The following is a 72,089-nucleotide window of genomic DNA, read 5'->3' as shown; positions in this document are numbered from 1 at the left end:
CTTACCCTACAAGCTTCAAACAGGGGATTTCACGGAAATGGATTTAGAAATTAAAAAGCCTCCATACAAATTTACTAAATATATACAATATTTTGATTTGGGCTCTAAAAAAAAAATCTAAAATAATGAAGGCATGTAAATATATATATATATATATAGTATATATATATATATATATATATATATATATATATATATATGTGAGTGCAAAGTCCACGGCACTCCCTATTCCCAAAGGTCAATGTGACACAATAATAGAGCCGGTGCCCTCCCTGGTAACAGCAGCGCTGTGTCCAATATTGAATGCATAATCGGGCGGCACTCTCGGCATAAAAAATAAAGACAGACAAGCAAGTCTGATGTTCAATCAACGTTTCAATGTCAAAGCGGCATTTTCGTCAGGATAAAAATATATATATATATAAAGAAGTGTGGGCTCGGCACTCAATACCTCTCACCAGTATGCCCGGGTGCCCTCCTGTGACCCAATGGTCTATGTAGAAAGCAAGGTGTTGCGGCACTCACTCAGGACTTAGCGAATGAAATTACGATTCCACAGACAAGCTGCTGATGTTAACGTTTCAGTCTGAAGAAAGTCAATACAACTGAAACGTTAACATCAGCAGCTTGTCTGTGGAATCGTAATTTAATTTGCTAAGTCCTGAGTGAGTACTTTGCTTTCTATATATATATATATATATATACACCTTACCTTTTTTTATAGAAATTTTTTTGGTACCAATTTTATTAACATATACTCAACACAGCAGCATAAATTCAGTTTTTAATTGAAATAAAAATTTTAAAGAACACATTTTCAAACACAATAGTTTTTAGTTTGAATTTATTTAAATAAATATTTTGATGATTGTTAACGTATTACACATTTATTAGTAATCCACCCCATTCTCTCAATTGGAACCTACTATGTCATGAACAAAATTCCCTCAATTGGAACTAATGGTACAACAAGGTGAAATGAGGGTTAAGTGAGCTTCCTTGAAAAAGTCAATTTGATGGTGAAATGCATTGGGTTAAGAATAGAGATGAGCGGGTTCGGTCTTACTCAGATTTACTCGGGTTTTTCGGGTTTTGCTTATTGGCTATCCAAAACGCGTGACATCCGTGATCCAATAAGATGCCGTTTCGAGCCTCGAGTAAATCTGAGTAAAACCGAACCCGCACATCTCTAGTTAAGAAGCAAACTGACCTTCCTTTGTTTGCTCACACCAGCAGTGCAATGTTATATTGCCGACTCTGGACTCAAGAGGTCATTGCCGCAACCTCCTGTGGATACTAGTGCACAGCTGGCTGGCTTTCCTTTATAGCTTGTGATCATTGTCACAACTTAAACCATACCACGAGAGTCGGTGCTGTGTTGCAGGCTCCATGGGATTTCCATGACTTTTCTACTGCCCAAGGTAACATCTATAGCAGATGCAGAATTACTGACTCAACTATAGCTATTTACTATGGTCATTGATTGAATGGAGAAGCACACGGATGCTGGAAGGAACTTGTAAGGTAAGATAGGGATTGTTCCCAGTACTGTTACCATACAGACTGAAGGTTCATCATCACCTATTCTCTGAAAGGTCTATAAACATTATTTTTTTAATAGCTATCTTATACACTATGTTTTATTCTGCTGATATCTGTCTATACATTTATAACACCTGCATATCTATTATATATTCTTATTTTATGTTATTGAAAGCTGCTTGTTTTAAGAGCGAGAGCAACTAATTTATTCAGTGATCAGAACATTAACGGCCTGATGTTGAGTCAAATGCAGCTGTGGCAGCATTTGTTGGCAGTTGTGCTTCTGTGGTTTTATGTAAATGCCTCCACAAAGCTCTTTATTTGTGTACATGAACTAAGACGCCTACTCAGTCCATGCACATCCATATGCACCAAGTATTATTAAAATTTGTAATACCACTTGGTGCAACTTTGGATGCCACCATCATTCGCATCGTCAAAAAGTTGCAAGAGCCCTAAGGCAGGTGCTTATGACCAATATGAGTATGGCTTCCTATGTGAGCAATTAGGCATCTTTATACACAACTGTAGTGATGTGACTCAGAGCTAATCATCAGATGTTATACACATTAACTTTTATATCTATAAAGCAACTGTATACTACTGAACAATGCACCAGCTAGTCATCTCCTAACTGTCATTATTCAAACCCAGCTGGTAAGTTGACAGGAGCTGATTGGCTGGTGCACTATCACCTTCCACTTTATCACTTCTCCAGGCTTACTACATTTGCCCCTTGGTATCCAAGGGTGAGGAAAATCACACATACTGGCTCAGGATGTACTTCAAAATAAATCCTAGTGGCACATCTAAGGGCCTGCAGATCCCACAATTGTGTATTTGGGTTTTATGGCCACTGTTGTCAGAATAGCCATTGGAAGATCAATGTGTCCATATTTCCACTGACATACAGTATTGATAACCTGGCCAACCCTTCCCAATGCAGGAAGTTATGTGAAAACCTCTGACAAACTCCTAAAAGTGTGATGCAACCTTCCACCCCTTGCCTGATAAATCTGACCCTCTGATAAGAGAATTGAGGATATATTAACTAAAAGTCGATTTTGGGTCTATGTAAAATTGACCAGAATAGAACCAACATCCCCACAAAATTGATTACAGTGTTTCCTTTCCAAATAGCTCATTTACTAAAAGTCAGTATTGAGTTGATTGTAAAAATTTGCTGTGTGATGTGAGCTCTATTTGAAGTCCTAAAAGTGTTCTATTCATCAAAAATCGACCAAAAATCGATCAAAAATTTACCATAAACTGTCCCAAAATAGACAAAATTATACAAAAGCATTCCCATTTGCCAAAACAGGTCACATGCACTGTATTACCCACAAACACCTTTATTCCTAGGCTAATTTGCATACTCACAATTTTTCTAAAGTTTTTGCTGTTCCTTTCAAAGTCATTTATGCAGCCAGACTGCCCCACATGCCTTTGTCTACCATGTCTTTTCCATCATATTGTGGATTTAGACATATCAATTCAAATATAACTATTTCTGATGGTTTTATTGAAAATGATGATTTTAGGTCAATCTCGGTTGGCACCAGGTTGCGGTTTGCGGTAAGCCATAAGGTTAATTGATGTCACCGCAGGAGTGACCTCAATTGACCTTGGTTCCATACATTCATTTCTATAAGGATTTTTCCTTATAGAAGAGAATGGGCTCCGCTTGAGTGACAGCCCTGCAGCACTTATCCAATCATGGCGCTTCCTGATTAGCTGGTGAATCCCCATGTAAAAGTTGTCATGTGGAGGCCAGCCATTTGGGGAAAGACAACCCATATGCGTGCTTCCGCTTGGATTGGGTTGTTCGGTTTGTTCTTTTTAAATCCATGGATGCTTACATGGACAGAAGAGGAATGATCTACACTCGGTTTGGGTGAGTATTTTTTTTTTTTTTTACAGGTACTTTATAGATTAATACAGGGCAAGCGAACCGAAGTGCTACGTGGGATGGTAGGTAAGTATGTGTGTAAGTATATATATGAGTGCGCAGGAATGTTTTAGTAAAGCTGTACTAAGGTGTGTTAGTCTTGTCTTTATTGTAATATTACTTTTACAGTAGAACTACAGGTACTAGTAGACCCTTTAATGCCCCTCTTGTTGGTACTTGTGGTTGTCCAAGTACCAGCATGTGGGGGAGGCTTGCAGAGACCTGTAGTTAAACTGTAGACAATATTAATTCTTAATTTTGCACAATTTATTGACAATCAACTAACCATTCACTGCCCACGGATATCAAGAATAGCCCCGAGCTTCACCTCTGGCCCTTGGGGGCCCTGTAGAAGGTGGAACCCCCTTATTGGGGGTTCCCTACTCTCCCAGGGATCCCTGGCCACGGTTGAATAGTTGAAGTTATAAATGCTGCTGCCACAGGAACCAGTATAAATGTGTTCCCCGGCTGTGGCATTATCTCCTTGACTAGTGGAACCCATGCTAGTTTAAAAAATACGTGGGGACACCTACAGTACGTCCTGTTTTCCACATATTTTTGGAACCAGGACGGGTCTAAGAGTTCAGAGCTGGTACTTTAAATAATGGGGAACCTCACGCTGTTTTTCTCAGGTATTTTTAGAACCAAGACTTGCTCAAAGAACCCGAGGCTGGTTATATTGAGAAGGGGGGATCTCACACAATTTTTATATTTAATTTTATATCTTTGTTACAGTTTATCACATTGAAGCAGGCATGGGTCTCACTGATCCATGCATGTTTCTTCAAACACGCCAGTCAAAAGTTGTTCTGTTTGAAAGTTATGTTTCCATTTGCAAACATGTGTGACTAATTCTCTGAATTTCTATTAACAGATAGGTTCAGGTATGGTTAAAGGTAATTTTTAGTGTGCTGGGGGAATACCCAGGGGCAGAGCACCCCCCTCTCTCTGCTGTTTGTTTGTGAGCACCACCCCCTTTCTAGCACCTGATATATAATTATCTCCAGGAGTGACCGAGCAACTGCAGGTATGGTTACAGGTGATTTTTTAGTGTGCTGGGGGGATACCCAGGGGGGGAAAGAGCCCCCCCCCCTCTCTGCTGAAAGTTCTGTTCCTGTAAGTCAGGCATTCCCAACCACGGTCCTCAAGGCACACTAACAGTGCAGGATTTAGGGATATACAGGCTTCAGCACAGGTCACTTAATTAGTAGCTCAGTTATTTTGATTTAACCATCTGTGCTGCAGCCTGGATATCACTAAAACCTGCACTGTTGGTGTACCTTGAGGACCGTGGTTGGGAATGCCTGCTGTAAGTGTTTGAAAATTTGAATCCTTGGTAAATTCCCGTGTTTTATGAGGTGTATTTGTAAATACAATCATGTTTGGTCTCTACTTGTTCATACATGAGTGGATGGACATGAATCTCAATATGAATTGACCAAACTCTACCGGGTTTGGTGTTTGTGAAGTACAGATATGATTTTTTTGGCCCTGAATGCATTCTCGAATGGACATGGGAGCTTAGTAAATACACCCCCTATTGTCCATTACAAGGGAATCATCTGTCAGGCTGGGATGCTCCATTTAATTATACAGTGAATCCCCTCTTACAACAATTCATAATTCATATTTCATAAGTTACTGTAGCAATTCTATTTTGTTCCTTATTATTTTGAACTCATTTGCAAGTATATTAATCTGTTTTCTTTTCTATAATCATATTGTCATTATTTAAGCACTGGAGATTATTGAACTCAAATGAAACATCTTTTATTTTAGTGTGATTTCTGAAATTCTTTCAATGAACCTACAGTATTAGCCCATATGATTGCTAAGGTATACACTGCCTACATGTTGAACATTATTCTTTGAATACAGAGGTCCTTAAAGTGAGGAGGTGTCCTGTGTGTAGACTGATGGTGCAGTGGACTCTTGTATTGTGTCTACAGCATATGTGCAGGTCTCCTTTGTTAGTTCTGGTGAGAATCCTGCACTGGACAGACAGGTACTTACAAACTGAGGGATACAGACATTGTGACCCTGCTGTAACTAATACACAAGTTCCAGGTAGCCACATAATGCCAGGCAACTGTAGAATGAGTTGCCTGGAAGACTTCAGAATGGGAGGATGTTGAGGAGCAAGCTGAATGTCAGTACCAGCTGGAGCTAGCCAAGCTCCACTGCCAGTCTGCAGCCTGAGACTCACTTGTCACTTGCCCCTGTCCAGATCATTTTCTTATAATGGATAAAGACTGAGAGCTGGATACATTTTTCAGGGGATTCGAAAAAACTTGAAGACAATTTTTACTGACCACTGTCAGTAGGATAACTTTTTAACTATTGGGTTTAGGAGTAAAGCTTCAGAGGCATGTGCTGACCTCCACGGAAAAGGATGGCAATTATGCCACCGTTAGACAAGCTTTGCTGAAGAGTTTGAAGCTCACCCCAAAGGTGTTCAGACACTAATTCAGAGGTGTACACTGCAGTTCCACTGATACATGCTCTGGCTTGTGGCTCAACTGACAACCATTTTTCATCAGTGGGTGAAAGGGGGGGGGGTGTATCAAAATAGATGGATCTCAAAGACTTAATGTTCCTGGAGCAGTTTTAAATCACTCTGGCCAGTAAATGTGAAAGAGTGGGCCATGGATCATGACCCTAAATCATCTTAGGAGGATGTTGTGGGTGAAGCCGGCAGGTGTTAACATTGCCAAGAAGTGGAACATACCAGCATCACCTGTCTCCAGAAGAAGACTGGGGGTGGGGGTGGTGAAAGAAAACCCTTGCAAGCAGTCATGTACTTTGAAGGACCTTAGGAGCACCACAGAGACCATCTACAATCAGTCACTGTGAGTGATCAGGTAAAAGTGGGTTAAATGTAGAGATGAGCGGGTTCGGTTTCTCTGAATCCGAACCCGCCCGAACTTCATGTTTTTTTACACGGGTCCGAGCGACTCGGATCTTCCCGCCTTGCTCGGTTAACCCGAGCGCGCCCGAACGTCATCATCACGCTGTCGGATTCTCGCGAGGCTCGGATTCTATCGCGAGACTCGGATTCTATATAAGGAGCCGCGCGTCGCGGCCATTTTCACACGTGCATTGAGATTGATAGGGAGAGGACGTGGCTGGCGTCCTCTCCGTTTAGAAATTAAAATAGATAGGAGAGTGAGAGTGAGACACTTCATTTACTTACTGGAGCTTAGGAGGAGTTATACTAGTGACTGATGACCAGTGACCTGACCACCAGTGCAGTTTTATAATTTATTATTATTTAATAATCCGTTCTGTTCTTGTTCTCTGCCTGAAAAAAACGATACACAGTGACTCAGTCACACTCACATACCATATCTGTGCTCAGCCCAGTGTGCTGCATCATCTATGTATAATATCTGACTGTGCTCACACAGCTTAATTGTGGGGGAGACTGGGGAGCAGTTATAGGTTATAGCAGGAGCCAGGAGTACATATTAAACAGTGCACACTTTTGCTGCCAGAGTGCCACTGCCAGTGTGACTGACCACTGACCACTGTGACCAGTGACCTGACCACACTGACCACCAGTATAGTATATTGTGATTGAATGTCTGCCTGAAAAAGTACACTCGTCATGTGACTTGTGTGGTGTTTTTTTATTCTATAAAAATTAAAAAACTCATTCTGCTGACAGACAGTGTCCAGCAGGTCCGTCATTATATAATATATACCTGTCCGGCTGCAGTAGTGATATATATATTTTTTTTATATCATTATTTATCATCCAGTCTATACTAGCAGCAGACACAGTACGGTAGTTCACGGCTGTAGCTACCTCTGTGTCGGCACTCGGCAGTCCATCCATAATTGTATACCACCTACCCGTGGTTTTTTTTTCTTTCTTCTTTATACATACTACATCTCATTATCATCCAGTCTATATTAGCAGCAGACACAGTACAGTACGGTAGTCCACGGCTGTAGCTACCTCTTTGTCGGCACTCGGCAGTCCATCCATAATTGTATACCACCTACCCGTGGTTTTTTTTTCTTTCTTCTTTATACATACTACATCTCATTATCATCCAGTCTATATTAGCAGCAGACACAGTACGGTAGTCCACGGCTGTAGCTACCTCTGTGTCGGCACTCGGCAGTCCATCCATAATTGTATACCACCTACCCGTGGTTTTTTTTTTCTTTCTTCTTTATACATACTACATCTCATTATCATCCAGTCTATATTAGCAGCAGACACAGTACAGTATGGTAGTCCACAGCTGTAGCTATCTCTGTGTCGGCACTCGGCAGTCCATCCACAATTGTATACCACCTACCCGTGGTTTTTTTTTTCTTTCTTCTTTATACATACTACATCTCATTATCAACCAGTCTATATTAGCAGCAGACACAGTACAGTACGGTAGTCCACGGCTGTAGCTACCTCTGTGTCGGCACTCGGCAGTCCATCCATAATTGTATACCACCTACCCGTGGTTTTTTTTTCTTTCTTCTTTATACATACTACATCTCATTATCAACCAGTCTATATTAGCAGCAGACACAGTACGGTAGTTCACGGCTGTAGCTACCTCTGTGTCGGCACTCGGCAGTCCATCCATAACTGTATACCACCTACCCGTGGTTTTTTTTTTTTTCTTCTTTATACATACTACATCTCATTATCATCCAGTCTATATTAGCAGCAGACACAGTACAGTACGATAGTCCACGGCTGTAGCTACCTCTGTGTCGGCACTCGGCAGTCCATCCATAATTGTATACCACCTACCCGTGGTTTTTTTTTTCTTTCTTCTTTATACATACTACATCTCATTATCATCCAGTCTATATTAGCAGCAGACACAGTACAGTACGGTAGTCCACGGCTGTAGCTACCTCTGTGTCGGCACTCGGCAGTCCATCCATAATTGTATACCACCTACCCGTGGTTTTTTTTTTCTTTCTTCTTTATACATACTACATCTCATTATCAACCAGTCTATATTAGCAGCAGACACAGTACAGTACGGTAGTCCACGGCTGTAGCTACCTCTGTGTCGGCACTCGGCAGTCCATCCATAATTGTATACCACCTACCCGTGGTTTTTTTTTTCTTTCTTCTTTATACATACTACATCTCATTATCATCCAGTCTATATTAGCAGCAGACACAGTACAGTACGGTAGTCCACGGCTGTAGCTACCTCTGTGTCGGCACTCGGCAGTCCATCCATAATTGTATACCACCTACCCGTGGTTTTTTTTTCTTTCTTCTTTATACATACTACATCTCATTATCATCCAGTCTATATTAGCAGCAGACACAGTACAGTACGGTAGTCCACGGCTGTAGCTACCTCTGTGTCGGCACTCGGCAGTCCATCCATAATTGTATACCACCTACCCGTGGTTTTTTTTTTCTTTCTTCTTTATACATACTACATCTCATTATCAACCAGTCTATATTAGCAGCAGACACATTACAGTACGGTAGTCCACGGCTGTAGCTACCTCTGTGTCGGCACTCGGCAGTCCATCCATAATTGTATACCACCTAGTCCTACCCGTGGTTTTTTTTTTCTTTCTTCTTTATACATACTACATCTCATTATCATCCAGTCTATATTAGCAGCAGACACAGTACAGTACGGTAGCCCACGGCTGTAGCTACCTCTGTGTCGGCACTCGGCAGTCCATCCATAATTGTATACCACCTACCCGTGGGTTTTTTTTTCTTTCTTCTTTATACATACTACATCTCATTATCAACCAGTCTATATTAGCAGCAGACACAGTACAGTACGGTAGTCCACGGCTGTAGCTACCTCTGTATCGGCACTCGGCAGTCCATCCATAATTGTATACTAGTATCCATCCATCTCCATTGTTTACCTGAGGTGCCTTTTAGTTGTGCCTATTAAAATATGGAGAACAAAAATGTTGAGGTTCCAAAATTAGGGAAAGATCAAGATCCACTTCCACCTCGTGCTGAAGCTGCTCCCACTAGTCATGGCCGAGACGATGAAATGCCAGCAACGTCGTCTGCCAAGGCCGATGCCCAATGTCATAGTACAGAGCATGTCAAATCCAAAACACCAAATATCAGTAAAAAAGGACTCCAAAACCTAAAATAAAATTGTCGGAGGAGAAGCGTAAACTTGCCGATATGCCATTTACCACACGGAGTGGCAAGGAACGGCTGAGGCCCTGGCCTATGTTCATGGCTAGTGGTTCAGCTTCACATGAGGATGGAAGCACTCAGCCTCTCGCTAGAAAAATGAAAAGACTCAAGCTGGCAAAAGCACCGCAAAGAACTGTGCGTTCTTCGAAATCCCAAATCCACAAGGAGAGTCCAATTGTGTCGGTTGCGATGCCTGACCTTCCCAACACTGGACGTGAAGAGCATGCGCCTTCCACCATTTGCACGCCCCCTGCAAGTGCTGGAAGGAGCACCCGCAGTCCAGTTCCTGATAGTCAGATTGAAGATGTCAGTGTTGAAGTACACCAGGATGAGGAGGATATGGGTGTTGCTGGCGCTGGGGAGGAAATTGACCAGGAGGATTCTGATGGTGAGGTGGTTTGTTTAAGTCAGGCACCCGGGGAGACACCTGTTGTCCGTGGGAGGAATATGGCCGTTGACATGCCAGGTGAAAATACCAAAAAAATCAGCTCTTCGGTGTGGAGGTATTTCACCAGAAATGCGGACAACAGGTGTCAAGCCGTGTGTTCCCTTTGTCAAGCTGTAATAAGTAGGGGTAAGGACGTTAACCACCTCGGAACATCCTCCCTTATACGTCACCTGCAGCGCATTCATAATAAGTCAGTGACAAGTTCAAAAACTTTGGGTGACAGCGGAAGCAGTCCACTGACCAGTAAATCCCTTCCTCTTGTAACCAAGCTCACGCAAACCACCCCACCAACTCCCTCAGTGTCAATTTCCTCCTTCCCCAGGAATGCCAATAGTCCTGCATGCCATGTCACTGGCAAGTCTGACGAGTCCTCTCCTGCCTGGGATTCCTCCGATGCATCCTTGCGTGTAACGCCTACTGCTGCTGGCGCTGCTGTTGTTGCTGTGGGAGTCGATGGTCATCCCAGAGGGGAAGTCGTAAGCCCACTTGTACTACTTCCAGTAAGCAATTGACTGTTCAACAGTCCGTTGCGAGGAAGATGAAATATCACAGCAGTCATCCTGTTGCAAAGCGGATAACTGAGGCCTTGACAACTATTTTGGTGTTAGACGTGCGTCCGGTATCCGCCGTTAGTTCACAGGGAACTAGACAATTTATTGAGGCAGTGTGCCCCCGTTACCAAATACCATCTAGGTTCCACTTCTCTAGGCAGGCGATACCGAGAATGTACACGGACGTCAGAAAAAGACTCACCAGTGTCCTAAAAAATGCAGTTGTACCCAATGTCCACTTAACCACGGACATGTGGACAAGTCGAGCAGGGCAGGGTCAGGACTATATGACTGTGACAGCCCACTGGGTAGATGTATGAACTCCCGCCGCAAGAACAGCAGCGGCGGCACCAGTAGCAGCATCTCGCAAACGCCAACTCTTTCCTAGGCAGGCTACGCTTTGTATCACCGGTTTCCAGAATACGCACACAGCTGAAAACCTCTTACGGCAACTGAGGAAGATCATCGCAGAATGGCTTACCCCAATTGGACTCTACTGTGGATTTGTGGCATCGGACAACGCCAGCAATATTGTGTGTGCATTAAAAATGGGCAAATTCCAGCACGTCCCATGTTTTGCACATACCTTGAATTTGGTGGTGCAGAATTTTTTAAAAAACGACAGGGGCGTGCAAGAGATGCTGTCGGTGGCCAGAAGAATTGCGGGACACTTTCGGCGTACAGGCACCACGTACAGAAGACTGGAGCACCACCAAAAACTACTGAACCTGCCCTGCCATCATCTGAAGCAAGAAGTGGTAACGAGGTGGAATTCAACCCTCTATATGCTTCAGAGGTTGGAGGAGCAGCAAAAGGCCATTCAAGCCTATACAATTGAGCACGATATAGGAGGTGGAATGCACCTATCTCAAGCGCAGTGGAGAATGATTTCAACGTTGTGCAAGGTTCTGATGCCCTTTGAACTTGCCACACGTGAAGTCAGTTCAGACACTGCCAGCCTGAGTCAGGTCATTCCCCTCATCAGGCTTTTGCAGAAGAAGCTGGAGACATTGAAGGAGGAGCTAACACGGAGCGATTCCGCTAGGCATGTGGGACTTGTGGATGGAGCCCTTAATTCGCTTAACAAGGATTCACGGGTGGTCAATCTGTTGAAATCAGAGCACTACATTTTGGCCACCGTGCTCGATCCTAGATTTAAAGCCTACCTTGGATCTCTCTTTCCGGCAGACACAAGTCTGCTGGGGTTGAAAGACCTGCTGGTGAGAAAATTGTCAAGTCAAGCGGAACGCGACCTGTCAACATCTCCTCCTTCACATTCTCCCGCAACTGGGGGTGCGAGGAAAAGGCTCAGAATTCCGAGCCCACCCGCTGGCGGTGATGCAGGGCAGTCTGGAGCGACTGCTGATGCTGACATCTGGTCCGGACTGAAGGACCTGACAACGATTACGGACATGTCGTCTACTGTCACTGCATATGATTCTCTCAACATTGAAAGAATGGTGGAGGATTATATGAGTGACCGCATCCAAGTAGGCACGTCACACAGTCCGTACTTATACTGGCAGGAAAAAGAGGCAATTTGGAGGCCCTTGCACAAACTGGCTTTATTCTACCTAAGTTGCCCTCCCACAAGTGTGTACTCCGAAAGAGTGTTTAGTGCCGCCGCTCACCTTGTCAGCAATCGGCGTACGAGGTTACATCCAGAAAATGTGGAGAAGATGATGTTCATTAAAATGAATTATAATCAATTCCTCCGCGGAGACATTGACCAGCAGCAATTGCCTCCACAAAGTACACAGGGAGCTGAGATGGTGGATTCCAGTGGGGACGAATTGATAATCTGTGAGGAGGGGGATGTACACGGTGATATATCGGAGGATGATGATGAGGTGGACATCTTGCCTCTGTAGAGCCAGTTTGTGCAAGGAAAGATTAATTGCTTCTTTTTTGGTGGGGGTCCAAACCAACCCGTCATATCAGTCACAGTCGTGTGGCAGACCCTGTCACTGAAATGATGGGTTGGTTAAAGTGTGCATGTCCTGTTTATACAACATAAGGGTGGGTGGGAGGGCCCAAGGACAATTCCATCTTGCACCTCTTTTTTCTTTAATTTTTCTTTGCGTCATGTGCTGTTTGGGGAGGGTTTTTTGGAAGGGACATCCTGCGTGACACTGCAGTGACACTCCTAGATGGGCCCGGTGTTTGTGTCGGCCACTAGGGTCGCTTATCTTACTCACACAGCTACCTCATTGCGCCTCTTTTTTTCTTTGCGTCATGTGCTGTTTGGGGAGGGTTTTTTGGAAGGGACATCCTGCGTGACACTGCAGTGACACTCCTAGATGGGCCCGGTGTTTGTGTCGGCCACTAGGGTCGCTTATCTTACTCACACAGCTACCTCATTGCGCCTCTTTTTTTCTTTGCGTCATGTGCTGTTTGGGGAGGGTTTTTTGGAAGGGACATCCTGCGTGACACTGCAGTGACACTCCTAGATGGGCCCGATGTTTGTGTCGGCCACTAGGGTCGCTTATCTTACTCACACAGCTACCTCATTGCGCCTCTTTTTTTCTTTGCATCATGTGCTGTTTGGGGAGGGTTTTTTGGAAGGGACATCCTGCGTGACACTGCAGTGCCACTCCTAGATGGGCCCGGTGTTTGTGTCGGCCACTAGGGTCGCTTATCTTACTCACACAGCTACCTCATTGCGCCTCTTTTTTTCTTTGCGTCATGTGCTGTTTGGGGAGGGTTTTTTGGAAGGGACATCCTGCGTGACACTGCAGTGACACTCCTAGATGGGCCCGGTGTTTGTGTCGGCCACTAGGGTCGCTTATCTTACTCACACAGCTACCTCATTGCGCCTCTTTTTTTCTTTGCGTCATGTGCTGTTTGGGGAGGGTTTTTTGGAAGGGACATCCTGCGTGACACTGCAGTGACACTCCTAGATTGGCCCGGTGTTTGTGTCGGCCACTAGGGTCGCTTATCTTACTCACACAGCTACCTCATTGCGCCTCTTTTTTTCTTTGCGTCATGTGCTGTTTGGGGAGGGTTTTTTGGAAGGGACATCCTGCGTGACACTGCAGTGCCACTCCTAGATGGGCCCGGTGTTTGTGTCGGCCACTAGGGTCGCTTATCTTACTCACACAGCTACCTCATTGCGCCTCTTTTTTTCTTTGCGTCATGTGCTGTTTGGGGAGGGTTTTTTGGAAGGGACATCCTGCGTGACACTGCAGTGCCACTCCTAGATGGGCCCGGTGTTTGTGTCGGCCACTAGGGTCGCTTATCTTACTCACACAGCTACCTCATTGCGCCTCTTTTTTTCTTTGCGTCATGTGCTGTTTGGGGAGGGTTTTTTGGAAGGGACATCCTGCGTGACACTGCAGTGCCACTCCTAGATGGGCCCGGTGTTTGTGTCGGCCACTAGGGTCGCTTATCTTACTCACACAGCTACCTCATTGCGCCTCTTTTTTTCTTTGCGTCATGTGCTGTTTGGGGAGGGTTTTTTGGAAGGGACATCCTGCGTGACACTGCAGTGCCACTCCTAGATGGGCCCGGTGTTTGTGTCGGCCACTAGGGTCGCTTATCTTACTCACACAGCTACCTCATTGCGCCTCTTTTTTTCTTTGCGTCATGTGCTGTTTGGGGAGGGTTTTTTGGAAGGGACATCCTGCGTGACACTGCAGTGACACTCCTAGATGGGCCCGGTGTTTGTGTCGGCCACTAGGGTCGCTTATCTTACTCACACAGCTACCTCATTGCGCCTCTTTTTTTCTTTGCGTCATGTGCTGTTTGGGGAGGGTTTTTTGGAAGGGACACCCTGCGTGACACTGCAGTGACACTCCTAGATGGGCCCGGTGTTTGTGTCGGCCACTAGGGTCGCTTATCTTACTCACACAGCTACCTCATTGCGCCTCTTTTTTTCTTTGCGTCATGTGCTGTTTGGGGAGGGTTTTTTGGAAGGGACATCCTGCGTGACACTGCAGTGACACTCCTAGATGGGCCAGGTGTTTGTGTCGGCCAATAGGGTCGCTTAGCTTAGTCATCCAGCGACCTCGGTGCAAATTTTAGGACTAAAAATAATATTGTGAGGTGTGAGGTATTCAGAATAGACTGAAAATGAGTGGAAATGATGGTTTTTGAGGTTAATAATACTTTGGGATCAAAATGACCCCCAAATTCTATGATCTAAGCTGTTTTTTAGGTTTTTTGGAAAAAAACACCCGAATCCAAAACACACCCGAATCCGACAAAAAAAATTCGGTTAGGTTTTGCCAAAACGCGGTCGAACCCAAAACACGGCCGCGGAACCGAACCCAAAACCAAAACACAAAACCCGAAAAATTTCCGGCGCTCATCTCTAGTTAAATGACACTGGTGCAGATGTCACCCTGGTATACTCCGGCACTGTTGAAACCAGAGAACATTTTTTTAGGAAAGATCATTTCTGTGCAAGGGAAAAATGTGTACAGTATAAATATGCCTTTTCAGGATAAAATTACTAGAGATATGCAGCGGGCATTTTTCGGGTTTTGTGATTTGGTTTTGGATTCGGTTCCGCGGTTGTGTTTTGGATTTGGAAGCAATTTGGCAAAACCTCCCTTTCGAATTTTGGTCGGATTCGGGTGCATTTTGGATTCAGGTGTTTTTTTTCAAAAAGCCTTCAAAAACAACTTAAATCATAGAATTTGCGGGTCATTTTGAAACCCATAGTATTATTATCCTCAATAACCATTATTTCCACTCATTTCCAGTCTATTCTGAACACCTCACAATATTATTTTTAGTCCTAAAATTTGCACCGAGGTCGCTGGATGACTAAGCTAAGCGACCTAAGTGGGCGGCACAAACACCTGTACCATCTAGGAGTGGCACTGCAGTGTCAGACAGGATGGCACTTCAAAAAAATAGTCCCCAAACAGCTCATGATGCAAATATATATAAAAAAAGAGGTGCAAGATGTAATTGTCCTTGGGCCCTACCACACACCCTTATGTTGTACAAACAGGACATGCACACTTTAACAAACCAATCATTTCAGCGACAGGGTCTGCCACACGACTGTGGCTGAAATGACTGGTTGGTTTGGGCCCCCACCAAAAAAGAAGCTATCAATCTCTCCTTGCACAAACTGGCTCTACAGAGGCAAGATGTCCACCTCATCCTCATCCTCCGATTACTCACCCCTTTCACTGTGTATATCCTCCTCCTCACAGAGTATTAATTCGTCCCCACTGGAATCCACCATCACCGGTCCCTGTGTATTTTCTGGAGGCAATTGCTGGTAAATGTCTCCATGGAGGAATTTATTATAATTCATTTTGATGAACATAATCTTCTCCACATTTTCTGGAAGTAACCTCCTACACCGATCGCTGACAAGGTTACCAGCTGCACTAAACACTCTTTCGGAGTACACACTGTAGGGGGAGGGGGGGGGGCAACTTAGGTAAAATAAAGCCAGTTTGTGCAAGGGCCTCCAAATTGCCTCTTTTTCCTGCCAGTATACGTACGGACTGTCTGATATGCCTACAGTGATGCTGTCACCCATATAATCCTCCACCATTCTTTCAACGGTGAAAGAATCATATGCAGTGACGGTAGACATCATGTCAGTAATCGTTGGCAGATCCTTCAGTCCGGGCCAGATGTCAGCACTTGCTCCTGACTGCCCTGCATCACCGCCAGCGGGAGGATTTGGAAATTTTATCCTTTTCCTGGCAGCTCCAGTAGCGGAAGAAAATGAAGGAGGAGCTGTTTGCGGGTCACGTTCCGCTTGACTTGATAAGTGTCTCACCAGCAGGTTTTTTAAACATATGCAGACTTGTGTCTGCCGGAAAGAGAGATACAATGTAGGCTTTAAACCTAGGATCAAGCACGGTGGCCAAAATGTAGTGCTCTGATTTCAACAGATTGACCACCCATGAATACTGGTTAAGCGAATGAAGGGCTCCATCCACAAGTTCCACATGCCTAGCAGAATTGCTCCATTTTAGCTCCTCCTTCAACCTCTCCAGCTGCTTCTGCAAAATCCTGATGAAGGGAATGACCTGACTCAGGCTGACAGTGTCTGAACTGACTTCACGTGTGGCAAGTTCAAAGGTTTGGAGAACCTTGTACAACATGGAAATCATTCTCCACTGCGCTTGAGTCAGGTGCTTTCCCCCTCCTTTGCCTATATCATAGGCATATGTATAGGCTTGAATGGCCTTTTGCTGCTCCTCCATCCTCTGAAGCATATAGAGGGTAGAATTCCACCTCGTTACCACCTCTTGCTTCAGCTGATGGCAGGGCAGGTTCAGGAGTGTTTGCTGGTGCTCCAGTCTTCGGCACGCGGTGGCTGAATTCTGAAAGTGGCCCGCAATTCGTCGGGCCACCGACTGCATCTCCTGCACGCCCCTGTCATTTGAAAAAAAATTCTGCCCCACCAAATTAATTGTATGTGCAAAACATAGGACGTGCTGTAATTTGACCACATGTAATGCATGCACAATATTGGTGGCGTTGTCCGATGTCACAAATCCCCAGGAGAGTCCAATTGGGGTAAGCCATTCTGCGATGATGTTCCTAGTTTCCGTAAGAGGTTGTCAGCTGTGTGCCTCTTACGGAAAGCGGTGATACAAAGCGTATTCAGCCTAGGAACGAGTTGGCGTTTGCGAGATGCTGCTACTGGTGCCGCCGCTGCTGTTCTTGCTGCGGGAGGCAATACATCTACCCAGTGGGCTGTCACAGTCATATAGTCCTGAGTCTGCCCTGCTCCACTTGTCCACATGTCCGTGGTTAAGTGGACAGTGGGTACAAGTGCATTTTTTAGGACAATGGTGACTCTTTTTCTGACATCTGTGTACATTCTCTGTATCGCCTGCCTAGAGAAGTGGAACCTAGATGGTATTTGGTACCGGGGACACACTACCTCAAGCAATTCTCTAATTCCCTGTGAACTGACGGCGGATACCGGACGCATGTCTAACACCAACATAGTTGTCAAGGCCTGAGTTATACGCTTGGCAACAGGATAACTGCTGTGATATTTCATCTTCCTCGCAAAGGACTGTAAAATAATGCAGGTAGAACACTGGATCACATTGCATTTTAATGGCACGCTAAAACAGGTATTTAGGACCTTTGTGGAGTGCCAGGGAAGAGACTGAGAGAGGTTCCTGCTGCAACTCCACTTTGCATACTGTGAGGTATAGCAGGAATCCACTGTCTTCTTATCCGTTGAACTCTTCCACAGGTGTTGGGTGTGCTGCCCTTTGGATTTGATTAGAGAAGAGTGGAAGAGAAAGTTGATAACTCCTGAAACCTCAGTGATACCGATATGGAAAAAAAAATTGTCTTCAGTCTGTTCGTGGTAACAAGCGGTGTATGATATTTTATTTTAAAGGTAATAACCATGTCCAATAAAGTTACAAGTGAACGTGGATTATTATTTTTTTTATTGAGTAAACTTATTATTTTATACAAATGTACCATGTGAAGAATGGAAAAAAAAACATATCTGATATGAACACAAGAGTTCTTATATATCCTTTGCAGATTGTAGAAAGTTTAGAGGATAAGGGAGAAAACTATAATATATATATATAGATATATATATATATATATACTGTGGGGGGCTGGATCCGGCATGTGGGATGGACTTGCCCTGTCCTGGGCATCCCCTCGTATGACAAAGATTTTGATCGTAGTTGAGCGTTTTTTCGGCACATCTACGATCAGGTCTGAATTAAGCACAAAGTACACTATCGTGCACACCAGACAAATACACTCTCATTCTAACCCCCATATTTCGCAAGCCTTGCTTGTACATGTATTAGTCAACAGCTTTTTAGTCTATCAAATAAAAATACATCACGTTATTTGTAATTAGAACTGCACAAACAAAAAAAAAGTAAAATAATGTAATATAATTCTGCTGCTCCGGCCTTCATCACTAACTACATATTGGTCCTTTTGGAACCATTAGATATACCTTAAACCAATCAATAGTATTGCTCATATATATACGATTCATTCTATTGTTGACTTGGTTGCATATCTGGATTTAATCCAAGGATCCTATATATGGTGGAATATATGTTCTGCCTCTCTAACTCTATAAGAATAGCGTTCATGTTGAACCGTTAGCCTGACCAGGGACAGCCATAAAGACACAGCAGGACTATCAGGAGCCATCCATAGTCGGGCTATGGAAAATCTGGCAAGTGCATATATGTTTAGTATAAATTGCCGTTCATATTTGTTAGCACTACTTTTTATTACACCTAAACAGAAGATCTGAGGAGTAAGCCTTTCCCTGGAAATTCCCAGATCGCTTTAAACAGAATTCAATTGATCCAAAAAATGGCTGATTCTACTACAATCCAATAAGAGATGCCAGAATGTCCCAGCTTCTATTTTACATTTGCGGCATGTATCTGAGGAGCGACCACCAAATTTGAATAATCGTGTTGGAGTATAATATGTACGGTGTAAAAGAAACAATTGAATATGCTGAAATCTAATGGAGATGGTGGACAATCCATAGACTTTTAGGGCAGATGCCCATGTCTCATCATCAAATAAACCCATATCACTTTCCCGTTGAAGTCTAGCTTGGGTTGATACTTAGTATGGTATGAGGACATTATAAATGAATACATGAAATACAGAGATCTATGGGGTCCAAGGTCTAATAAAAACATTTGTTGAAGCAACTAGGACTGGGGGGTCTCCGAACATTGGGTGGATAAGGCATGCCTGAGCTGTAGGTATCTAAAACAATAAGTGGAGGGTAGCTGATACTGATTACCCAATTGGGCAAAAAAAACGAAGAGCAAATCCATTGTAGAGTTTCCCAATAGTAGATATACCCTTAGGTATCTAAACCAGATATGTCTGCAGTGCTCTTAGCTCAAGTATAATCTAAAAACTACTTAGGGAGGTGTCTGCATCTATTCCTGAGTGCACTTGCATGGAGGATATCTGTTTCCATACTCGAATAGCTTACTGTAAAAGTGGAGGACTAATTTTAGTACTATTACCCCCTAATAGGGCCTACAATGGAGTCAAGCCAGGGTAAGACTGAGACACAATTGTTGTATATGAACCATTTGGTAATCATAATAATAATTCAGAAAATGTGGAAGTGCACAACCTTCATCAGGTTTACATCTAGTCAGAGTTTCATATCTTATACGAAGACGGCAGCTCACCCATATCAAGGAATAAAGAATGCTAGCTGATTTGTGAAACAGAAAAGAGGGAATAAAAATTGGGGAGTGCTTGAGAATATACAATCATTTAGACTGTATAACCATCTTAATTAGGTTTACTCTCCATGTCACCGTAAGGGGAAGACAGCACCACACCTTGACTCTGTCTTTTAGATAGACAAAACAAGAGATCTATATTAAGAGAAGTAAATTTCGATGGAGCATTAGATATCATAATCCCCAGGTATTTCAATAGATCTGTCCACCACATACAAAGGGAAATGAGAGGCGTAGAGTGACATCTACCCCTAAGAGGCATAACATGTGATTTATCCCAATTAATCTTGAGACCAGAAATTTCATAGTGAGAACATGAAAAAAAGAAGAAAGAAGACTCTTGTTGGGAAGCACTCAATATACAGATAACGTTGTACGACTAAATGTCACAAAAACTAACTAAAATACAATATTTTATTAATTCTCTTTAAAATTAATTATTGAGGAGTTCAATGGGTGCCGATGTTTATTAAATGGTGACATTGCGAAAATATAAAGAGAAATATATAAATTGTAAGGTACAAATACCTAATTCAGGCCGAAGTGGGTATGTCTATAGTGTTGTTAGTAATCACACTCCAACTGTAGGACAACCTGTGATAATAAATTGCTCACTTATTGAAAATATGACCATCATTTATAAGCTGCTATATATCCCAAATGGGAATTTTAATCCTAGCAGATAGTTGAATCATAGGTCATAACCGAGGTGTAATACAATGCTCTGTATTGGTGACAGATGGGTGGCAAATATTTGCAGTACCAGGGTGTTCCTTGGTAGTCTCCTATCCAAGTACTTAACCCGGCCCTCCACTGCTTGGCTTCCAAGATCAGATGAGATTGGGCATCTCCAGCGGGGTATGACCGCAGACCTTATGCTCACCCTTGTCACACTGTGTCCACAATTGGGCACAGACAGGAGCCAATTTACGTTGTTATATGAGCCACAGGTATCGATACAGCTGATTTGATAAAGAAATCAAAATTTTTTATCATAAATGATAAGGTATAACAAAAGATTAAGTACCCATCTGGATTTTCACGGCTTAGTTAGTCGCAGTATCAGTAGGAATAAAACCTCTCAGGTGCACAGTTTATCATATATATGAAAATAAAACATTAGATCAAAATGATGGTATTTTTAACTGTGCAGGAAAGGGAAACCTCCAAATTTGGTCTCCAAAACAGTAATGAAAGTATGATATTACACTTTGAATTATCAAAGAAGCAGGGAAACACAAACAATGAAATCTTCAGCTCTCAGAAATTATTCTCAAGTAATAGAAAAATAATGATAAATTGACATAGAGTGTTTTCTATATGATATGTGTCTTCAGGAAATACTGGGATAATTATGGGTTTCTGCCATGTAAAAGAGAGAGAGAGAAGGCGTTTATGTGCTGGATAAGGTCAAAAAAATGGCAGACGTATCCACATCCGCTTTTTTGATAGAAATATAGACCTCAAAAGGGTTGCATTAATTCCCTTGCTGGCGATAACTGACTGTCAATAGTATAGTCTATGCACCATGTGGGTAAGGTATTTATAAATACCGGTCCGTGCAATGACAATGCACTGGTGCACAGAGACACATGTATTGAAAATGCACTGGTGCACAGAGACACATGTATAAACCAAACCTGGTGTATGTTCATAAAGTTCTAGTCCTACTTGATATATTGGGGGAGATCCTGGTATGAGGAAGGTGCCGGCCGCGTCTGCCCGCGTCCTGTCTGCTGCCGAGCTCCGGCCGCACTGTACTTCCTGTTTGGCTGGTTCCCTTGGCGACGGACTTTGCCGAGAACGGCTCGTTGCGGTCACGTGTGCGCACCACGTGACCGTGAGGATGCAGTCTCCTTCCTGACGTACGTTTCGCAATTTGCTTGGTCACAGGGCGTCAGTGGGTTCAACCCTTGTTTTTTCTTATATTGATAGTACTGTTAGCTGATTGGTTCTTAGTAAGTGATTGATAGGTATACGATCCTGTCATATTCGAGATCAGACCTGCTGATTCCCATTGAATAATACGTCATGATTGACAGTTGAAAATGCCATTCAGCATTTCATAGTGGATAGTCATATGGTTATTTTAAAAAGAGCTGGTTAGATTAATTCAAGGAATTATTCACAAAAAATATATTTACAAAAAATAGGGATATAAAGATGGTATAAATTATGAAGACACTTAAAATGGAATGTAAATATCTTGATCTATATGCATATGGGTATAAGAATAAATATGGTATAATATAATATAATAAAAAATTGCAATAAAATTTGCAGATTATTATATATATAAATAAGTCTATGTGTGACACTTAGTATGCCTATACTTAAAAAAAGGGGGGGAATTATATACATTATTAAGAGGAAATAATATTAAATTAGGATATTGCTGGAAAGTTATTATTGAGAATTATTAAAAATAATTAATTAGTGATTACGTGACAGTGACTAATAAAGGTAAAAATGAGAATAAAAGTGAGAATAAAATTATTAATGAAAGTGAATATATAGATTATAATAAAGGTGAATAAATAAAGTGAGAAATATATAAAAATATAAAAATATATATTGAAATAATTTGAAGGGTCTATATATTGGTATAAGGGTTATAGCAATTATTTGGAATATGATATTATTGTGCAGAAATCATTATGAGGGCAATGTGATGGAAATTATAATTTTGTACTGCAAAAGGTGTGTATATGCATATACATTGATAAATATATGTATATATATATATATATATATATATATGCATACATAAAAGATTGTGAAGGGGTTAATTATAAGCCCATGGTGCTAAAATATATATATATATACATATATAAATATAGAAAGAAAAACAAAAGGATTATAATAGACTGGATGTGTATTTGGTGATACAGACTTAGAGGTTTTTTTTAAACCATTAGGTGTAATAGAATAAAGGTGACAATAAAATATATAGGATAATTAAAAATATAGTTGAAAAATAGATTAGTATAGAAATTTTTATTATTAATAATGTATAAATAAATAGATAGGCCAATAAAAAATTGTTTGGTGGCAGTGTTATATAATAAATTAAATTAATGAGATAATAAGGATTATTATCTTATTGAGATATCCTATAGTGTTATGAGAATATTTATTATTGGTGCTGGTATTGTATCGAAAAGTGATTCTTAGGGAATATCATATTTACTGGTTATTATCAATATTGTGCAGTACAATTAAAAACATTTTTGTTGTTAAGTAGTAAATGAAAATGAAAAAAGAAAATGAAAACATGATTAGGATTAGGGGGAGGGGGCAGGAAAAAATTCATTGAGGACAGTAGAATTACTGTTTTAATTCAGGAAAACTCCATAGTTTATATTTTCATTCATCCAAGAAGGGTGGATAGTGCCCAATTTGAAGATCCACTCACATTCTTTCTTCAATAGGATATCTGTCAAACTACCACCACGTATTCCGAGTTTGATTTTTTCAAGTCCGAAGACCCTCAGATCCTCCCATCTATTGTCATGGTGTTGGTAGAAATGGCGTGCTACCGTAGTGAGTGGTTTCATCTTTCTTTTATCAGATGTGGCATTACGTATGGTCCCAATGTGTTCTAAAACACGTTGTTTTAGTGGGCGAGTGGTCATACCCACATATTTCTTGTCACAGCTACATTTGATGCAGTAGATGACCCCTTCAGTCAGACAATTCATATAATCATTGATCTTGAAGGAGGGGTGGGTGCAGGATGGGGCAGTTGCGGTGGTGGTGCGGGTTGGGTGAAGGGTGCAGCAGGGGGGGGAGGGGCGGGGCAGGGTTGCAGCGGGTGGGGGAGGGACGGGGGGTGCTGCAGGTGTGGGAGCTACAGGTGGGGGCGTGAGTGCCGCGGTTGGGAGCGGATGTGGGGGATGCGTTGGGTGCCGCAGGGGGGGCCAGCGGGTGTTGGTGCTGTGGGTGGGGGAGGGGGCAGAGTGCCACGGGTGGTGCGGGTGTTGGTGCTGCGGGTGGGGGAGGGGGTGGAGTGCCACGGGTGGTGGGTGGATGCGGTGGGTGTCGCGGGTAGGTGGCGCGGGTGTTGGTGCTGCGGGTGGGAGTGCCGCGGGTGGGGGGCGAATGCGGTTGGTTGCCTCGGGTGTTGGTGCTACGGGTGGGGGAGGGGGCGGGATTTCCGCGGTTGGGTGGCGCGGGTGTTTGTGCTCTGGGTGGGGGAGGGGACGGGAGTGCCGCGGGTGGTGGGTGGATGCGGCGGGTGTTTGTGCTACGGGTGGGGGCAGGAGCAGTGGCGCCACAACGTGGGTGCGGGGGGTGCGGCCCGCACCCGGGTGTTACCCTCTGAGGGGTGACACCAAAGCGCCGGCTCCTGTCACAGTGCAGAAGCCAGCACTGCAGATTCAGCAGTGTCCGGGTGAAGGCCGTATGCCCCGACCCCCGACCCACAATGTGCCGAAAACGGGGGTCGGGACGCGAAGCCACGCCCCTTCCACGAAGCCACGCCCCTTTTCACCCGCGACCGCGGGTAAGTGACGGGTGGATGCCGCGGGTGGGAGAGGGAGCGAGAGCAGCTGCCAGTGCTCAGCATGTCCCCCTGAACTCTGCAGCAGCCGCTAGTCTGTGAGGCGGGTAGTGTGAGTTCCGCTCACAGTCAGCGGCTGCGATGTCACCAGAGAGAGTGTACGGGGAGAAGGGAGACAGGGGACTGGGCGGAGATGGGGAGGGGACTGGGCGGAGAGAGGGAGGGGACTGTTCCTGGCCAGATCTGTGCCTGTGACCCCGCCCAGCGTTACGGCCAGCACAGAGTCACAGATTTGGCCAAATATATAGGAGATATCCTGGTACTATAATGGTACTAATAGAGAATTATCATTGAGATAAAGCAAACTAATAAATGTATTATTATAATAAGAAGTCTGTAAGCGCTGTCTGTATTTCTTTTTTTAGTTCTTTTATATTATGGGTAGGGGGTTGGGAAGTCCCCCTGCTTATAGTGAGCTGCATGCAGACTTGGGACATATACATATAAACAAATTGAAACCGATTAAATATAATTGTATTGGCGCCAGGGGGGCTACTTTATTGTAGGTGTTTTTATTTTGTGCTACAGAGAAGTGTCTCTCTAGAAGCATTGCAAAGGGTGCCCCTTCAAATGTTGCCATCGGGCACACAATGTTCTGGCTACGCCCCTGGCTACAAATTTATAAACCCCAAGATATCCTTTATCAATGACGCCTGAAAATGTACGCCAGTGATCTAAGATACTGTAGGATATAATATGCCATTTAAATCTCCTAAAGAAATTACTGGAGTATCAGGAGAAGTAGCAAAAAAAAAAATTACTGCCCTTCTTAGAACTTCATACAATATTCCCAAATACCCTCCCCCACCCTGTATGATGATGGATGAGTGCAGCTTAGGACTGGTTTACAGAGTATCTGCTTCCGGCCCATGTATACCCTCCCCCCACCCTGTATAAACCCCTAAATCTGAGGAATACATAGCCCATAATCGACATAGATCCTATTCACCACAGAAATCCCATTGGAGTGGGGGCAATTATACCCAAGAACCACCAATGCAAATGGAGTTCCCTAAATATGTCACAAGCTTATTAACCAGACTATACAAGGGTCAAATTTAAAGCCATAAGCAAATAAATTAATAAATAGCCCCTAAGTATTGATATGTATCAAAATATGTTTTCCAAGGAGAGAGAGAAAGAGATAAGAAAAAAAAGGGGGGGGGGGGAACAGCAGCAACACTTAATCAAGTTAAAAAAAATATATGTATATTGTAACAAGAACACTGGAGTAGTGTTTGAGGGCAGGTATGTTTGTCCCAGGTTCTTGTCTTGCATGTTTTAGAAAATGAAAACTTCTAGGAAAATGTTTTGTTTTGTTAGAATCTTTTCAGTTTGCTGGAAAAGCTGGATAAGGGCCCAGAGAGAGAGAGAGAGAGAGGGCAAGTTCAAGCCATTGCGCCAAGTTCGGATCTTTGGCTTCACAGAGGGCTAATCAGGACTTTCAGCTGTGCAAGAGTTCTATAAAGTTGCTAGCTTGATCAGTGTGTGCAGACTACCTGGGGAAACTGCAGAATCTCTGTGAGAGGGACATGCTTTCTTATACAAGTGAGCCACACAGTATTGACTGAAAAACTCTGTATTTTTGTTTAGAGACAGTTAAGAACGTCTTCTGTTTAGTTAGTACCGGACAGGCAAGGTATTTTCTTTTGATGTTTGTTTTATTTTCTGTTTAATAAAACTGGTTGTGGCCAGTTGCACCACAAACTGGACTTGTATGATTTCTCACCTGCTGCTTCCTGCCATCTACCCCAGGAAATGGCGCCCTGTTCCCCTACAGTGTTACAATATATATACACTGCTCAAAAAAATAAAGGGAACACTTAAACAACACAATGTAACTACATGTCAATCACACTTCTATGAAATCAAACTGTCCACTTAGGAAGCAACACTGATTGACAATCAATTTCACATGCTGTTGTGCAAATGGAATAGACAACAGGTGGAAATTATAGGCAATTAGCAAGAAACCCCCAATAAAGGAGTTGTTCTGCAGGTGGTGACCACAGACCACTTCTCAGCTCCTATGCTTTCTGGCTGATGTTTTGGTCACTTTTGAAAGCTGGCGGTGCTTTCACTCTAGTGGTAGCATGAGACGGCGTCTAAAACGCACACAAGTGGCTCAGGTAGTGCAGCTCATCCAGGATGGCATATCAATGTGAGCTGTGGCAAGAAGGTTTGCTGTGTCTGTCAGTGTAGTTTCCAGAGCATGGAGGCGCTACCAGGAGACAGGCCAGTACATCAGGAGACATGGAAGAGGCTGTAGGAGGGCAACAACCCAGCAGCAGGGCCGCTACCTCCGCCTTTGTGCAAGGAGGAACAGGAGGAGCACTGCCAGAGCCCTGCAAAATGACCTCCAGCAAGCCACAAATGTGCATGTGTCTACTCAAACAATCAGAAACAGACTCCATGAGGGTGGTATGAGGGCCTGACGTCCACAGGTGGGGGTTGTGCTTACAGCCCAACACCGTGCAGGACGTTTGGCATTTGACAGAGAACACCAAGATTGGCAAATTCGCCACTGGCATTCTGTGCTCTTCACAGATGAAAGCAGGTTCTCACTGAGCACATGTGACAGACGTGACAGAGTCTGGAGACGCCAAGGAGAACGTTCTGCTGCCTGCAACATCCTCCAGCATGACCGGTTTGGCAGTGGGTCAGTAATGGTGTGGGGTGGCATTTCTTTTGGGGGCTGCACATCCCTCCATGTGCTTGCCAGAGGTAGCCTGACTGCCATTAGGTACCGAGATGAGATGCTGAGACCCCTTGTGAGGCAATATGCCGGTGTGGTTGTCCCTGGGTTCCTCCTAATGCAAGACAATGCTAGACCTCATGTGGCTGGATTGTGTCAGCAGTTCCTGCAAGATGAAGGCATTGATGCTATGGACTGGCCTGCCCATTCCCCAGACCTGAATCCAATTGAGCACATCTGGAACATCATGTCTCGCTCCATCCACCAACGCCACGTTGCACCACAGACCGTCCAGGAGTTGGCGCATGCTTTACTCCAGGTCTGGGAGGAGATCCCTCAGGAGATCCCTCCGCCACCTCATCAGGAGCATGCCCAGGCGTTGTAGGGAAGTCATACAGGCACGTGGAGGCCACACACACTACTGAGCCTCATTCTGACTTGTTTTAAGGGCATTACATCAAAGTTGGATCAGCCTGTAGTGTGTTTTTCCCCTTTAATTTTGAGGGTGACTCCAAATCCAGACCTCCATGGGTTAATAAATTTGATTTCCATTGATAATTTGTGTGTGATTTTGTTGTCAGCACATTCAACTATGTAAAGAACAAAGTATTTAATAAGAATGTTTCATTCATTCAGATCTAGGATTTGTTATTTTAGTCTTCCCTTTATTTATTTTTGAGCAGTGTATATATAAACCTAAGATATTACTGCATATATAAACATAAAGACGTCTCTTAATATTATCAATCAACAGCAATTTGTCCGTGTTTGACTGTTTGATTTGTGGCGGTGTATCACAGTACAAATTGTCTCAACGCTGCCGAGATTTGTGTTTAGCAAATTTCCGAGCTGCATTTTTATATGAAAATGCAAACTCGAATCAAATCGGCACCTTAGTAAATTTCCACCTATTTCTTATTTTATAACCCCTTAGCTATAATTTCTACAGTATGTTCATAAAAGCAATTGAATAATATGTTACAATTGTATCTTTTTATGCTCACTCGCTCTGAATACAAGTTACAATGTTGTTACAAATTATTCTCCCAGGTTACAATTAATCGAGCTGCATCCGCCATCAGTATTAAAGCGCCTTTGATCATACAAACCACATATTTATAAATCCTTTTTAATACTGCGTGTGAGTTTAAATCTTATTTATTTTATCACAGTAATGTAAATGTGTCAGGGCAGGCTGCCAATTAAATCCAATAAGGATTATTTCACAGTATAATCATATTGTGAAATAGCAGCACTTCATAAATCGCCTGGGGCTATCCTATTAGCCCCGATAAGTTGGCACAAATGGGCCAGCCATGGCTTCCACGTCTGGGTCTCGGCACTGAGTGCCAACTCCCAGGCTGTAGCACCTTCCTTGCAGTCCCAGCCTGCTGCTGCAGCAGGCAAGGAAATCTGCAGGTCACCACGACTTATCTGGGATTTTGTTTCACCTGCCACCAATTTCGCTTGAAAATAGAGCTGTTTCTCACCGAGCCTGTATGTTGTCGGGAGGAAAGCTGTTTTTTTATGGGCGATCCAAATTGGATAGCCTGTAAAAAAGTATCGGGGAAACATCAGAAAAAAGTGCGAAAAACGAATATTTTTTTTTGCACCCGATATGTTTTCACCTCTAATTGGATACCCCTCTATGGTGGTCATTCCGTGGTGTTCGCTCGTTGCTGATTTTTGATATGCTGCGATTTGTTGCTAAATGCGCATGCGCAAGGCACGCAGGGCGCATGCGCTTAGTTATTTAACTAAAAACTTAGTAGATTTGCTGTGGATTCGGCGGCGCTTTTCAGTCGCTCTGCTGATCGGATAATGATTGGCAGGAAAGGGGCGTTTCTGGGTGGTAACTGAGCGTTTTCTGGGAGTGTGCTAAAAAATGCAGGCGTGTCAGGGAAAAACGCGGGAGTGTCTGGAGAAACGGGGGAGTGGCTGGCCGAACGCAGGGCGTGTTTGTGACATCAAAACAGGAACTAAACGGACTGAGCTGATTGCAATCTGTGAGTAGGTCCGGAGCTACTCAGAAACTGCAAGGAATTATTTAGTAGCAATTCTGCTAATCTTTTGTTCGCTATTCTGCTAAACTAAGATACACTCCCAGAGGGCGGCGGCCTAGCGTGTGCAATGCTGCTAAAAGCAGCTAGCGAGCGAACAACTCGGAATGAGGGCCAATGCTAATAAAAACGCAGAGCAGGCTGCATAGCAGACTTTGCAGGCAGCTTCCTAATGTTAATTTCACATAATGCTTTGTCATAGGAACAACCTGTGTTTTGAGAAAATAATGGGGGGGTCAGGACTCCAATGTGGGTTTCAAATAATTACATACAAATGACAATGGGGGTGGAATAAATATGGTAAGGTTGATGCTAATAAGGAAATAAATATAGACAGAGCTTACCTATTGTATGAAGAAAGTTTAAAGTGTGACCTTTCGTCTATGTCATGAATCAGGACATCTGGACACAATGGGCAGGTCCAAATTGGATAAAATAAATAGTCACTTGGTGATAAATGAGTGGTATAAATTGGGAGTACTGTATATCAGTAGGCAATGTAAAATACTTGAATTCTTCATCTATTTCATACTCACCTGGTTTCGTTTCTAGGAATAGTCCAATTTTAAAATAAACTTACAGAATGTAAAATTAATAAATAGACATGCAAGAGTATTTTTTTCTGTAAACCTCCCTACAAATTTTAACATGCAGAAGTAGGCAGAACCTGTCCACCTACCTCAGTGACATCAAAGGTTGGAGATAACTTTGCTGGGATGCTGGAAACATTGGCTAGTCTGATGAAAAAAGTGGGTTAGGTCTGTGGGGCACCATTTTAGTTGGACAGACAAGTTGTACTTTCTATAGGAAACTTGATTCTGATCCCACACAAAACTTCCTTAGGGAGTTTCAACATATACTTGATGATGCCCTGGCCGATGGAGTCATCTCCAAAGATGAATTTAATTTTTTATTCACTAAACACCCTACTGTTCCCATTTTCTACCACCTCCCAAAGATACACAAATCACTTAGTGCACCCCCTGGTCGCCCCATTATCTCGGGTATAGGTTCTTTATCCTCCAATCTGTCATTTTATGTTGATTCCTTCCTCCAACCTCGTGTCTCTACACTAAGGTCCCACATCAAAGATACCACCCACTTTTTACAACAGTTGCAAGGTGTGAAATGGAAAGAGGGTTATGCATTTATGACCCTTGATGTACAAAGCTTGTACACCAACATTCCACATGACTTGGGCCGTGATGCAATAGCATCGAGATTACGAGCTGATGGGGACCTTCCAGAGAGACACGAGACTTTTTTGTTGGATGCTATTTCTTTCATTCTAAAACACAATTATTTTATGTTTCTGGACACGTATTATCTCCAGGTGATGGGTACGGCCATGGGGAACAGATTTGCGCCGAGTTACGCCAACCTTTACATGGGTGCCTTTGAGGACACCCATGTGTGGGGCGGGGACTTTGGTGCGAATCTGGTCCTCTATGGCCGATATATAGATGATCTTTTTATTATTTGGGATGGGGATCTGCCATCGGCACTTCACTTCGTTAATAGTTTAAACTCTAATCACTTTAATCTTCGTTTCACTCACTCCTATCACCCTACCACCATTAATTTTTTGGACTTAACTCTTGAAGTCAGGGATGGCAAAATATATACCTCTAATTTCACCAAAGAAGTCGCGACTAATGCCTATTTGCACTACCAGAGCGCTCATTACCCCCCTTGGAAGAAAAATATTCCTCGGGGGCAATTCTTACGCCTGCGGCGTAATTGTACGGATGATAATAAATATTTAGAACAAGCACACTTAATGATTGAAGCGTTCCAACTAAGGAGTTACCCACTGTCACCGCTAAAGAGAACTATGCAAGAAGTTCTACATGTAGATAGGAACACTCTTCTCAAATCTACAATCAATAAGAAACTACCTCTACCAGGTCAGGAAAATAGCCATGCTCACACTGTTTATCAGGAAGACTTAGCCTTCATATCAACTTTCAACAGTGAAAGCACGTCCATTAAGCGAATAATATGTAGAAATTTTGGGATGCTCAACCAAGACACGTTACTCAGAGGTACTTTGCCAAATAGACCTTCATTTATTTTCAAAAAAGGACGCTCTCTCAGAAACATCTTAGCCCCCAGCTTTCTCAAAACTATCCCTCCAGTTGATATAGAAGGAGAGATACGGGAATCATGGATACCAGTGCGTCCTCCAGGTTTCCATCGTTGTGGTACAACTAGATGTACTACGTGTAAACACATCCCTGGGAAAACTACATCGATTACAGTTGAGGGAGGTGAGGAATACACCTTGACCAACTTCATGAATTGTGACACTAATTATGTCATATATATGCTGACATGTGCCTGTAATAAAAGATATGTGGGACGGACGATAAGAAGTATCAAAGTCCGGTTTATGGAACACTGTCGGAACATTATCAACAAATTACCAACACATAGTGTTTCTAGGCATTTTAGAGACTGTCATGATAGTGATCCGAGTCTCCTTAGTGTAGTAGCCATTGAACATATCGTGAAAACAGAGAGAGGTGGAGATCGTTATAAAGCATTATGTAAACAAGAACTTTATTGGATGTTCAGGCTGAATACGTTACATCCCTCTGGTCTGAATGAACAGGTTGAACTGAATCTAGTGATGTAAACACGTGATTCTTTTCTCCCTGCTACATTTAGAATAAGCCCTGGGTTTGCATCCACTCTCTCATAGAATTACCCCCGATAGAGATGTATATGCTATGCATGCATTTACCTACTGTTATATTCCGTTTTCTCTTCTTTGTTCTGTTCTTATTATTGATTTTCTTATGATGCCCAGATTCTACGTATTGACATTCATTATATATATATATATATATATTTTATTGCATATGTATTTATTTGTCATTCTACAATGTATACCAATATCAGTATAAATTTTTCTTAGTATTGTGTACTACAGAAGATTATCATTCACAAACATCGAACCCTTCAGTTTCACTCTTCTATTTTCCCAATCTAATCCATATCACAGATTGTGATTACTTCACACACTTTTGAGGTTTGAATATTTTGCTATTGTTCTTGTATACTTGTTCCCGTTTGCTGTGGGGCCGGTCAGTGTAGTGCGCGTCACCTAGGAGACGCTCACTGCGGTGTCCGTCGCCAAGGTAACCCCTATGCTCACCAGTCCCTATGGTTGCGTTGAGATGACGCATTACCCCCGGCCGCGCACCATTGACGTAGACCGGATTTGACCATCACGTCAGTAAACCGGAAGCGGCGGCTAGTGATGCGCCTTGCTGAGGACGCTCACATGCCGTCGCCCGGACCCTCTGGCGCGGATCTATGACGTGCAGAATTCACGCCGGGTACAGGCCCCACATTAAGAGGTAATCTCCACACCTGTCCTCAGTCGGATTTGTGTAATAAATGGATAATGACTCCCAGTCTGATCACTAAGGGACCACAGGGAGTTTGTTTCTATTCCATTTCGGGTTTAACATCATTCCGCTTTACCATTATACCATGCTAGTCATGTGATTTGCTATTTAGAGAAACAAATCTATCTGTAGTTATGAATAATAAAGTATATAATACACATGATTAATTATGTATTGATTACTCAACATTCTGTATACTCTGTCTGTCATTATTTGGTCATATAATGAGAGGATTTGGTCACTGTCATTCACATATGCAAATGAGCAACCATATTGGCAAGGGTATAAAAACCCTGGCTAGCAGCACTATCAATACCTTGAAAAAGTTGCGTGAACGCAACGAAACGCGTTGGTGATTGCTGCTGTGCGTGCCCAGTGTTCATCACTCCATCTCCTGAGGAACTCTCACCTGGACCAGGTCCCCATCACTGCCTTCAATTGTGGATCCCGTTAGAAAGACATCTCTCCACCGTGGAACTTTTACACAACCATACAAGGGACAGCCTCTTGCGGATGCCAACCGCTTAAAACACCTTGGATAACTGCTGGTGGTAAATATATACACGATGGATTACTAACGGGACACTCTGAGTCTATTACTAGGGGACTGTATATTGGAACAGGTTTGAATGTTTCCCACCAACTCTCATTGAGATCGAGAGGGGCACAGCTTTTCATGAGATTCAACACACATTGTGTTCTCCAATTTTTATTCTTATTGTACTTTTTTAAATCATTTTAACTTTATTTTATTGTTCAAATAAATGTGTGATTTTTAATGTGACCACTCTTCTCTCTTATATGACCAGCAAGCGCTTTAACCCTTTCTTTGTGTATTGCTTGTGACTTGGGGGTCTGACCAACCTCCCTTTGTTTCAGCTGCTGTGTAGTACCTCCCCAATCAGCGCCTGGAGCAAAATTCCACCCTAGGGTGTGTTTTTTCCTCTCCTTGCAAGTTGGACAGTTGGTCTGTTGGGTGGTTGGAGGAAAGTTGGTTTGATGTATGGCCAGCTAAAAGCTGGGTACACACATAAAGATTTATCCATCCAATTTGTCTGATGGGGACAAAAATCTGGTAATATATGGTAGGAAATTACAATCAACCACTTGCTCCCACACACTGGAAATTGGACAAAAATTATTGTTCAGATAAATTTGCTAAATCAAACAGATTTTACCAATTTGTCTAAATAACCATTGTTTGTTTTCCAGTGTGTGGGAGCAAATGCTTGATTGTCATTTGCTCCCAAACTTTACCAGATATTTGTTCCCACAAGACAGATTGGACAGATATATCTTTAGGTGTTTACCCATCTTTAGCCTAGACTAGCAATCACATGTAATTGCTTTGTAGCAAATGTAACCACATTGTTGCATTAATATCACTCTATTCAAATAGTGACTCAATGTACAATAGAATATGCATGGGAATGAATAATGTCAGGGCTTCCATTCATCCAAAAAGTCTGAGGACAATGAGAGTTGACCAAAAAAGAAGGATGAGTCTATATAATTTAGGCAATACAATAAAATACCAAAAATGGACAAATGCAGAATTGGATTAATTCTCAGTTATAAATGTCCTAATTGGTGGTGCACCAATAAAACAAGCTGTTGGGTTATCTAGTTTCTGATTTTAAATGTTAAATAATAAAATAATGTTTTATCCTATTCTTTCTTAATATATCATGACATTTTTCACTTAGAATAAGAGTGCGCCCACATAAGAGTCTTCTTTTTCTCCCTCTTGTATGACAATGAGATTTGTTCAATTACAATCAATTTCGATGCAATACTACCTTTAGATATTAGATATACTGTACTTACGCTTTACCAGTAACCATTTTCTGAGACTTTGTTCAGATTTAACATAATATTGGGTTCTCCAACATTGTTTATTGTCTCTCATTATTTTAAATATAACTTTTCAATGGTTAGTAAACAATTCTCATTGTCTGTGACTGTGGTTAAACCACTTTTTCTCATCCTAAATTAAACATTGTAGAATGACCACTGTCTCTATATGTACACCAATATTTTTGGGCCAAAAATGAGCTAAAACCTCGATTTTGCTCTATGCTAAATTGCAGAGTTATTACAACTATTCTGATTAGCAGTGCTTGACAATACAGAGTGTGCATTGGCATTATGTTTTCTCTTTCTTTTGAAATCACTGAATTGTAATTTTCTACATCAAATTTATGTTTAATATGTTTAATACTGAAGTTGAGTGAAAGAACCATGCACGCACATACAAATCAGCATAGCCATGCTCATACTACTGCCTCGGCCATTCATTCAACATTTTCTCTTCAGACAATCTGCAATCTATTTATTCCAAATAAGGCCTTTTAAATAATGCAAATAATACTTTTAATTAATTTTAAATATATTAGAAATAATAATAATAATAATAATAATAATAATAATATTGTAAAAATAGGTTGCAAATTGACCAGTTTATTATTCATTTTCCATTCTGTATTTTTATAATGTTTAGTTAATGCTGAGTAATTTCCCCATGACAACTCTCATCTCTTGATTTTTCAAGCTGTATATGATTGGGTTAAACAGAGGTGGTACCACAATGTATAACAGGGCAATCACCTTGTTTATGGTCAATGAGTTTCCAGAAGGTGGAACCAGGTAAACAGCGATCAAGGTTCCATAGTACATGGTCACAACAGAGAGGTGGGAGCTGCATGTGGAGAAGGTTTTCTTCCTACCTGTTTTAGAGGTTATCCCAAGAATAGTTGTAAATACACAGATGTAACTAATGACAACTAAAATAAAAGGAATGATGATTACAGGGACAGCAAAAATAAAAATCTCTAACTGTAATGCATAAGTGGAAGAGCAGGCAAGTTCAATGAAAGGACCAAGGTCACAAAAGAAATGGTCAATGACGTTGGGTCCACAGAATTGAAGTTGACACAGAAAATTGAGTGTTATTTGGGTGACTAGAAAGTCAAACACCCAGCAATAGATAACCAGGGAATGTTGACGTTTGATGTTCATGATGGTGCTATAACGTAGAGGGTTACATATGGCCAGGTATCGGTCATAAGACATGACTGTAAGGAGGTGACATTCTGAACACCCAAGTGCAACAGAAAGATAAGTCTGAGCTATGCAACACATAATGGAAATTGTGGCTCCTTCTAACCATATGACACGTAGCATGTTAGGGATGATAACAGTCACAAGCACAATTTCATTTATAGATAATTTTTGGAGGAAGAAGTACACGGGAGAAAATAATTGTGGTCTGGTTGACACCAATACGATGATCATAGAATTTAGTACGAGTATCATAATGTAAGCAACCAATATCAGTAGAAATACAATTACAGCATTAATGCCATTAATTTGTGGGAATCCCAATAACAGAAAGTCATAAACTGTGTGGTTATGTTTACTCATTGTGAGCTCTATTTATAAATTGCCTTTTATATTTGAGTTAAGTTTTTATTGCACTCTCTCTCTTATTACCAGTATGTAACTCCTCTAATTTTTAATCAATGTATAGTTAGGAGTAGCACCTCAAATCTCACCAGTGTGTACTGAAAAGCCTGAAGTTCCTCTGCAGCTTTCCTGTTAACATCATATCATCACAAATTTTTCCAATTTTGTAACTTCTCAGTGTGCACCTATGTTTGTTCTTCTTGGAAAACCAACAGTTTAATTATTCATTCAACATAGAAGCATATTGCAGTCCCAATGTCCACTATGTATTTAGTTTACATAAATAATTAACAGGAACAACAGCATGCCTCCAAATCCACAAACAGATAATGTGATGAAGAATCTGAGCTGGTTTACACTATAACAGAAGACCACACGTTTGGCGCTACCTGTCTGTATTGTTTAAAGCTACAAAAAAAACCTGTATGTTTTCCAATCATTTATCAGCCCAGTGCAGAAAACCACTGTTATTCTACCTGGCCAACATCCCCCCAAGAATGGGAATTTCACAAGATTGGGTTAGCTGTAGTGGCATGGTCCACCATAATGTATACATTTTGCTTAACAAACCACTGTGCTCTTGGGGGGATATATTGATTCCTCAAACAAATCAATTAGCCAGCCCCAAACTGTTTTTCAGAACCTTTGTGTAATCAACGCATTACTGTCCATTAACTGAACATGAATATGTTTGTGATCATAGTATTCTAGAATCTATAGATAGCTACTTAATCTTGTTATAAAAATAATCTGCTACATAGAGTCTGAATACACTGAGCTAATTCTGAAATGTAAGGCTAGAAATTTGGTAAAATTAAATTACTATGGACAATTTTACCAATTAAAAACAATTGTAAAAGTAATGGATGTTGTTTAGTCTGTTCCTTCTCAGCACTAGTTAATTTCATCTGCAAATGAATACATCATGGAGCAAACTTTTTAATTTTGATGAAATATTATTAATCGATTACAGTAGTTTTGACTTGAGATGATTTTGCCAGTCAATAACGGAGGTTGTTGAGAGATCGTGGAATTAGAAAAGAGTTTTAAAGATGATATATTATTTGATTTTCAGTGCAGATGGCAGTTCTTAAAGGCTCGCTGAGTGAGGGCATTTCATTGAGTCTTTTCAGGAAGGCAAGTTTCACTTGATGGGTTCCACATTTGCAATGTATGGATGTTACCAAATCCAGCTGTGAGAGCAGTTTCCTATGGGAGTTGTTGGCATGAAACTTGTGTGTAATAACCGTAGAGATCAGATCTCTGAGCTTTTTATGTACTACTGATTGCCATGTGAGTTGCCTGTCACTGAATACTAATTAGATACCCAGGGACAAATATTGGCATGGGATTTGTCTTATTTGATATAAACAAGGTATCCAGGGACAATTACTTGTTTGCAAATTGGAACAAGAAATGTTTTTGCGTTTGAGTGTGTATTAGTTTATTAAAACTATCATATTAAATGTCATTATGACTTCCAGATAAAAATTTGTTAAGAATATGCATAGGGATAAATGGGTAGGGATATATAGTGGTCGGTACTTTATCTAACTTCATTTTATCTCTCTCCATGGCTTAGTAAGTAGAGCACTAAGTATTTAAACAACAGACCATATTAAAACTGTATCTGGCAGATAAACATTTCCTGAGCATGTGAACATTGCATATAAGCCCCCAAAAAAGTAAATGAAAACAACAACAAAACATTGGCCCAAATTTATCAAGCCCCGGAGAGTGATAAAATGCATGGTTTTAATGTACCAACCCATCAGCTCCTAACTGTCATTCTTTAAACACAGCCTGTAACATACAGTAAATGGGGGGAGTTTGAGGGAAATCAAGGCGCAAGATTAATTGTGTAGGCTGAATCAATTCAAATTGCTTAAAACCTGCCCAAATCAGGTCAAATAATTTTGAAAATATATAAAATAAGACAACATATCAAACACTATTACATGGCAGTTAGGAGCTGATTGGTTGGTACTTTATCACCATGGAATGTATCACTCTTCAAGGCTTGATAAATCTATATTAGGAAAGCCAAACAAAATTTAAAAGAAAAAAAAAATTGTAGACATTGCAAAAGAAGGAGAAATGTGAGACGACAGGGTGGTTGGGAGTCACTGTATTAAAGAGAAAGGTCTCATAGTACTTACTGTAAGATAGTAAATCAGGTCATGTATTTGCTGATGAAGTATTATGAAATCCGTGTGGTATGGCTTCTCTAGTTGACCTGCCGGATACTATTAATGATAGAAGAAGAGAGGTTCTGTCTTTTCCAATGGGATGCAGTCTGTCATTTGGCTGAAATCAAGATGTCCAATATACATTTTTGTGTCTGTTTAGGGTTCCCTGGTAGGGGCGGTGGAATGCGAAGGACGGATAAATAATATAGAAGGAATGCCAGGGTAATACATACAGTATTTTTCCAGAAATGTCAGTTCCTCCAAAAGAGCCTGAATCTGATGCAATTATGATATTCATACAAATGCCCATGAACGTAAGTGACTAAAAAATTGCACAGTGCACGTGTTGCATGTTATGTATGCAAAGAGGGCCTGATTCAGAGATGGATGAAAATGCAAAAACACTTGCAAGCAGTTTTGCTTTTGCGTCCGATTATAAGGAGGGACATGCAGGAGATGTCACAGTAGAAGAGTCACCTCCTGCATGTAGCTGTGATCCCAGCACTGCAACCGATGTCACAAGCTGGGATCCAACATCGCAACCATCACGGCTTACCCCCATTTCTGGGAACACATTCCTCCCCAAGCCCCCACCACCTCAATGCTGCTGCCTGTCATTCAGGCAGTGGAATAGGGGAACTGCATGTGCAGAATGGACCATAATCCAACCCAATAATCAGGAATCTGCGTGGGATGCAGTACCTGCATCACACTATGAATTAGGACCAGAGTCACAATTGCAATGTCAGGTTCTGAGGGACTGCTGGACCCGAACTAACAGGGATTACACTCTGAAGCCGAGGCATAAAGCAAGGTTGTTTAATATAGTTTCTCTGCATACAGGTTTATGGCTAAGAATAAGAAATGATACAAAACTTATGCACAGAGTTCTTAAATGAAGATGAAAGGCAGTCGGCTGGATACTTGTCCACGGAAGAGATTAAGAAGTGGATGTCCGATGCTTAATGCCAAAGCCTTTTTTGCTGATTGAATTTAAATGTATTGAAGATCTGGTTAACAGGAATATCTGGGAAACCGGGACACGGCTTATACTGGAGCAAGGATAAGTAGGAGACTTGGACAGCTGAGATAACTGGGAAGCCGGGACACAGCTTATACTTGAGCACTGGAGTGCTGGAGACTTGAGTAGCTGAGATAGCTGAAAAGCCGGGACATGGTTAATAATTGAGCATGGATGTGCTGGAGACTTGAGTAGCTGAGATAGCTGAAAAGCCGGGACATAGCTTATACTTAAGCACTGATGACTAGCAGGCAGGAAGACTGAACAGCCGGGTCACAGCTACAGCCAGAGTCAGTGAGAGCAGCTGGAACAACTCTTAATGTATTTGCATAGAATGCTTGAAGAGATAGTCACCGCAGGAGCCTTGAACAAGCTGAGGACAACAAAGCACTGACATTGGTGCGGCTCCAACTCACCAGCTTTAATCCCCGGTCAGGCAGTGGATTGGCTAACTGAGTCACATAAGCACAGACAGGATTCCGATTGGTCTGCAGTCCGGTCAGCTGACCAGAGTAACATGGCTGCTCCCATGAATATTGCTTTTGGAAAAGTCGGTGTTCTGAGGCACAGGTACTGACGGCAGCAATGGCGGCTGCTGAGGATGACCCCAGTTACTGTGGACAGCGGTGACAGCACTTCTGAGAGCACATGCAGCACTAATGCCGCAGGACAGACGGGACAGAATGCGGCCAGACAGGTTAGTGTGAGCCCATTTTATGACATGCAATTAAGAAACATGATCTCAGAAGTGCAATGGAAATATATAGCGTGTCACTGGGCAGTTACTGGGAGGTGGATATTCAGACAGTACATCACAAAAGTCCCAATGTTTTAAAATGAAAGAAAATACTGGAGATGTGTGGTTCAGTTCTTCTGAAATCTGAAACCATCCAAACTAAGTCCTGGTTTGGATCTTCCCACAGTTTGGAAATTCAGCTTTTTAATGTGAAAAGAGATTTTTGGATTGCAAAAAATACATGATTTTTGCTGATTTTATCTATTTTCATGAAATCCAAAACCCTAGGTTTGGATTTTAAAACCGAATTCTGAACCAAAACACTTGAGGATGGTTTTGCGAAACCAAAATATGAAGATGAAATTAGTACTAGAACCAAAACAAAAAACTTGAGACTCAGCATACATCTCTAGAAGACACCACTTAAGTTAAACTCAATGGAGTTGACCCTAAGTCAAATGAGAAGTGGCTGTTTTTGTGTGATGCCAAGGAAAACATATTTACTACCTTATGTTAATGCGAGTTTCATTAAACTAAGTATTGTAATCAGTAGTAATGACACTTCAACCAACCCCTTGCTAAGTGCAAGAGATACATCAGAAACAGGCTTCCTAACTCCACACAAATCAGAATATAATTCAACTCTGGTTACATGTCCACAAGACTCCAATAATACTCCAATGAGACAGATCTCTTGCTTTTGCTGCTATGGAACCTTCCAAGTTGCCATGCAGTAACATCAATTATCAATTCAGAATCAGACTAATAAAGTATATGCAAAAATATGTAAATTTGCATCTGCATTGTATGCTAAAACTAACTATGTGCATCCAAGAAAAGAGATGTGTATACCACAGTATCAGCCCCAAGGTTTTCAAACTCAATCAATGCGGGAGATGCTGTGATTAGACAGCTAGTCTGTCACATTTTGGGGCTTATTCAGAGTTGCACGCTGCTATGAGTGGTTTGGCATCATTTGCCATAGTTGTGTCTGCAACTTTATGATAATAGTAGCAAAATCCCTTCTTCTCCTAGTGCCTGATTCAGGTTCTGAAGGATCTGATGCCCATGTTGCAAACTACCGATGTTTGGTACTTTGCACATTGCCCATACTGTGCAGGTCTTGCGTCGTTGGAAGCGGAACAGCTGCAGTCCTCAGTTGATTGACAGTCTGCAGCTGTTTGGGGGCAGGAAGGAGATGACAATGGCAGGCATTTCCCAAAATGGAGGCATGGACTGCCAAGGCAAATGTCTCCGTCATCAGGCAGAGAATTCCTGGCCTTTTTGAAGGAGTTGCGGAGGTTGGCTTGCTTGACCCATTGAGTCACACAGCCTTCCGATGGAATCACAAGTGAATGGATGCTGCATCCTAGGACTTACACAAGATTCTGCATTACCATATCAGAGTATCACTGCTTCCTCGAAGGAAGCAGCAGCGATGCTCTCTCAAAACACATCGGAAACAGTCCCCAAGTGTGCAAGTGTGTGTCTAAATGTGCAAGGAATGCGATGCCTACTTTCTGTGTTGTTTCTTTAGATGCAAAAATCCTGCTTGTTGCATCTTTAGAAGGTAACATCAAATGCACCAAAAAAACTTGCACTAGCCCCGTGCTACAGTAGGTGCATATTTCCATCAGAGCCCGGCCTGCAATGCAAGTGATGAAGTATCTGAGTATGCAATCACTGCTGGAACATTCCTGTGACACTTCCATAACAGACCAATAAAACACTGCATCTCCGTGCGGGAAGCAGTTAGCTTGCTGACAAACGGGATCCTGGCAGGCGATATACCAATGACGGGATCCTGAAGTAGGAGGAATTGCCGGCGTAGAGATACACGGTATGCCAGCATCACATTACCGACAGCCGGCATCCCGATCATTCGGGAGAAGGGGGGTTAGGGTTAGGAAACAGTTAGGCAGCGGAGAAGGGAAGGTTAGGGTTAGGCACAACCGGGGAGGGTTAGGGTTAGGCACCCACAAGGGAGGGTTTGGGTAGGGGGCAGAAAAGGAATAGAGGGGCTTACTTGGGGGCTGTTGGGATTCTGATGGATGGGATGCCGCTGTCAGTATGCTGACTGCCGGCATCCCGTCCATCGGGAACTCATACTAATCACCCTGTGCATATGTATAGCCACCTCCTAGTCACTGCCCAGTAACACCCTATACTTTCCCAACACATTTCTGAGCTTGTGTTTCTTAATCGCAACTGTGGCATGAACTGTGCAATTTTGTTGTGACTTATATGCATGACCATTTGAAAAACTTTGTCCACTTGTATGAATGTCAGCATTGCATTAGACTCAGGCTCATTTGATGGAACTGTCCTAAACTGACTTTTCTGGAAAACTATGTATTACCCTGGCATTCCTTCCATATTATGTATCCTTCTCATGGCTTCCACCGTCCCCACCAGGAGACCCTAAACAAACACAAAAAGGAAATAGCAGATCTCACTTTCAGCCAAATGACAGACCGCTTCCCAATGGAAAAGGCAGAACTTCCCTTCTGCTATCAGTAGTAGTATCAGGTAGGTCTACTAGAGAAGCCATATCACACACATGATTCATAATACTTCATCAGCAAATACATGACCTGCTCGGCTTTCTTACAGTAAGTAATATGAGACCTTTCTCTTTGAGGCAATGACTCCCAACCAACCTTTCTTCTTCCATGTCTCCTTCTTTTGTTTACAATTTTTTCTTTGCAATTTTATTTGGCTTCTCTAATCCACAATGGTTTGTTGTTTTAATTTACTCTTTTGGGTTTATCTGCAATGTTCACATGCTCAGAAAAATGTTTTCTGCTGTATATGTTCTTAATATGATCTGTTGTTTAAGTATTTAGGGTTCTACAGTATTTACAAGACTTTTAGAAAGCTAAAGTGGAGATAGATAAAGTACCAACTAACCAAACAGCTCCTGTCATTTTTGTTAAACACAGTCTGTAACAAGGCAGTTAGGAGCGGATTGGCTGGTACTTTTTGTCTCTTTACTTTATCTCTATCCAAGGCAGACCTCGGAATCATTCCTAACCATGTATCCCTATGCATGTTCTTATTATTTTAATTTGTTTTATTTGGAAAAGTCATAAAGACATTTAATATGATAGTTTTAATAAATGAAAAACAGACACAAACTCAAAAACATTTATTCTTCTAATTTGTAAAGCAAGTAATTGTCCCTGGATAGCTTGTTTATATAGAAGAAGACAAATCCCATGCCAATAAATGTCCCTGGGTATCTGATTAGAATTCAAAAACAGGCAACTCACATGGTATCAGTAATACATAAAAAGCTCAGAGATCTGATTTCTACAGTTATTACACACAAGTTTCACATTAACAGCCAGAAAACTGATCCCACAGCTGGAATCGGTAACATCCTTACACGACAAATGTGGAGACAATCAAGTAAAACTTGCCTTAGTGAAAGACTCAATGAAATACCCTCCGTTTGTGGGTCATTAAGAACTGCCATCTGTGGAAAGCAAAATATATACAATATATTTTCTAAAACCTATTCCATTTCCAAGATCTCTCAAGAAAATCCATTATTGATTAACGAAGTCATCTCAAGCCAAAACTAATTAAATCTAAGAATGATATTTCATCAAATGAAAAAGGTTTGCTACATGACTTAGGAATTCTGCAAATTTAATATCCTATTGCTGAAAATAAAAAGAGAATAAAGAATGTCAATCGCTTTCAGACTGTTTTTAGTTGGTCATCCTGACCATAGAAATGTTCTCATTTGCTGTACTAATCCTTTGAGAATGATAAACTGAAGAGTGAAAAAGTATCGGTCAACCAGCTCCTAACCGTCATGTTACAGTCTGTGTTTGAAAAATGACAGGAGCTGGTTGGTTGGTACATTATCTCTCTCTCTCTCTACTTTATCACTTTTCAAGGCTTAATAATAAATATGGCCCAATATGACATGATAACGTAAGCCAACTGGTTATTATCCAGAGAACTCACAATGAGTAAAAATAACCACACAGTCTCTGAATTCCTACTATTGGGATTCCCACAAATTAATGGAATTAATACTGTAATTGTATTTCTACTGATACTGATTGTTTACATTATGACGCTCATACTTAATTCTATGATCATCATATTAGTGTCAACCAGACCACAACTCCATTCTCCCATGTACTTCTTCCTCCAGCAATTATCTATAAATGAAATTGTTCTCTTGACTGTTATCATCCCTAACATGCTACGTGTCATATGGTTGGAAGGAGCCACCATCTCTACCACAGGTTGTATAGCTCAGACTTCTCTTTCTGTTGCAATTGGGTGTTCAGAATGTCACCTCCTTGCTGTCATGTCTTATGATCGATACCTGGCCATATGTAACCCTCTGCGTTATAGCACCATCATGACCATCAACCTACAACATTCCTTGGTTATATATTGCTGGGTGTTTGGCTTTCTGGTCACCCAAATTACACTCAATTTTCTGTGTCAACTTCAATTCTGTGGACCCATCGTTATTGACCATTTCTTTTGTGACCTTGGGCCTTTTATTCAACTTGCCTGCTCTCCCACTTACGCACTACAGTTAGAGATTTTGATTTTTGCTGTCCCTGTAATCGTCATTCCTTTTATTTTAGTTGTCCTTAGTTATATCTGTGTATTTACAACTATTCTTGGGGTTACTTCTAAAACAGATAATAAGAAAACCTTCTCCACGTGCAGCTCCCATCTCTCCGTTGTGACCATGTACTATGGAACTTTAATCGCAGTATACTTGGTTCCAGCTTCTGGAGACTCACTAACCATAAACAAATTAATTTCCCTTGTGTACATGTTGGTAATACCTCTGTTAAATCCAATCATTTACAGCTTGAAAAACCAAGAGATGAGAGTTATCATGTTGAAATTGCTCAGCATTAAGTGAAAATTACTGTACAAAAATATGGACTTGAAAATACAGATGGAGCCACATTAGTCATGTGCGCCTGTGCCTTGGAGCGCCCGTAATGGAGATGCGCCCCATTCACCAGAATGGGAGCATGTAAGTGCACTCCCGGCGGGGCTAGGCAGATGGATCGCCTAGTCATGCAGGGAGTGCACATCTGTGATGGAGCAACCTCAGTTGAGCGCTGCTCCATCTGTATAACAGAAATGTGTTAATATGCCACCTATTTTTACATTATTAAGTTATCAATTCCAATTAATTGAATAATCAGTAAAAGCATCACTTGAATTATTTAAAAGGCATTATTTGGTATCAATAGATTACAGAATGTCTGAAGAAAAGATATTAAATGAATGGCAGAGGCAGTAAAATAATTTTGACTACTGACAGAGCAGACAATTAGTTGCAGGAGATGGCTGCACATTTTTTGGAGAGAGGATATTCTGATAGAAATGTCTCAAGATGCCTTAAGAGAGCAAAGTCGATCAGTAATCATATGGCTCAATCACAACCAAAAAAGGTTGAAGAAAAATCTGTGGTCACCACCCAATTTAACACCCGGGCATCAGCCTTTGCAAAGTCGGTAAAAAAACATTGGCCTCTAATACTTAGTGATACCAGTTTGAAGAACTTGGATAAGCCTCTGGTAATTGCCTTTAAGAGAGGGCCAAATCTTCAGCAGTTATTTATGAAGCCAACAAAGATTTTTGCAAAAAGGAAGGTGGAACCTGGTTGAGGCATAAAAAGACCAGATGTTTCTGATGTCTTGGATGTACCACCCGTAGAGGTAAGTTGGTTGGTAAGCAATTCACCCATCAACACACAGTGGTTAAAATAGCCATTAAACATTGGCTTATGTACACGTCCTCTTTTCTGATTTATGTGCTGGTATGTCCCTGTGAACTATATTATATTGGCAAGACATCGAGAAGATTTAGGGAATGATTGGTCAATAGAAGTAGGTCAATAAGACAAGCCTTTGAGGAGGGCTACAGTGATAAACCATTGGCCCACCACTTTATGCAAAAAGGAAAGCAGGTGGTGATGTTAAAATCTATACTTATGACCATGTGCCTCAACTTGAAGGAGGTGAAGATAGAAAAAAATGGTATTAAAGAAGGAAGATCAATGGATTTATAAGCTTGACACAATTACTCCTAGGGGACTTAATGTGAATATCAATTATAAATGTTTCCTTTAGAGTTAACAGTAAATATTGAACTCTTTAATAGAGCAGTGGAATGCATATATTCATATGGGTATATATTAACCATGTACTGTGTTTTTATGTATCTTTGTCTTATTGTCTGGTTATATTGTGAATTTTGTAATGTTGGTGATATTGTACTAAATGACTATTTACTCCCTAGAGTGCAGGATGTGAGCCGCCTTGAAGACAATAACTTAATAGTGGGCGAATAAACATAGTGAAAACTACAGGCAGTTATATATAGTGGAAGTGTTGTGGTGCTGAACCGCATCTGATTGGAGAGCACGAGGGAAGAGAAACCTGTGCGAGCTGGCGCAGTGGATGAAATGCATCCATGGAACGCAGCAGCATTCAACCGAATATGGGATTTCCGGGATCGCATGTGCAGTGTGGTGGAATGCACGCTAATGTTTGCGATCACCAGGTGAAGGTGATGAAACTAATTGTTATGAATCAAGAAGCACACCTGGGTTAAGTGTTTCATTGGGTGTGGTATGTAAGATTGAAAGTAAGTAGGTTGACAATGTTTTGGTCGACCACTATTGGTCGACAGTAAGTAGGTCGACAGGGTTTGTAGGTCGAACTAGAATGTTCTAGGCCAACATGTCAAAAGGTCGACATGAGTTTTTGATTTTGTTTTTGGTGTCCTTTTCTCTGAACAGTGACCAGGAAGCCCAATTAGTGCACCGTGTTCCCCCGCATGGCTTTGGGCAAGGCTATCGTTCCCAATCGTAGTCCACATAGATCTTTAAGTATGAAAAAGTAAAAAAAAAGGAAGAAAATCTCAAAAACTCACGTCAACCTTTTGACCTGTCGACCTAGAACATGTTGACCTAAATACCCTGTTGACCTACTTACTGTCGACCAATAGTGGTCGACCTAAACATTGTTGACCTACTTACTGTTGACCTAAAGACCGGATCCCGCTTCATTGACAGCTTTCTTTGCTACTTTGTAGAAAGAGATCTTGTTTAATATCTTGAAAGACAAACAGTATACAAATGTATATACATACCTTTATATCTGAACAGTCCACCCATGTGTCACGCTGCCGGGGTCCTACACGGGGAGTGATGACATCAATTACCGGCACTGCAGAAATCCACATAATTACAACCACCAGGGAAACCCGGCTCAGCATCCCCCATAACCACAGCAACGCTCATACATTGCTGGTGCAGAAATTCCCAGCCACCCTTTATTCTTCCATGTCTTCTTCTTTTCCATTGTCTACAATTTTTGTCTTTTAAATTTTGTTTGGCTTCTCTAATGCAGTGTTTTGCTGTTGTAAATAACTTTTTTGCCGGATCTGTTCACATGTTCAGGAAAAGTTTTCTGCCACGTACATTCTTAATATGGTCTTTTGTTTGAATACTTAGGGGTCTATTTACTAAGCTTTGGAGAGATTTAAACTGGAGAGAAATAAAGTAACATAGTAACATAGTTGATGAGGTTGAAAAAAGACAAAATGTCCATCGAGTTCAACCTGTATTGTAATACGTACGCTAATCTGAATGTAGCTATACTGTAGTTTACTATAATGACCCAGATGAAGTTATGTTTATTATTCTAGTAGCAACTATAATTCATGCTTTTTCTAATGAGCTGTATACTATCTTTAAATGATGTACCTTTGGATATTTCTTTCAGTCAGGAATTTATCTAATTCATTTTTAAATGTATTGACTGAGTCCACCATTACTGCCTTTTCTGACAGAGAATTCAAAATCCTTACTGCCTTTAATGTGAAGAATCCTTTTCTTCGTATGGTATTAGATTTCCTTTCCTCTAGTCTGTAAGTGTGTCAGCGTGTCCAGGGTCGCCTTAACAGCAGTGTAGGCCCCTGGGCACAGCAATGCACTGGGCCCCCTACCCATCCTTCAGCAATAGGGTGGGGGGTGCTATCAGCAGCAGGTTTGATGTCCTGCGGGACCTGGAGCAGTTCTGCTAATTACTCCTTTACTGCACAGATGGGGCAGGAAGGAGAATACTAAACTGTAGAAGGGGGCTTTAGGCTGAATCAAGAAGCCCTGGTACATGACTTCCAGTGTGGTAAGGGGTGTTTAATACGTAGCGGAGGGTCGATAGTGGAGTGGGCTTAATATTTAACATTTTCCGGTGGGATGGCAATTTGCTTTACTGCAGATATCTCAAGTTCCTGGAAATAGATTTCTAAGCTTTCAATGGGATAAAACACTAGAGAGACCCACCTTTTAGGAGGTACTGTGGACTTGGGGATCAGAGTTCAGGAGCCAGAGCAATTCACCAATGAAAATCTAATACTGCATATTAGGTGTGTGGAGCTGGAGCAGGGACCAGCTGCTGGAAGGCTGATATCTCTGGTTCTGGGCATAATAGAGACAAGCTGCCAGTGTCCACCAATAGGGGAGAGTCACAGCTTTAGGATTATACCTTCAGAAAAACTCTAAATCAGACGGAACCCGAGATATCTGGCTGGGAAGTGCAATTAACAGGCTTGGATGGGGGCCACTGCTTTCAAGTCAGATATCTCCGGTTCCCCAGGGCCGATTTTCAAAAATCTGGTACCCCTGGAAAGAGGGGACCCTCAGCTATCAGCCTAGGGCCCTTATACTCCTGGGGCCCTTGGGCAAGAGCCCATTGAGCCCATACGAAAAGACGGCCCTGAGCGTGTCCTAGGCAAACATTTTGTAATAATCAAATCGCCTGAAAGGTACTTGTATTGTGCTTTTATATATTTGTAAATATTAATAATGCCTCTTTTTGAATGTAAACATATCTAACCTAGTAAGCCTTTCCACAAAGTCCAGCGCCTTTAACCCCTTAATCAATTTGGTTGCTCACCTCTGAACCCTTTCAAGTTCCAAGATATCTTATTTATAGTAAGGTGCCCAGAACTGTACACAATATTCAAGGTGTGGCCGCACCAATGATTTATATGATAGTAGGATAACACTCTCATCTCTTGTCTCCTTCCCTATTTTATGAATAAAAAGTTGTGGGTACACAGTGCTCAACACCAATTATGTGAAGACATATGATGATTGTAATAAAGTTGATTATAACCATGTAAAACTATACAATGCTATATTCTTGACATAAAATGCATTTATTCATTCAATATATCAGAAATGGCTGTAACGTTAAAGATTATAAGAATTATGAGCTGGTGTCAACACTAAGTCCCTGTTAAAGCAAATCCTTCCAAAGTCATATGTGGTACTCGGCAGTACTAGTGTACCACTTGACTGAGTGTCCAAATGTGTAAATGGTTAATTTGCTTGCAATTAAATGTGTGAAAAATGGGGCAAAAATGCGTCCTTGTTCTCAAAAAACAGATTGCGGTGTCAGGCTTGTCTGTTTGATGTGTGCGCTCTGAGTTCTTTATGTACAAAGGGCTCAATGGTATACTGGATGTGCAGTGTTCGGCTAGTGAGAAAGGTAAAAGGGGCTCTAGACTGGTGATCCGCTCCTATGCCCCAGTCACCGGTGCAGTGTCTGTGAACAGTCACACACTGGGAAACGGCTGGCTTCGGGATCGGGACCTGTCTTTGGGGAGATGTGTTCACAGCGGCAGCTCTCAGAGCGGCTCACTGCCACACACCTTCCACCTATGGAGACTCACTTCGCTTTCTTTCTCCGCCGTTCCTCGTGTCCAGTACCGGCTTCTTCCCTCTGATGGTTGTCCATTGCCTGGTGACTTTCCCCACTTCCGGATCTTCAGTCACGTAACCAGATGACTTTACAGTAGTGCCAATTCTGCATCCTATTCTTAGTGGTGCTGATCAAATCAGTGTACTGTTTTCTGGGTGCACCAACGCATTTCGGCCCTTAGGGGCCTTCCTCTTGGAGATCAATGTATGACAGCTTGTCCTAGACTGAATTTAAATGCTGTGCATGGGCCCGCTGTTTCATGATTGGTTCTAAACATGCATGCAATAATTAGTTGCTGCTTCTGTCAATCACAATTACTGTCCAATAGGAATGTAACAGAGGTCTCTGATTCGATGATAGTCTCTTGTATCAAAATGATGGTTATTGTGTTATTCTTCTAGTGATTGTATGATGTTATTTCCCACTGATTAATCATGTTATGAATCAACTCCATTGTCAGTCATAACATGAATTGTAACTGATTACTAATAGAATTATAATATAATATAACATGAATCTTTTGAATGAATCATGTCTTTTTGGTATAGTCTGTTACGTGGATCGGCTATTCTAGAGGTTGCATGTGCATACACATGTTGTGCATCTATAAATCTGTCACACTTTGACAGTTAAAATACTTGGTCAGACCTTATGTGTTAAATACCTATGATGGACCTGACCTCATTGTCAAAATTGAGTCCTTTGGGTGTCAGTGAATCCATTTCAAATATGAGTCTTAGTTCTTCTTTTTTGATTTATAGTAACATAGCATAGTAACATATTATTTGAGGTTGAATAGAGGCAAATTGCCCATCGTGTTCAACCTGTTTTAATTTGTGATGATTCTACATATTTGCTAAATAATGCTTTATGACTAGTTAGCTACTATAACTCATGTTACCCCCGGATTAACCACATTGATATTTTAAGTATTATAACCTTGGATAGTTTTTTCATTCAGAAATTTATCCACTGCTTTTTTAATCCAATTACAGAGTCCGCCATTACCACCTTCCCTTGCAGGGAATTCCACATCCTGATTGCCCTAACAGTGAAGAACCCTTTCCTCTGTTGCGTTCAGAACTTTCTTTCCTCTAGTCGCAGCGAGTGCCCACGTGTCCTAAACTGTGTTCTTTTAATAAATAATTCCTCTGATAACTCTTTGTGATGTCCCTTTACATATTTGAAGATATTAATAATATCTCCTCTTAGGCGCCTCTTTTCTAGTGTATACATACACTCTAGGCCTTTAATCAATTTAGTAGCTTGCCTTTGAACACTTTCGAGTTCACTGATGTCTTTTTTATTCAATGGTGCCCAAAACTGAACACAATATTCCAGGTGCGGACGTACCAATGCCTTATAAAGTGGCATGATTACATCCAAGTCCCTTGTCTCAATTCCCCTTTTTATGCACACTAGCACCTTACTTGCCTTCTTTACTGTGTTTTGACATTGTGTACGGTTATTAAGCCTATTATCAATGAATACCCCCAAATCTTTTTCGAACTCTGTTTCCCTAGGCATTCCCCATTTAATATGTAGGATGCAAGTTTGTTTTTAGTCCCAAAATGCATAACCTTGCATTTGTCTGTATTGAACCTCATTTTCCATTTAGACGCCCAGAGTTCATGTTTAGATACAGTAGATCATTCTGCAAGGACTCCACATCCAATTCTGAACTAATTACTTTACACAGTTTAGTATCATCTGTACAGATTGACACTGTGCTTTCCAGGCCTATTTCTAGGTCATTGATAAATATATTGAACAGTAGTGGTCCAAGTACGGACCCTTGTGATATACCGCTGACTACTGGGGACCAGGTTGAGGACTTCCCGTTGACCACTACCTGTACCCTGCTATCCCACCAGCTGCTTATCCATGTGCAAATAGTTTTTCCTAGGCCAATCTCCTTTAATTTGATCATCAGTCTCCGGTAAGGAACTGTATTGAAGGCCTTTGCAAAATCTAGGAATTGTTGAATGTAATCCCCTCCTCTCAAATTGGGTTTTACTTCTTTTTTTCCCCCATGAATGTGAGTAACGTGGGGTCATTGTTGTGAAATTTCTTGAAATGTGCTGCTGATAATGGATGTATCTCTGACACTTTTGCTCACTTATCCTTATCTTAAGTTGTCTTACTGTCCTCCCTATGTATTATTTATGGCATGGACATTCAAGACTCTATATAACTTCTTTGCTGTGACATGTCACTCTACTTCTGATGTCTATTGTTTTGTTGTTTGAGGTGGATTTAACTTTGTGTTCTAGCTTGGTACTCCTACTTCTAGTGGTGGTACAAGCTTTACAAGTACCGCAATAATAATATCCCCCTTTTGTCCTATATTTGTCAATTGTGCTCTGTAACTGTGTTTTCAGTGCAATGTGATTCCTTACAATTTTCTGCCTAATATCGGGTGCTTTCTTGAATATCACTTTGGGTTTTGGTGGTAGGACATCCACCAGTATTTCATCTTGTAACAGAAAGGGCCACTACTTATTTATGATCTTTTTAACCTGGTGTGAATGCCTGGAGTATTGTGTGATAAAATATATATATTTGTCTATATCTTGTTTCTGCTTCTGTTTGTAATCTAATAGTATTTCCCTATCCATTTCTCTAACTCTATTGATTGAAAGTCTCTTGAATCGTGTCACTGTCATAGTTTTCCTCTAACAGCTTGCTTTTCAAGTTTTGTCCCTGTATGTCGTAATCTGTTATTCGTGAACAGTTTCTTCGCAAGCGATTAAATGGTCCCATGGGTATGTTCTTCAACCAATTATGATAATAGCCACTCAATGTGAGAATGTAACTGTTCACATCTACTGACTTGTGAAATGTGTTCGTGTGAATTTCATTACTTTCAATTAATATATTCAGATCTAAAAATTCCAATTGTTCCTTACTGAAATTTGTTGTGAAATGTAAATTCTGATTGTTGTTATTAATGTAACTGATGAAGCTTTCGAGTGATTCCAGAGCACCCTTCCATATGAAAAATATATCATCTATGAATCTGGACCATATGACGAGGTTCGCGATGAGCTCCAGCCTGGACCAGAGGAAGTTGTCCTCCCAATGGCTCATGAAGAGGTTAGCATAGCTCGGCGTGAACCTCATCCCCATGGCTGTGCCTGTAGTCTGGAGGTAGAAGGTATCTTCAAACCATACGCAGTTGTGAGTCAGTATGAAATATATGCAGTCTTTAATGAAATCTCTTTGGTCGGGTGCCATGATATCGTCTTTGGTCAGGTAATGGTGTATACTGGAAATGCCTTGGTTGTGATCTATCACTGTGTATAATTATGTCATGTTACATGTAACTAACCAAAAATCTTCCTGCCAATTTACTTTTTGTAGTCTATTTAGTATATCGGTTGTATCTTTCAAATATGATCATTGTGTTGACAAGTATGGTTGTAAAAGATGTCTATGTACTGAGAAAGGTTGGAGGTGAGTTAGTTAATACCTGATGTAATCGGTCTGCCTGGAGGGTGTTGTTGATCTTTATGTATTTTGGCAAAATAGTAGAACACTGTGATAATAGGGTGTGACGTGTCTAGAAATGAATGTTGTTTCGATGTCAGGATCTCATTGTCCAAGCCTCTCTTAAGGAGTGACCGTAACTCATGTTGGAACTTGGTTGTTGGGTCTGCAGGTAGTTTCTTGTAGGTGGTGGTATCATCTAATAGTCTGTGTGCCTCCTTGGTGTAATCTTCAGGGTTTAAGTATGACTATTCCCACTCCCTTATCTGCCTGTTTGACTATGATGGTGTTGTCTTTGCTTAAGTCTATAAGTGCTCTTTGTTCAGCTCTTGCATGTTGTTATGTGTGTATCTCTGTGGTTTGTCACAAATCTTGAATATGTCATGTTGGATTATATATATATATATTATATGGGGATATATATATATCCCCATGATGAAGTCATACTGCTGACGAAACGCGTTGGGACTACTGTACCTGAGACCTCCTTATGGACAGATAAGCTCTTTTAACTTAAATTTCCTGTACGTTTGCATTTTTACCAGTATTGGATTCTTATGGAAAACAGGATGTATCCGATTGTACATACGGATTGATAAGCTCGAATTCTGTACGCTTGCACTTTTACCATCTGTTTTTATTTTTTTATGTTTTATGTTGTATTAAAATTTGTGAAAAACCTTCAAATAATCCCTGCTGGTGGATTTTTACCATTGATTATTTGCTTATCCTTAGGAGGTTTTTTAGATACAACTATTTCTATTTTTTATGGTGAAACATGCTTTGAAAACTGTACGCGCTATGTTATTTCTGTTCTATTTTTATTTACACATGTGTATTGGTCATGAGACCGAAGAAAGTGGGTGTATCAGATAAGTGATGTCCATACATTATCACTTGATTCACTAAATATCATTTTTTTTTAAAAACACTAAATAGGCGCCCTTATTCTTCACTAGTTTCATTTCATACCATTTATGTGCCATCCAAGCACAAATCACATTGCTTAAGGTTGCTGCCATCCACTAATTGGAATGGTGTTATTCTTTTATTATTATATATATATATACTCATTCTTTTAAAATCACAGACTCACGTGCACCCTCAGTGCTCACTTAACATTACCCGTGCGCCCCCGAATCTATTTGTTTTTTTAATATATATATATATATATATATACGTTAATGTCTCTACCTGTTTCCCCATGTAAATTATTTTAAATTAATGTTCCAAATGACAGCGTTAATATATGCTGCGGACGCATGGCGCATCTTCTTACCATATACAGATGTGTCCACTTACATCTTTGCTATTTTGCTAAATATGGCACAACATGCAAAACACGGCTAAGCTGTTTTTCACGAGTAACAAGTGGATAGATTTTAAAATTATTATTTGCCATGATAGAACATGTATAAAGTAACATATTAAAGAAGCAAATTAAGAAAAATCACAATGCATGGCTAAATCTCTGAGTCTATGGCATGCAAAACTGTGCCATACATGGCGGGATATAGCAAAGATGTATGTGGACACATCTGTATGATAAAAGTGCGCTGTATGTTGCAAACACTACATCCCTTAAGAGAAAGCAAGTACAGGCACACATTGTAGGCTGAGGTCCAATGCTCAGAGATGTATATATTTGATATTAAAAGGGTATGCATACAATATAACATATGTACAGTACTGTATATCATTCAGTTATAATATATATATATATATATATATATATATATATATAGTTACAGAGTTACAATTACACAAGAAGCAGTTGCAGTTACAAAATAATTAATTACAGCCAGCATACTTCAACCTGTCCCTCAATGCACAGTCCTCTCCATATTTTAATCTGCACCAACAACAATAACAGAACTTCTTGGGTGAGGGTAAATACCTAAATACTGTGTATTAGGGGTTGTACATGTCTGGGACTGAGTCTTCTGTTGTTGGTCCAGGGGAGGGTGATCTCTCATTCATGATGTGTTATTGGTCAGTTCATACAGATGTGTCCACTATTACCTTTCTGAAAACAGTGCCATGGTAGTAAATTTGGCATGACATATATTCCTTGTGTTTTTGTGCCGTCATATTGTGCCGTGACAATTCATGACAATTCATAGTTTCACCACTGGGTGGCCAGTGCATCACGTAACATAGCTTTGCACTAACATTGCTGTTAAATAGACACTGTAATCAGTATGGCCAGCTTTAAAGTCTAATTGCTAATTGTGTAGGTGTGAAAATCTCAGTGTGAGAGGCCTTTGAAGTAGACTCCTTGGGGGGTACAGATTTTATCCTGGCTGGGGGATGTTACTATCAGTGAAGTGCGGTGGGCACGTCCCTGGTTACAATACAGTATGTTGCTCAAAGCACAGAGGTGAATGAAGTCTAAAGTGAAATTAAATAATAAGTTAATAAAAACTTTAGTGCTATAGACTAAAAGAACATATTATAAGATTTTGCAATGATAAAATATTTCCAAATAAAGGGCCTCATTACGAGTTGATCAGACAAAGCTGCTTTTTGCAGCCCGTGCGACCAACTTACCTCCTCCTATGGGGGTTGTTTTTTTCCCCATAGCAAGGCTTTGATCACTTGTGCAGGCCTGTTATGGTAAAAAATGTTGTGCAGTTTCTAAGTAGTTCTGGACTTAGGGGGTCATTACGACCCAATCGCAGCGTGTCGTCGTTCGCACAGCTGCAATCGGGTCCCTACTGCACATGCGCGATAGCCGCTATGCACACGCACGGCTGTCGCCGGGAAACGACGCTGGAACCGAAAAAAGCGAGGGGGTTCCTGGGCAACAATTCCCCGTTTACAGCCGTTTTCAGGGAGTGGTAAGAAAAACGCAGGCATGGTGAAAGAAATGCAGGCGTGTCCAGGACGGGTGTTTGACGTCAGAGCCAGGACCGAACAGGCTGAAAACATTGCAGCAGGTAAGTCACCGGCACCCCTGCGCTGAGGACACCGCCGGCACTGCCCACATTGCCGACACTGCCGGCACCCCTGCACTGGGGATGCTGCCAGCACTCCTGCGCTGAGGACACCTCCTGCACTGCCGACACTGCCGCACTTTTGCACCGAGGACACTTCCGGCACTCCCGCGCTGCCGGCACCACTGACTGCTGACACTGCTGGCACCCCTGCGCTGGGGATACTGCCAGCACTCCTGCACTGAAGACACCTCTCGCACCGAGGACACTTCTGGCACTCCCACACTGCCGACACCCCTGAACTCCTGCACTAAGGACACCTCCAGTACTCCCGCACTGCCGACACTGCCGGTACCCCTGCACTGAGGACACCGCCGGCACTTCCCGCACTGCCGACACTCCTGCACTAAGTATAATGCCAGCATTCCTGCACTGAGGACCTCCTGCACTGCCGACACTGCCGGCACCCCTGCACAGAGGACACTTCCAGCACTCCCACACTGCCGGGACCCCTGAACTCCTGCAATGAGGACACCGCCCTCACTGTCGGCACTCCTGCAATGAGGACACATTTTGCACTGCCGACACCCCTGCCCTGCCGGCACACCTATTGCTAGCACTCATGGACTGGGGACACCTCCCGCACTGCCGGCACTTCTGCACCGAGGACACTTCCGGCAACCCCACACTGCCGGCACCCCATAACCCCTGCAATGAGGACACCTCCCGCACTGCCGACACTGCCGGCACACCTGCACTGGGGATACTGCCAGCACTCCTAGACTGAGGACACCTCCCGCACTGCTGGCACCCCTGCACCGAGGACACTTCTGGCACTCCCACACTGCTGACACTGCCAGCACCCCTGAACTCCTATACTGAGGACACCGCCCACAGTGCCAACACTGCTGGAACCCCTGCACTGAGGACACTTCTGGCACTCCCAAACTGCCGACACCCCTGAACTCCTGCACTAAGGACACCTCCAGTACTCCCGCACTGCCGACACTGCCGGCACCCCTGCACTGAGGACACCACAGGCACTGCCTGCACTGCTGACACCCATGCACTGAGGACACTTCTGGCACTCCCACACTGCCGGCACCCCTGAACTCCTGCAATGAGGACACCATCTGCACTGCCAGCACTCCTACAATGAGGACACCTCCCACACTGCCGACACCCCCGACCTGCCGGCATACCTTTTGCTAGCACTCATGGACTGAGGACACCTCCCGCACTCCCGGCACTTCTGCACCGAGGACACTTCCCACACTGCGGCACCCCTGAACTCCTGCAATGAGGACACCTCCCGCACTGCCGACACTGCCAGCACACCTGCACAGATAACACTTCCGGCACTACCACACTGCCAGAACCCCTGAACTACTGCAATGAGGACACCGCCCGCACTGCCGGCACTCCTGCAATGAGGACACCTTTCGCACTGCTGACACCCCCGCCCTGCCGGCACACCTATTGCTAGCACTCCTGCACTAAATACACCTCCCACACTGTCAACACTGCTGGCACCCCTGCACCAAGGACACTTCTGGCACTCCCACACTGCTGACCCCCTGACCTGTAATAATTATGTAGACCATTTATTTTCTGTGCTGCCAGTGATTATAGAAAGAAATTGACAAGCCAGCTGCATGTAATTGGAATGGGTTATATTGTCGACAATAAGAAGGTCAACAGTCATTAGCTCGACCAATATTGGTCGACAGGCCATATGTCGACACATCAAAAAAGACAGTACGCAAACGAATAATGCATAGAATTTGCATAAAGGGCCCTTTACCTATCGTACTCATCCTTTCTGCAAATGCTTGAAATATCAAAATTAGAATACCTGCTTAAATTAATTTGTTATATTTTATCTGTAACATGTACTTCACCCTAGTATTACATTTGTTATGCAATCTTGAAAATAGTTTTTTAAAAAAAAAGTAGTCACCTCTGCAACACTGTATACTGTAATTGTGTATGGATTGTACAAAGCATCCAAGTGATTGCATTCATTTTCGTCTAACTTACAGTATATTTATACTCTTTATTTGGAATTATTTTATCATTGCAAAGTCTTATAATATGTTCCGTTACTCTTTAGCACTATTAGGTTTTAATTAACTTATTCTTTAATGTCACTTTAGACTTCATTCACCTCTGTGTTCTGAGTAACAAATAACTAAAATTTTTGCATTAATAAACTGAGGCTCTGAATTGCTAAAAGTTCACTGTTCATTTCAAATTCCAGGACAGCAGCCCTTCCCCCACCCAGAATACATGTTACTGTGCTGTATCTCTATCCCCCAAGGAATCTACTTCAAAGGCCTCTCACACTGAGATTTTCACACCTACACAATTAGGAATTGGACTATAAAGCTGACCATACTGTACATCAGAACGACCTGCATACGATCACACACACATAGCGATTTGGGATGCTTTTCTAAGTGATTTGACTAAGTCACTTAGAAATTCAGCACAAATCGCTATGTGTGTATGGACTAAAGCGTTAGTGATGCCCATCTCCGCTTGCTTGAAAGATCTAGTCATTGCCCGGGTTTTCTCTATTGCGAACACGGGCAGTGACAGATTGCTCAGCACACATCGCTGGTGCAGCTCTGTGTGCTGAGTGATCTTGCTGAGCCCGTATGATCACCGATATCGCTGGGCAGAAAATAACTCAGCGCATACACACTGAGAGATTTTCCCCAAGCCCAGCGATGTCAGCGGGCGTGAATGGTTTTCTAATAGCAGGACGCCTCCTGCTGAGGTGTCCTAGTGCAGGATTGCTGGCAGTATCCCCAGTGCAGGGGTGCCGGCAGTGTCGGCAGTGCAGGAGGTGTCCTCCTTGCAGTTCAGGGGTGCTGGCAGTGCAGGCAGTGCTGGCAGTGTTCTCAGTGCAGGGGTGCCGGCAGTGCCGGTAGTGCGGGATTACGGGATGTGTCCTTAGTGCAGAAGTTCAGGGGTGTCGGCAGTGTGGGAGTGCCTGAAGTGTCCTCGGTGAAGGGATGCCAGCAGTGTTGGCAGTGTGGGAGGTGTCCTCAGTGCAGGAGTTATGGGGTGCCGGCAGTGTCGGCAGTGCAGGAGGTGTCCTCCTTGCAGGAGTTCAGGAGTGCTGGCTGTGCAGGCAGTGCCGGCGGTGTCCTCAGTGCAGGGGTGCCGGCAGTGTTGACAGTGCAGGAGTACTGGAGGTGTCCTTAGTGCAGGAGTTCAGGGGTCCTGGCAGTGTCGGCAGTGCGGGAGTACTGGAGGTGTCCTTAGTGCAGGAGTTCATAGGTGTCGGCAGTGTTGGAGTGCCAGACGTGTCCTCGGTGCAGGGATGCCAGCAGTGTTGGCAGTGTGGGAGGTGTACTCAGTGCAGGAGTTCAGGGGTGCTGGCAGTGCGGGCAGTGTCCTCAGTGCAGGGGTGCTGCCAGTGTCGGCAGTGCGGGAGTACTGGAGGTGTCCTTAGTGCAGGAGTTCAGGGGTGTCGGCAGTGTGGGAGTGCCAGAAGTGTCCTCAGTGCAGGAGTTCAGGGGTGTCGGCAGTGTCGGCAGTGTGGGAGGTGTCCTCCTTGCAGTAGTTATGGGGTGCTGGCAGTGTGGGAGAGCCAGAAGTGTCCACGGTACCACCAACCAAGTGCAAGGAGGACATCTCCCACACTACCGACACTCCTGCACTGGGGATACTGCCAGCCCTCCTGCACTGATTACACCACCTGCACCTCTGCACCGAGGACACTACTTGCACTCCCACATGTATTGGAGATATATTAATACTTCACAATTAGCTGCCGCTGCTGATATTCCCGTGTGCCTGATGGATAAATTACCCTGCACATATGGATGTCCATGTTGCTGCCCACGGTGCTGTTGGTGGCTAGAGGTGGGAGGAGAAGCCACCGGCATCCGTGATTCTGCTGACCGGAAGTCAGACCCGGTCACATGCTCGTTGCCAGGGGTTACATGCTCATTGCCAGGGGTTACATATGCTTGTTGCCATAGGGGTTACATGCTTAGTGCCAGGGGGTTACATGCTCATTCTGGGTAGCGCTGGGTAATGGTCTAGTAATACCCCTGGCATCTGTCTCCTAGAATGGCCGTCTTCCATGCTGTCTGCATGGAATCTGCAGCTTCCAGTAGTAGGTAGAGCCTAAGCATCTATTGTGCCGGTGCTGCGCCCCCCCCAGGACTCAGCCATCCAGGCTTCAGCCTTATGGCTGATCAGGCCCTGGGTCTCATGTTTCTTCACCCGCTTGTATGGCAGACAGAGCACCCAGTGACTTATTATGGAGCACAGCCCAAGCACTGGACTGATTTGTGGCAGACAGGTGCAGCACCCACTTGTATGGCAGACAGAGCACCCGGTTACTTATTATGGCAGCACAGCCCCAGCACTGGACTGATTTGTGGCAGACAGGTGCAGCACCCACTTGTTTGGCAGACAGAGCACCCAGTGACTTATTATGGCAACACAGCCTCAGCGCTGGAATGATTTGTGGCAGACAGGTGCAGAACCCACTTGTATGGCAGACAGAGCACCCAGTGACTTATTATGGAGCACAGCCCAAGCGCTGGACCGATTTGTGGCAGACAGACGCAGCACCCACTTGTATGGCAGACACTGTCAATCTTCAGACCAGATCCCAGTGAAATATATGCGGTATTGAAATACCAAAAATTCTCTCTACTCGCACCTTAACCACCAAAAAAATTGCAAAAAATGACAAGTATCAATAGTGCCTTTTAATTAGTATCATAATTTCCATATCGAATCTCTGTGTGGAGTTTGTATGAACTCTTCATCAGCACATTATCAATCATAAGGGAAAAGATTTTTTCAAACATATAGGCAACATTGAGCCAGGTACCTGTTGGAAGTTAGTATGAGAGATGTATTGGAAATATATTAATACTTCACAATTAGCTGCTGCAGCTGATATTACCGTGTGCATGATGGATAAATTGCCCTGCACATACAGCTCATGGGGGTCATTCTGACCCGATCGCTGCTGCTGACCAGCCGCTGCGGGCTGTATAGCGATGAGTAGCTCCCGGCCAGCACGCTAAAGCTGCGCTGGCCGGGAGCTACTCCTGAAGTACAAAAGCATCGCCACTGTGCAATGCTTTTGCACTTCTGCGGGGGGCGGAACTGACCTGCGGGGCGGACTAGCCCAGGGCTACGATCAACTCGGAATGACCCCCCCATAGCTGCAATTTTGTTAGCAGATGGGTAAAACCATGGGGGTCGTGCAGACCTGATCGCACGCTGGGTTGTTTCGCTGCGCTGCGATCAGGTCATAACTGCACATGTGTGTGCACCGCAATACGCAGGTGCATCGCACAGGTACAAAGTGGATCGTCGCTGAGCAATGGATTTAATTAGGAATCCATTCGCACAGACAATCGCAAGGAGATTGACTGGAAGAAAACATTTGTGGATGTCCCTGACCATTTTCTGGGAGTGTTTGGAAAAACGCAGGTGTGTCCATGCGTTTGCAAGGTGGGTGTCTGACGTAAATTCGGGGCAATCACTTTAGCCTGTTCGTGTCCGGAATTGACGTCAGACACCTGCCCTGCAAACGCTTGGACACGCCTGCGTTTTTCCAAACACTCCCAGAAAAAGTTCAGTTGCCACCCACAAATGCCCTCTTCCTGTCAATCTCCTTGCGATCTGCTGTGCGAATCGATTCTTAGTTAAATCCATCGCTCAGCAACGATCCGCTTTGTACCCGTACGACGCGCATGCGCATTGAGGTGCATACGCATGTGCAGTTTCGACCTGATCGCACCGCTGCAAAAAAACCTAGCGTGCGATCATTTCGGAATGACCCCCATGGTTTTGCCCATTTGCAAATAAAATGCTGCTAGAATCAGGTCTGAACTACTCCCTCTAGAATCTCTCTATCAGACTTTCTGCTTGCTCAGTTTCTGAAAATGCCACCTGCTGTCTGAAAAGTGGTACTGCACTATATTTCAGATGAGATACACATGGCTTGCCGTGTATATCTTGAGAGGAAAGCTTATCTCGTGCCATGAACGGCAGGCCATGATACTTTTTTCAGAAAGGTAATAGTGGACACATCTGTATGCAAGCAACATCCAGTTTGAAGAGGGGTTAGCCACTGATTTTTGCTGCACACATGCTGTCTTTGTTCTCATTAGAGTGACTGTAGATTTCATACATTTAATCATAACTAATCGTTGCAATGTGCTACAATCTAACCACAGCTATCAAACCAACACACACATTCTCCTGATCATTTTGACAACATGATATGTTTAACCTGTTTCATTCCAATAATACATATACTGTATATCTGATGTGAAACTTTATAATATAATTTAATACATAATGATGCAAAACATGTTTTGTCTATGTGTTGTATGACTATGTTGTATATGTCTTTGTGGCTTCTCTGTGCGAATGCGTATGCTACCGTATATGCGCAAAATGCACGAACAGAGACCCATCTATTTGGCATTTGTATGTGGTGTGTATGTAATATTTTTGACTTCGACAGTCCACCCTTTGACAGTAGACAATAACTGTCATAACTGTCACACTAAACATAATTACAAAAAAAAATATTTCAAACACATAATCAGTGACCTAGACAGACGTATGTATTAATTTCGCAAATCAGACATTGACTATATTTGCGGAATGCAGGGAGGACAGTACATCCTCTATATGCACTCGGCAGTCACATGACCACTGGTAGGGTGTGGGATTACATTCAACCTATAGAGAATGCTGGGACAGTGCTATGGCCTATGATGTCTGATTTGAATGAACATTGCACACATACATGTACCTACGTCTTTGCACACTGATGTTCGGATTCAATAGAGGTTTTGCTGGGTAGAGGGAGAAAACACAAACAAATCATGAAAGACATGTATAAAATTTTCATGGTATATATTCCTATCACTCCCTGAACATTGTTTCCATTTCTGGATCGTATGCTAGGTCTGTTTCATCATTGAACGAGGGTTATTATTTCAGGTAGTGTCCTTCCTAGATAACATAAACCTTCGGAGTTCAGGGAGAGCCACTCATAAACTTTTCTTCCACATACATTAATGAGCTCTTTATCTGCTGTGTGTGAATAGCCATCGTCTGATTATTCCTGATTACCTCCCAATTTCCTGATTTCCTGAAATTGGTGAGATTTAAACATACCAGGGATTTATCTATGGTACTGGTGGATCTTAAGACTAGAGGGTCTAGTTATAACATATTACTTGTCCACCAGTTTGTCCCCCTTCGTGTAATTCAAGTACCTCAGCTAACTCTAAAGAATATGGCACTAATTCTTGCATTATTTTGTCTTAGAGGTACCTGTGAGCAGATCCAACATTCCATTTGGTATAAGACCTTACCCACTAGTGAGTGGTAATCACTCAAGTGATGTTTGTCAAATGCTGCCTTATTGCTAGACTGACATCTCTGGATGCACTCATCTTCAATTATAGGGTCACAATAAATACAAAATACAGACAATAGCCTATCACGTTACCTCCGAACTCCATAACTATTAGACCTTTTATTTTCTCTGTCTTTAACAAAGTGATAGACTGATCCTGGAATCCTATAAAGACATCACTCCTTTCTCCAGAACCAGTTCCAGTCTCACACTCGACTCCTCATGAAAACCTCACAAAATAGAATGTCCTGAAAAAAATGTTTGTCAACGGGAAAAAAGAAAGATAGAACAAAACAAATCTTGCTTATAGCAAATCCGTTACTACGAATGGTCTTTCTGTAATCCTTTATTATGCTCAGGTAGTGTTCAACAGTGCTGCCTTTCAGTCTTCACTGAACAGACTCTCAGGTGATACTTCTGTGATTTCACTCCCTTTACGAGTTCCTTCCAGACTACCGACTTTCCTTCAATGGGAATTTGTGAATCCAAGTCTCTCTCTCAGTACTTTCACTGGGATGGTGCTGTCAACAAAACTTGGTACGATCCTTCCCACCTGTCTATTGGGCAACCTGAACGTAAGAACAATCACACAGTCTCTTGGTTCACAATCAAGACTGTTAGTAGTTGTCATATCAGGAATCAACAGTTTCAAGTTCTATTGTTAAGTTCTCAAATGCTGGCTCATCTCGATAAGGTACTGTACTGTCACCTCATTGGTTTATTTCTGATCATGGTGCAGATCGATCATGACATGAGGTTGTATTCCAAAAAAACAAACACAAATTTCAAAGAGGATGATTTGTTAATTGGGGATCTGGGAGTGGTTCCGATGCTACATAACACTAGTGGCAGTGTCTATGACCACAATAGTCCAGTTTCAAGCTATCACTTTGCTCCTACTTCTAAGGATACCATATCTACACTCAAATTTCTGCACAATTTTCTTTGCGGTAAACACAGCAGTATTTGTAGTGGCAGGAAATGCCTCTAACCAGTTTGAGAAGACATCAGTGCATACCAGTACATATTTCAAATTCCTACAGGGTGGTAGCTGTATGAAGTCGATTTATATTACCTGGAAAGGTCCGTCTACAGGAGGAGTATGGGATGGCTCTGTCAGTACTACCTTACCAAATGTTCTTCCTCATGCAAGTAAGACACATCATTACTTTCCTGCTTGCCTGAAAAGAGAACCCTGGTGCACGCCAGTATGCTCTTACCAATTTGCACATACCTTCCCTACCCTAGGTGAGTCAGACCATGTGCCACCTCAGCTAGGCCTGGGAGATACGTCCTGGGGGCCACTGGCTTACCTTGTACATCTCTCCAGAGTCCTGAGGACTCCTGACAATACCCCTTTGCCTTCCGGACCTCTTTTTCCTGTAGGGAACACAAATTTGCATTTCAATTTAATTTTTGTGTGTTTACAGTGTAGAGTACCATGAGCATCACTCAAAAAAATATCTCTAGAGGGAAAAAGAGAAAGAAAAAACAATATCAGGTCTACGTTCACTAACGGGCTGTCACTTATGTCTGGTCTCGTAGTAAAGATCTGATTCAAATATTCCATACCATAATGCATATCAGTGTCTATACAAAATTTTTCTTCAATAGTATTCTCATCATCCACCCTTTGTGCATGACAAGGCACACTGCTGTAATATACTGGTGCCATCATGCTGATGAGACATACCGGTTTTGGGCAGAACTTTGAAGGACCAATACGGCATGTGGTGTATGAACTGTCAAATCATGTACCAGTACTACATCCCAGGTACTTGACCCTTGTCCTACACAACTGTAGTTTATCCCTTGAGACCTTGTGTCCTGTCTGGAAGAGACGAAACAGAAACTGTTTCGTATCTGCCAGGTATGACTCAAGTGAATCAGCGCACAACAAGTCATTAACATATTGTATCAGCACCGACCCATTCTCAGGCTGAAAGAACTGTAAACAGTCATGTAGGGCTTGGGAGAAAATACTCAGGCTGTCACTTAAAACCATTGGGAGAATCGGGTCTATGTATTGTACCCCCTTTGTGAACGTAAAGATGAAGAGGAAACTGTGAAGAAACGGAATAGAGGTTGGTGACAGATAAGTTTGTAGAGGTAGAGAGGATTTTATTAAAATGACAGCTGGATTGGGCACTACGGGGAATTGAATAACTACTTGGTCTACCCCCCTTAAATCTTGTGCTTGCTGTGTCACTACTGTGACTACCTCAGCCATCAATCCAGTGTCCTGTCCATCCTACGTTCATAGGGAACCCGGTATCTGTGAGATAATTTCCTCTACCTGTGATGGACATGAATCTAGAACAGTGGAATGCAACATTAGTCTTCAAGGAGTATCTAACATACCTTGTACTTCCTGAGCGGGAGTACAATATATGTAATTCACATTTCAATTTACACAACAAAATCTCTGTCGATTAAGTTAGTCAGGGGCCACTGCTGCTAGGAAAAAATGAAAAGGGTTTAGCATCATTGAGGCCCAATCGTAACCTCTGCAGGTTTTATCAAAGGGTAATGTTATACTTCTCTTGTCCCTCCCATTTGCCAAATTAGTATTTACCAGTGATCTTATCCTGAGAATTTTCTAGCACTGCAAAAAACAACAGAAAAAAAACCCCAAGCTTCTAGGTCATGCAAAGTATTCATTAAATCCTTCTCATCCCATATTAAGGGTATGTACATGGTCCAACAAACATTTCTGAGCTTATCTAGACAAGGGCATTCCAAGAAATGAATACTTCTTATGTGTTTATTAAAAAGAAATACCCTGGGGTTACCCTATCTCTGTCCGCTTTCCAACTGGGAAATACTAATATGCGGACTGGATATTCTCCATTTATGACATTACTTTCTTGATTTTTTTTTTTGGGGGGGAGGTTTACTATATATGTACTTGAATGGCTCCGTACTTACCAGTCCACTGGTCTCAGCCACTTCCCCTGCAGGCTACAGCTCCTCTTTTACCGGTTGGCTACTACTCCTGTGAGTGCATGAGAAATGTCTGAAACCAGTCAGGTCACCTTCTCCTTCTAAATAAAACTTTGACATTCATTAGTACATATATAGGTTACATTCATATTTTTCATATTTTTATATTTTCTATAGTTTGTATGCTGGCTGAAGCTGCTTCCACATCTACATATGCCGGTGTTATTGCTTTCTCTTTTTACTTACTTATTGTTGCTACGAGATCAAACAGTTATTATGTTTTCATTCTTGTCTTATATGACTTTGGTTAAACATACTACCTGCAATACCTCAGGATCAAAACCACCAATCACTGGAAATGATATTCCACCATTCATACGTACTCAATCATTACAAAAAGCCTCTGTGTGTGGACCATGGCCCTCATTCCGAGTTGTTCGCTCGGTATTTTTCATCGCATCGCAGTGAAAATCCGCTTAGTACGCATGCGCAATGTTCGCACTGCGACTGCGCCAAGTAACTTTACTATGAAGAAAGTATTTTTACTCACGGCTTTTTCTTCGCTCCGGCGATCGTAATGTGATTGACAGGAAATGGGTGTTACTGGGCGGAAACACGGCGTTTCAGGGGCGTGTGGCTGAAAACGCTACCGTTTCCGGAAAAAACGCAGGAGTGGCCGGAGAAACGGAGGAGTGTCTGGGCGAACGCTGGGTGTGTTTGTGACGTCAACCAGGAACGACAAGCACTGAACTGATCGCACAGGCAGAGTAAGTCTGAAGCTACTCTGAAACTGCTAAGTAGTTAGTAATCGCAATATTGCGAATACATCGGGCGCAATTTTAAGAAGCTAAGATTCACTCCCAGTAGGCGGCGGCTTAGCGTGTGTAACTCTGCTAAATTCGCCTTGCGACCGATCAACTCGGAATGAGGGCCCATATTTCCCACACATAATATACCGAGCTCGCCCTCTTGTTCTCTGCTCCTCAGCCTGAACCCTGGCTCCTGATCGCCTCTCGAATGCCCATTTGGCTCCCATTGTGGGCTTTTTTCACAACACACCAAATGACCCACACAAGACGATGGTGAAAAGTTCCTTTGAGCGCTTTTCTCCTGCTCCTCCGCTGGAATGTACCACGACTCATTACTGTAGTGATTTTTCGTGTAGCCAGTAAGGATCTCTACCAGACCCCTGCACTGGAAAAATAGAGCATTAACAGTATTAATACCCCACCTTTTTCAGTGGAGGTTGAAAGACTGTTGGAATGTTTCCTGAGAGAGAGTCAGCGAAACTTAGTTTTCTTTACACAAATCAAGTCTGCATATGCTATCACGTATGATAACGCAGTTGCGCAAAATAATGCAAATGGTACCATGTTGCGCTGCGGATCTCACACACAGATGTGTGGTCCAATCGCACAGCTTATAGAAACTTGTTATCTATACACCCTATGATCATGGGAGTCGAATTCCACTAGCTGCGCTCCACAGCCAGAGCGTAACATCAAATCACGCTCCTCTGCACGTTTCTTCACTACGTGCGTCAATCTCAATAAATATGTGAGGTCGCTAGCCTCCACACCACAGAGCCTCTGCTAATTCAATGTCTTCTACGGGAACCCAAATTAGTCATGGAGTTCAATGATTCAAATATTCTTTTCAACAACCTACACTTTTAGATTTTCTGTAATTTTCATTTACCAGTTATTGATAACATCCCCTTAAAGGTATTACACTTTAAACAAAGTATTATAGTAATGTGCTTTAAAATTGGATAGTTACCTGATAAAATGTGTTTTATCCCACCGTAACAATCAATTTGTATTATGTGGCTAACTTTCACTTGCGTAAATAGGCACTCACATTTCCCGTCTTCTGTGTGTACCCGTGCATCGCTATATACGCGTCCACATACTATTGTACTATGACACGTGTATACTTGCATACAGAAAATGTGTATCGCTGCATACCTTTGCACACTGCTTGCCACACTCTGTTACCCATCTCTAGCAATACAATAAAAATGTTAAAAAAAAACTATTTGTATTGTATTGTAGTAGTTAGATAAATGCTTCCATGTTCCCTTTGAGCACCGGAGTCCCCTACCGGAAAGCTTCCGCTACGTGCTACCTAAACTTTTAGGCAGGAACAGAGTTTCACTTATGAAATGCAAATATTTTGCAAATTTTGTTTACGATAGCACTTTAACAATCAATTTTAAAACACTTCAATATAATATGGTTATTGAATATAATTTAAATGCAATGATTCAGATAGGATAGCTATCTTGCAGAACATATACTGATATAAATATATATATATATATATATATATATATCCATACTGAATGAATGTTGTTTCTACAGGGCCTCTAATTTAGCATATAAAAAGATGTTCACATGCTTGTTGTTCCAGAGTGATTGAACAGGTTCATTAACATTTCAATTGAAGGTTAACAAATCCTGGAGAGAAAAAAACTCTTCATCTGTCTGTAATTCTTACATCAAGTCAAGTATTTACCTCACTTTTTCTCTCTCTAGGCCCAATTAAAACACTATTTATTATTGACTATGGCATGGTTTAGTTAAATGCATTGGTAGCTTTTAAATGGTGATGAATTTGTACATATATTTGTTTATGTTGTGAAAAAGGAAAAAGATTGTTTAAACAAACTGAAAGTCAGTTGTTAGCTAAGTGGATAGAAAGTGACCTTACATACATAAAATGGCCACTGCTCCTCGGATCTGGGACTGAGGGTCGACAGCACAAATGTCGACACACCTTAGGTAGACGCCAATTGGTCGGCACACCTTAGGTCAACATGGACAAAAGGTTGACATGAACAAGGTCGACATGGACAAAAGGTCGACATGGGTTTTTTATGTTTTTTTGTGTCGTTTTCTTCGTAGAGTGACCGGGAACCCCAATTAGTGCACCGCGTCCCCTCGCATGGCTCGCTTCGCTCGCCATGATTCGGGCATGGTGCCTTCGCTCCGCTACCGCTTCGCTCGGCACACTTTACCGTTCCAATCGTAGTCCACGTGGATCATTAAGTATGAAAAGGTTCAAAAAAAGAAAAAAATCGTGAAAAACGAATGTCGAACTTTTCCATGTCGACCTTGTTCCTGTCGACCTTTTGTCCACGGCGACCTAAGGTGCACGTGGACCAATTGCCGTCGACCTAAGGTGTGTCGACCTTTGTGCTGTCGACCTGGAGTCCGGATACCCTGCTCCTCCCTCTTCCCAAGCCATGTGCATGGACAAAATGGTAGTCACACCATGCGGCCAGAAAACCATGCGGCTAGCTCTTTTGTCACAAATAAATCCCAATTTATACAAGCACCGGAAGTTGCCGTAATAGACAATTCCCACTGCATAGTAATTATAAATGTAATCAGCGCTCTACCTATATGGATATTATGATGGTGGCAGCAATACGTGATTGGGGCTGGACCCAAAATCCCCAGAGAGTTAGTAGCTTTTCACAAATTTTCACAACTGCGCCTGTGTGCAGATGTTATGGGTGTAGTGTGAAAAAAACAAAAGTGGAGAACAACAATCTGAATAATAGTATTTATTAAACTAACATAAGATGATATGAAATGAATTCTTATTTTGCACTTAGACCTTGGTTACCAAAAAGAAAAAAATATATATATGATAGCACAAAAAAGAAAAATATACATAAAAATTGAAAAAAGAAAAATGTATAAAAATGATTAGAAATAAAAAATAAGAATGAAAAATTTCTACAAAAATAGTCTCTATTGTTTAAAGATAAATTGTTGCTATTCAAAAAAAGGGGAGAAAAAAATAATAATAAATATATAATGGATTGCTTATTGGTGAGAATAGAGTGTGGCGTCCCACCTCTTTCACACCTATGGTGTAATCCTATACTCGTTTGAGTATACAGTGAAGCTGAAGATTCTGAGCTGATACAGAGGTTTGCGGAGTGAAGAGTCTCTTGCTGATGTTAAATAAACCTTTTATCAGCGGCTGGTGTGATCTTAAATGCGGTTACTTTGATATGGGGTACCCCAAGTGGATAGCAGAGGGACAAGGTGAATAGGGGACAGGGTGACTAGAAGACTCCGGACTCCCCGCTTGTCACCTCTGTCATGGATGGCGGAAGGCGCCCGCGTCCACGGGCGATCACCGCCTACCGAGACCGGGGGATGCGGTCACGTCTGTGGGGGGAAGGTGTCACAGGCTTCGAGACCCATAAAGGGACTGTCCGCCTTGAACCCTCCCTCCTACGGAGTATGTTACCTTGATTCCTATGCTTGATCCCGTCGACGTGGAAGCGGCATCCCACTAGTCTGTTTAATGTATGTGCTCTGAGTTCTTTACGTAATAAGGGCTCAACGGTATACTGGATGTGCAGTGTTCGGCTAGTGAGAAAGGTAAAAGGGGCTCTGGACTGTTGATATGCTCCTCTGCCCCAGTTACCGGTGCTGTGTCTGTGAACAGTCACACATGGGGAACCGGCTGGCTTCAGGATAGGGACCTGTCTTGGGGGAAATGTGTTCACAGGTGCAGCTCTCAGAGCGGCTCACTGCCACACACCTTCCACCTACGGAGACTCACCTCTCTTTCTTCCTCTGCCATACCCCGTGCCCAGTACCATTTTCTGGATGCTCCAATGCATTTTGTCCCTTAGGGGCCTTCCTCTGGGAGATCAATGTATGACTGCTTGTCTTAGGCTGAATTTAAATGCCTGTGCATGGGCCTGCTGTTTCATTATTGGTTCTAAACATGCATGCGTTGATTCGTTGCTGCTCCTGTCAGTCACAATGACTATCCAATAGGAATGTAACAGATGTCTCTGATTCAATGATAGTCTCTTGTGTCAAAATGAAAGTATATTATGGTTACTGTGTTATTCTTCTACTGATTGTATGATGTTTTTTGCCCATTGATTAGTCTTGTTATGAATCAACTCCATTGTCAGTCATAACATGAATTGTAACTTATTACTAATAGAATTATAATGTAATATAACATGAATCTTTAGAATGAATCATGTCTTTTTGATATAGTCTGTTACGTGGATCGAAAATTCTAGAGTTGCCTGTGCATACACATGTTGTGCATTCATCTAGAAATCTGTCACACTTTGACACTTAATATACTTGGTCAGACCTTATGTGTTAAATATGTTCATGTACCTATGAAATTTCTTGAAATGTGCTTATAATGGATGTTCCTCCGACCCTTTTGCTATATTTCAGATGTGCTCACTTATCCTTATCTTAAGTTGTCTTTCTGTCCTCCCTACGTATTGCTTATGGCATGTACATTGAATAATGTATATAACTCCTTTGCTGTGACATGTCACTCTACTTCTGATGTCTATTGTTTTGTTGTTGGAGGTGGATTTAACTTTGTGCACTAGCTTGGTACTCCTACTTCTAGTGGTGGTACAAGCAGGGCCCCGGGCGGCATTAGGCTTCTGGTGCCCCGGGCGGCATTAGGGTGTGTGGCTTCATACAGGGGGCGTGGTTAGTTACGCCCCCTGTACTGTTGTAGGATGTGC

At 42.3% G+C, this 72,089-nt stretch overlaps 1 protein-coding gene and 1 pseudogene across 1 annotated transcript; both read right to left on the bottom strand.

Moving 5' to 3' along the window:
* Positions 1-20,603: 20,603 nt before the first annotated feature.
* Positions 20,604-20,724, bottom strand: LOC134936967 (5S ribosomal RNA; annotated as a pseudogene).
* Positions 20,725-35,080: 14,356 nt separating this feature from the next.
* On the bottom strand, positions 35,081-36,007 carry LOC134934117 (olfactory receptor 10AG1-like). The gene has a single exon (XM_063929621.1). The coding sequence runs from the start codon at positions 36,005-36,007 to the stop codon at positions 35,081-35,083; it is 927 nt and encodes a 308-aa protein (XP_063785691.1).
* Positions 36,008-72,089: the final 36,082 nt, after the last annotated feature.

Source organism: Pseudophryne corroboree, chromosome 6 (genome assembly GCF_028390025.1).
Source record: "Pseudophryne corroboree isolate aPseCor3 chromosome 6, aPseCor3.hap2, whole genome shotgun sequence".
NCBI lineage: Eukaryota > Metazoa > Chordata > Amphibia > Anura > Myobatrachidae > Pseudophryne > Pseudophryne corroboree.
This window is presented reverse-complemented; position numbering and strand designations above follow the sequence as displayed.

What these genes read in the sequence shown, in the direction of transcription:
- LOC134934117 (XM_063929621.1), bottom strand. Translation starts at nt 36,007, where the DNA reads ATGAGTAAACATAACCACACAGTTTATGACTTTCTGTTATTGGGATTC.